Genomic DNA, 72,089 nt, shown 5'->3' with positions numbered 1-72,089 from the left:
TAACAGGCTTTAAGTCAGTTAAGGGGTTTAGTAGAGAGACCAGCAGTCTGGACCAACCCATGAAAATAAACTAAGTCCGGAATATATATTTAATTATTTTTATGCATGAAGTCTATTTTAAGTAAAAGTATATTTATTATTAAAATTAATTAAATATATATTACGGACATATTTTAAGTGCATGCATACATGAAATATTTTATGATGTGTTTATGATTAAGAATTGAGCATGAAAAATATTTTTATGGAAATTGAAGTGATGTGACAGCATAGAAGTGGATTTTACCACTGACACAGAGGTAGTTCTACTACCGGCATAGAAGTGGGTTTTACCACTGGCACAGAGGTAGTTTACTACCAGCATAGAGGTGGATTTATCCACCGCCACGTACGATGGTTCTTTAGACTGATCAGTCGGCACGGTTATTAGTCACATTCATGGATATGACCATACTCAGTTTTTATGTTTATGACATGCTCAATTATGTTATGTATGTTGAAGATTGTTATGTTATGTTTATGATTTATGATTCAGCATTTATGTTATGAAAAATGTTTACATGCATGCTCATGTACATGTATATGTATTAGTATCTACGTGATGCATTATTTTAACCCTTGTTATAAAGGATTAGACATGTTGAGCCTCTAGGCTCACTACGCTTATATGGTGCAGGTGAGTATGATGTAGCTCCTACCGGTGGCGAGGACGTATGAGCGAGCATGGCAGTGGCCCCGTGACCGTCTCGCTAGGATTTTATTTACGCATGAGTTATATATTCAGGATATTTTTATGTTTTCAGTGGTTATGATTAATTATTGATTTTTCATGATTTTTGTAGACATAAGTTATAAATTTTCACTATAGACATTATTTTATCTATTGCATGACTCAAGATTTTATCAAATAACTGTTTATTATTTTTATTTTTGTTAATTAAGCGAGTTATTATTTGTAATATTATTTTTAATGTTTATACATATATGTATGGGCGTATATGTATATAGTATTTAAAAAAAAAAAAAAGTTTTTCCGCATTTTATTAGTAGTAGGCGTTTCACTCATGTAATATGTCCTTCTCTTTTTCCTGAAATAAACAAATTTATTTTGCGCATTATCTACTTTTATGAATCAGTAAGCAATAAGCAATAAAGTTACGTCACATCACACATTAAACGAGATATCATCGAGAAATAAAACAGATATTAATAATGACAAATCACTGTTGCAAATAATAACTATTTTAAGCTTTTAAATAAATGCAAGAGTGCACAAATATCGATAATATAGGCTTATCAAAAGTCTGAGCCAGTATCTCTTTCGGATTTTCTCGACGATAAATCAGTGGGTAACTGTTGGCATTCATGACCTTTGGCCTTCGGTATTCTTTGCCTATAAATACTGTGATTTAAACAAGTAAATAGATCTTAGTTGAAACAATAAAAAATAACAAACAAAAAATGGATGAATCCGATTTTGAAAGACGAAAGTCCATCTACAGAGGCAGAGTCGTGGAGAGAGGCATGAGCGTGTGGCATATGATGGAAGCCATTCGCCGTAAATATCATTCAGGTGTTGTGCCTCTTAGTCCAGGCCTTGCTGCAGGGTTACTATGGTGCAAGCATTGCTTGCGAACCCAGAGCACTGGTGTGATGCTAAGTCCATCTGCTATTTGGCTCATGATGTTTTTGGCAGAAAGAGACGAGATGCAGAACATCTGTTTTGAGGATGACGTCTGCAATGGTCAAGGCTCGCTCTCTGTCTGGATGATAGAGTGGAGTCATGAAATGAGAAGCAGAGTTTCTGCGGCTCATGATGACTTCAGAATCACTAGGGGTTAGGGTTAAGCACTCCATGTAATGAAAGTATTTTGTGCTTTAAATGAAATAAACGATTATTCCCCCTAAACTCATGCTTGTCTTAATTTAAATCAATTAAACCAAGAATATTGCGAAAATAAGAAAACTTAGAGTCCGGTGATAACTGCATTTTGTATGCATTTTGTTGTGTATTTTTATATTTAATTCTTCATATGTTCATATTATTTTATATGCATTTTTGTGTCGTTTCATGCATATTGTTCGCATCAATTCCCTTGGTTAATTTATAGGAAACTCGACATTTTCGATGGCGAGACGCTATTGCCTTGGAGATGGAAGAGTAGAACTTTGGTTATGAATTGGAGCAGCTGCAATCATGAATAAGAACAGGCCATGGTTGCTGCTTCAAGAAGAAAAGGAAGCATTACGAATCGGCATCAATTCGAAGAAGAAGAACACATATGCAAATCGTGATAAAAACAAGCTGCTACACGATGATGGAACAAAGATGATGAACAGCGAGCAAGCAAGGGAAATCAAGCAGCTTTGGTGTTGCGCAAAAGAAATCAGATGAAGAAGTGCAGACGAGGAGGTGAACAGCGCTGCAGCAGGCGCTAACGCGCATCAAACCAAGGTTAAGGGCGCATGATGTTTAGATCTAGGCAACGCGCAAACGCGCAATGGAGCATGGAGTTCAGCGCAGGGGAGAAGCGCAATCGCGCATTAAGAATAAAAGTTAGCGCTAAAGGTTGGCGCATATGGGAAGAAGATTGGCGCAAGGTGCTGCGCTATCGCGCATGATTAATTCTTTGGGCAGAAACTTGCTCGCTCGAGCGAGCGAGGCGTGATTTTTATTTTTCGGAAACAGAGAGTCTCTCGCTCGAGCGAGACACTATGCTCGCTCGAGCGAGCCGCGGGACCAGAGTTTTATTTTTGGAAAATTCTTGCTCGGGAAGGATTTTATCTTTTTAATATTTGGGACCTATAAATATATTTTTTAGCATCAGAATAAGGGTTCCAGTTCCAGATTTTCAGAGGCGGCTACAGGCTACACGCTTGGGAGAAGATTTCTTATTCTTTCTTTTATTTTATTTTTACTTTTCATGATTAAAAACCTTGTTTGATCATGAATTTAATTATTGAGTAGTTTTTTTTTTCGATCAAGGCCACGTGATTGGGCCAGATAATTTATGTATAAAACTCGTTTGTTTATTTGAGATTTTTAGACTTGATTTGATTTTATTGATTATCGAATTTATATTTATCTTGAAAATTTCTTGGCCAGTTATTTGCTTGCATGTTAATCGACTCCAAGTCGACAGAGGAGATCTCGAATTCGATCACTTTGATAGTCAACATAGTGTAAAACTGACTAGAAATAGAATTCGATTTCATTATGCGGTTTGGGTGTAAACTGAATTTTCACAGTTATTCATGCATTCAAGTTTGATTAGAATTACGAAAGATTAGTTCATCAATATTTGAATAGGTTTGATTGTTCTAGAAATAATCCTTCGAATAAATTAGGAAAATTCCCGTGAATTAAGATTAAGTCTGATGTCTTCGATCGACTGCTTGTTACATGAATTGTCTGGTACCTACGTGAGTCCTTGATCGAACTTTTCCCAAATTTGAAGTAATCCAAAATTTTCCAGCTGCGTTTTTACTTAATTTAATTTTAATTGCAATTTTATTTGTTAGTTAAAAATCTGAAATCATCCTTTTAATTAGTCTAGATTAGGTAGAAATAAATATATTTTGGTAATCATTTTTATACAGTCCCTGTGGGTTCGACACTTGGACCTTTGTCCACTATATTATTACTTGACCTGGTACGCTTGCCAGTTGAATTTACTCACACCGATTAACGCGGTCATCCGGCAATGGCTTGGTGAAAATATCTGTTGCCTGTTGGTCAGTAGATATGTAGATCATTTGAATCTCCTTTTTGAGTACGTGTTCACGAATGAAATGATGGCGCACATCAATGTGCTTGGTTCTGGAATGCATCACTGGATTTTGAGTGATTGCAATAGCACTCGTGTTGTCACAAAATATAAGAGCTTCATTTGACTTGATTCCATAGTCCCTAAGTTGTTGTTGTATCCACAGTATTTGAGCATAGCAACTGCCGGCTGCAAGGTATTCTGCTTCAGCAGTAGAGGTGGAAATTGATGTTTGCTTCTTACTGAACCATGAAATAAGTCTATCTCCCAAAAATTGACACGATCCGCTAGTGCTTTTTCTGTCAATCTTGCAACCTGCATAATCTGCATCTGAATAACCAACAAGGTTAAATTCTGAGTCTTTGGAATACCAAAGACCCACATTTGTAGTGCCTTTAAGATATTTAATAATCCTCTTGGTTGCAATGTAATGCGATTGCTTGGGTGCTGCTTGAAATCTTGCACACAAACATATAGCAAACATAATATCTGGTCTACTGGCCGTAAGATAAAGTAATGAACCGATTATACCTCGATACATACTTACCTCAACTGGTGCTCCTGCTTCATCTTTGTCAAGTTTAATAGAAGCACTCATAGGGGTAGAAATGGCAGAGCAATTCTCCATACCAAACTTCTTGATAAGTTCTTTGGTGTACTTAGTTTGATTTATGAAGATGTCAATATCCAGCTGCTTGACTTGTAGTCCGAGGAAGAAATTTAATTCTCCCATCATGCTCATTTCAAACTGTTCCTGCATCATCTTAGAAAATTTCTCGCATAGACAAGGATTAGTTGATCCAAATATAATATCATCTACATATATTTGAACGAGTAAGATGTGATCTCCTTTAGCAAACTTAAAAAGAGTCTTATCGACCGTTCCTATAGTAAAGGCATGATCTAATAGGAATTGTGATAATGTATCATACCATGCACGCGGTGCTTGTTTTAAGCCATAAAGAGCTTTATCAAGCTTAAAAACAAAATTAGGAGTTAAAGAGTTGATAAAACCTGGTGGTTGTTCAACATATACTTCTTTTTTAAGTAGACCATTGAGAAAAGCTGACTTGACATATATTTGATATACTTTGAAGTTTTTGTAAGCAGCATAGGCAAGGAATATTCTGATAGCCTCAAGCCTTGCTACTGGAGTTAATGATTCGTCAAAGTCAATGCCTTCCTCTTGTCTGAATCTTTGAGCAACCAGTTTGCTACAACTTAAATTGTAATTCACCCAAGTGTAGGTTGTCTGCAAGTAATATACTCGTGAGTACGAGATCGATCCACGGAGAGGATGTTGTAAGTTTAATTTTAGCAATAATATATTATAGATGAAAATATTATTATAAAACTTCAAATACACAAATTATAAAATTGTCAAGGTTTCAAAGGTTCATTGTTGGTTTAATTAAGATTGCTAAATAAAAATAAATAAAAGAAACTAAAATAAAAATAAACATAAAAGAACAATGAAATATTTAAACAAGTATATCATATAATATAGTTCCCACTATATTAATATCAGATTAACCGATATTTAATACATGGTACCCATAATATATATATAGATGAATAAATATAAACATAAAAAGAACAATTAAATATTTAAACAAGTATATCATATAATATAGTTCCCACTATATTAATATCCACCGATATTTAATACATGGTACCCATAATATATATATAAATGCATAAATATAAATTGACATAAAAGTAAATGTTAGATCAAATCACAATATTTTATTTAGAACAACCGGCAGAGCCACGCTATCGTCTAAATAAAATATATGACTTTATGTTAGATGCGATAAAGTAAATGTTAGTTGCGGAAAAGTAAAAGTTAGATGCGAGAAAGTAAATGTTAGTTGCGGAAAAGTAAATGTTAGTTGCGATAAAGTAAAAGTTAGATGCGATAAAGTAAATGTTAGTTCAAATCACAATATATTATTTAGAACAACCGACAGTGTCACGCTATCGTCTAAATAATATATATGACTTTATTATAAATAGATACATATATTTATAGTATATAATTATTGTAGTAATTATTGTATCATATTTGACAACAAATCAAGGTAACCACATTCAAGGTACCAAGCATTTGATGTAAATAGATAACAACAAATCATCCAAAATTATACCTACAAATAAAGATCAATTAGTAAAAATAAAAATAGAAAAGAAAAGAATATACAAAATATAGACAATCTTACTTGACCAACAATGAAACCTTTTCACCTTGACATAAAAAGATTTAGCTTTCCATGAACATGAAACTCAAGAATAAAGATAAAAGAAATTTCATACTTGAACTTGAGAAACTTGCACACTCAAACTTTTATTCTCACACACACAATATTTATTTTACAAATGAAGAATTCTCTACACTCTTGCACACTACAAAGCTTATACAACACATCTATTTATAGGCCAAATGAGAGGAAGAGTCCAAGGCTTATTAAATGTGAAATAGTAAAGTTGGTGGGTGCTTGTCTCCTTGAATGTCAATACCATGACCCAACTTTAATTGGCATGTTTGATGCCTTAGACCACCGATTCAGCCTTTCTTTTCAACATAGAACACGTAGGATATTTTGTGTAGATGTGTTTGGACAACTCATTCACCCCTTTTGGATAAAATATGAAATACTTATGATATTTTTACTCCAAGCTGGTCATAGTAAAAGTAAATCTATCTCCATTTTGATGTTTTATTATTTTGATCATCTTAATGAAGTTTTTGGAATTTCTTGTCTTCTACAAAGTTGAAGATGCCTCTTTTGTGATTCTACAGGTTTTGAGATTACTCCATTATGACCACTGTAGCTTGAGTAATTTTATTTTTACCAAACCTGCGCAAACCGTAAAATACAACATTTTAGTAAAACATTTAAATATAAACACATAACACTAAAATAATACAACTTCATAATTTTAATTAAACTTAAATTTTAAAACACACTTTTTAACATATAAATAATTACAAATTTTAAGTTTCATCACACCCCCAAACCGGCTAATTACTAGTCCCTTAGTAATAAAATATCATAAAATATCATAAAATATCATAAAATCACAAGTTAGATTTTTATTCCTTAATATATATATTCAAATTTGCAAACTTTAAAATTTTAAAAACACACTTGTGAGGAGATCATATGTTTATTTATAAATCTCATTATCAACTAATATATTAATATATAATTGGATGGGGTATACATATATATTACACACAATATCAAAATATTAAATATATATAATTTTTTTATATAAATATTTTCTAAAAACTTTGAGAATAATATAATTAAAATGATAATAGAAATCATTTCATAACATGTATAATATCAGGAATCTTAATGTAAAAGTCTCAACTCCATATTCTCTCGGGTTAAAGTATTTCATATATAGCTGTTTTTCACTCGTGGAGTTGGAAGAAAATTATACACTCTTTGAAAATGGCTAGTAAAGCAGACAATCAAATAACCTAATATTGAAAATAAGATAGGATGATTTACAAAGAATAAACCCATTTTTTTTTTTTTTTTTTTTTGTTTTTTTGTTTTTTTTTTGTTTTTTTTTTTTTTTGCTTGGCTGCAAAATTGTTTTTACATAATCAAATACCTCCAATAAACTTTGAAAATGTAACATTTTTTTTTCAAAGTTTATTTATTTTTTTATTTTTTATGAGGTAAATCTATTACATTAATAATTATAGTAGAGATATTAATACTCTACATCTTTACAATCAAACTTCAAACAACTTTGCAGCCAATTTTCATTTTTTTTTTTTTTTTTCAAAATGGGTTTAATCTAGTAATCAACCATTTCTTAATAATCAATAAAAGCTTATAAGTTGTTTTCTCAATTCTTACCCCTCACTCACAAAATTTATGTGAGTAACTATTGCACTTTTACAAATTAATTCCCTCAATTATACATGTTATTATTTATTCAATCAATATCACTTTAATTATATACTCATAAAAGTTTTAAAAAATATGTATTTGAAAACACACAATTATATATTATTTATAACTTATATCCCATCAATTATATATTTTTTATTAAATTGATAAAAAGAATAATAAATAAACATCTATACAAAAAGACTTCATTTTCTTAGTAGTTTGCAATTTAAATATATACGGAATATTAAAATCTAATCTATTGTGATAAAATGATAAATAAAAACTAATGCGTGTCAGGAGTTTTTGACTCCTTACTCTGCCATTGAAAAAGAAAAATAAATATTATTATAGAAATATATATATATTTTTTTAAATTTTAAATTTTTTTTTTTTTTTTTAGAGATAAACCCTCCCCCAAACCTGAATATGACATTGTTTTTAATTTTTTTTTTTTTTTTTTTACAAGAAAAATAAAGAGTACATGATGAAAGAGATATCACCTGGAATTTATTGAAGATGAGGAACAAACACAAACCATTTCGTAACATGTTGAATCAATGATGACTTCAACGTCTTCTTATGAGTTGAGGGTTGGCTTCCCATCCAATTTTCTTATAAATTGGCAAATAGGGTCTTTTTTAGTCAGATTCCCAATACCATTACCATGACGCTGCGCTTGGAATAGTTTCCATAAACGGAGAAGTTGACCTTGTACATATCCACTAGAATGCGTCTCAAGAGTCAATGAGATATCATCCAATGACTCTTTACTCAGCCCATTCTTAATGAAATCAATTTTATCTTCTCTATTAGTGGAAACACATCCCAAAGATCTGCATCGTTTGTTACAAGTCCATCTGGCACATTTATGACAAACATCTAACCCTTTTGCCCTCCTTTTCTTCGCATAGGTGCTTTTTCCTAGTCCGGACATATTTCGAACATATAAGAATTTTGGAACTTCGCCACCTATTCGAACCTTGGCTTCAATTATAAGACGAATATCCTCCGGAATTCCTTTTTGCATAAGAATTCTCAATCTTTCACGTCTGCATTCATAAATCATTCTTCGAACTTTTTTAGAAACAGAAGAACAAATATATTTTCCATGTTCTTTGATAGCTTCTTCCATTTTGAAAATAAAGAAATATATTTTTTTTTTTGATCAGTTATTGTGGGAAACCAATTTAACCGACTGTAAGAGCCACGGAGTACCGTTATCCGCCACTTAACCGGGAAGTGTCCTAATTTTTGCAAAAATAAAATAAAAATATAAGTAACAATTAAGTTGGATCATATAAAGGCATAAACTCTTCATTAAGAACTTCATTTTCTATAAACGGTTTAAGTCTTTGCCCATTAACTTTAAATACATTATTATTTTTAGGATTTTCAACATCAACAGCACCATTAGGATAGACAAATTTAACAATAAATGGTCCAGACCATCGCGATCTAAGTTTTCCTGGAAACAAATGCAAGCGAGAATTATAAAGTAAAACTTTTTGTCCGATTTCAAAAGATTTTCTCATAATATTTTTATCATGAAATGCTTTTGTTTTATCTTTATAAATCTTTGCATTTTCATATGCATCATTTCTTAATTCTTCTAGTTCATTTAATTGCAATTTTCTTGATTTAGATGCATCATCTAAATTAGTATTAAACGCTTTAATTGCCCAATAAGCTTTATGTTCAATTTCAACAGGTAAATGACAATGCTTTCCAAAAACTAATCTGTATGGTGACATCCCCATTGATGTTTTAAATGCAGTTCTATATGCCCATAATGCATCACTTAATCTTAAAGACCAATCTTTTCGATTTGGATTGACTGTTTTTTCCAAAATTTGTTTTATTTCTTTATTTGCAAGTTCAACCTGACCATTCGTTTGAGGGTGATATGGAGTAGAGACTTTATGTGTAATACCATATTTTCTTAACAACGAAGAAAATGATTTATTTATAAAATGACTTCCCCCATCACTTATTATAGCTCTAGGTATTCCAAATCGACTAAAAATATTTTCTTTCAAAAATTTTATCACAACTTTATGATCATTAGTTCTACATGCAATTGCTTCAATCCATTTTGAAACATAATCGACAGCTACTAAAATATAAGTGAATCCAAAAGATAATGGAAATGGACCCATAAAATCTATTCCCCAACTGTCAAATATTTCAATAATCATGATTGGATTTAAAGGCATCATGTTTCGTTTTGAAATTGAACCCATTTTCTGACAATTTTCACAAGATTTGCAAAATGAATGTGTATCTTTGAATAAAGAAGGCCAATAAAATCCACATTGAAAGATTTTTGCAGCTGTTTTCTTTGACGAAAAATGACCTCCACATGCCTCAGAATGACAAAATTTAATGACACTACTTACCTCATTGTCGGGTATGCATCGTCGAAAAATTTGATCAGGACAATACTTAAACAAATAAGGATCATCCCAATAAAATTTTTTGACCTCTTTCAAGAATTTATTTTTATCTTGTGAACTCCAATGAGAAGGCATTTTATTTGTCACAAGAAAATTTACAATATTAGCAAACCAAGGCATAGTAGTAGCATAAAATAGTTGATCATCCGGAAAATTTTCATTTATTGGTATTTCATTTTGAGATGATTTAGAAATTATTCTTGATAAATGATCGGCTACTACATTTTCTTTTCCTTTTTTATCTTTTATTACAAGATCAAATTCTTGTAACAACAAAATCCATCTTATTAATCTCGGCTTAGCATCTTGTTTATTTGATAAATATTTTATGGCAGAATGATCAGTGTAAACAATAGTAGTAGAACCAATTAAATAGGATCGAAATTTATCTAATGCAAACACTACTGAAAGTAATTCTTTTTCAGTTGTTGAATAATTGATTTGAGCACTATTTAAGGTTCTACTTGCATAATAGATCACATAAGGTTTACCTTCTTTTCTTTGTCCTAACACGGCTCCTACAGCATAATCACTTGCATCACACATTAATTCAAATGGTAAAGACCAATCAGGAGGTTGTAAAATAGGTGATGTAGTTAAAATATTAATTATTTTTTTAAAAGCAGTTTCACATTCTTGAGTCCATTCAAATTGTGCATCTTTTGTTAAAAGATTTGAAATTGGTTTCGATATTATGCTAAAATTTTTTATAAATCTTCTATAAAATCCCGCATGACCCAAAAATGATCGAATTTCTTTGATCGTGTTTGGTGATGGTAGATTAGCAATAACATCAACCTTAGCTTTATCAACTTCAATTCCTTTTTCAGATATGACATGCCCTAACACAATTCCGGATTTAACCATGTAGTGACATTTTTCCCAATTTAAAACAAGATTTTTTTCTTCACATCTTTTTAAAACTTCTTCCAAATTTTTAAGACAGTTTTCAAATGAGTTTCCAAAAACAGTTATATCATCCATAAAAACTTCCACAAATTCTTCAATCATGTCACTAAAAATACTTAGCATGCATCTTTGAAAAGTAGCCGGGGCATTACATAAACCAAATGGCATTCTTTTAAAAGCAAAAGTTCCGAACGGACAAGTGAAAGTAGTTTTTTCTTGATCTTCTAATGATATTGGTATTTGATAATACCCCGAATACCCATCAAGAAAACAATAATAAGGATTACCTGCCACTTTCTCTAAAATTTGATCTAAAAATGGTAACGGAAAGTGATCTTTTCTAGTTGCATCATTTAATTTTCTATAATCAATGCACATACGCCAACTAGATGGAATCCTAGCTTGTAATAATTCTCCCTTTTCATTTTTTATAACAGTGATGCCTGATTTTTTTGGTACTACTTGTGTTGGACTTACCCATTTACTATCCGAGATTGGATAAATAATTCCGGCATCTAATAGTTTTAAAACTTCATTTTTAACAACTTCTTTCATGTGTGGATTTAATCTTCTTTGTGGTTGTTGATATGTTTTAGCATTTTCTTCCAAGTGAATTCTATGTGTGCAGATTAAAGGATTTATACCTTTTATATCTTGCAAAGTCCATCCAATTGCATTTTTGTGTTTTTTAAGTAGTGTTATTACATCTTCTTCTTGTTTTGGTAAGAGGGTAGAAGATAATACAATAGGATATGTTTGATTTTCACCAAGAAAAGCATATTTTAGTTCTATTGGCAAGGGTTTTAATTCAAGTTTTGGATGATCATTTTCTTTTACTTCTTCAAGTTCATTAATTTCTTCAAATAACTTTGATTTAAAAACATTTTTTGAATCAAAACTTTCCACTAAACAAACTTCAGATTGTTGATTTAAGTTTTCTTGGTGTATATTTTCTTCCACAATTGTTTCTATTGCATTATCATCTTCATCTTCATTAATACTTGGTTGTTTACATAAATTGAACACATTAAGTTCTAAAGTCATATTTCCAAAAGACAATTTCATTATTCCATTTCGACAATTAATTAAAGCATTTGAAGTTGCTAGAAATGGACGTCCCAATATTACTGGAATTTCGTTATGTACTTCTATTGGTTGTGTATCCAAGACAATAAAATCCACAGGATATATGAATTTATCGACTTGAACTAACACATCTTCTACGATACCTCTAGGTATTTTGATTGACCTATCGGCTAGTAAAAGAGTAACAGATGTAGGTTTTAAATCTCCCAACTTAAGCTTTTCATAAACTGAATAAGGAATTAAATTCACACTTGCTCCCAAATCTAACAAAGCTTTTTTAATTTTATTTTTTCCAATAATACATGAAATTGTTGGACAACCGGGATCTTTATATTTCAAAGTAGAATTATTTTGAATAATAGAACTTACTTTCTCCGTTAAGAATGCTTTCTTCTTTACATGCAATTGTCTTTTTACAGTACATAAATCTTTTAAAAACTTTGCATAAGAAGGCACTTGTTTAATAGCATCTAATAATGGAATATTTATTTTTACTTGTTTAAAAACTTCATAAATATCAGAATCATTTTTTTGTTTTTTATTATTAACTAATGCATGAGGGAAAGGAACATGCTTATTTGACTCACATATTATTTCAGATAATTTATCATCAACTTTCTTAATCTTAGGACTCAAAGTATCATCTTTCTCGAAAGTATCAAGATTTTCATCCTTACTCTTTGAGTTTGACTGATATTTGTTTTCATCACTATATGGATCATTAACTATTTTACCACTTCTAAGAGTAATAACAGATTTTACTTGATCAAATTTTTCTTGATTTTGATTTTTAGGATTAGGTTGTGGTTGAGATGGAAATTTTCCTTTTTCATGAATATTAAGTGCAGATGCAAATTTTGCAAGAGTTTCTTTCAAATCATTCATAGATTGAATGTTTTGAATATTGATAGACTCTTGCTTTTGAATGTATGCATGAATTTCATCTTCAAAATTTTTTCTTGGAGGTGGGATATAAGGAGCATAACCTTGATGATTTTGGTTATTTTGAAAAGGTTGTTGTGAAGGTTGTGCATTATTATCGTTCCTCCAACTAAAATTGGGATGATTTCTCCAACCAGGATTGTATGTTTGTGAAAAAGGATCTAATGTTGGTTTTTTAAAATTGTTAACATAATTGGCTTGTTCATGGAGACATTCTTTAAATGAAGGCAAAGTAGGACAATTTTTTGTAAGATGATCATGTGTGTCACATATATGACAAACAATTTCTTGAACACTTTTTAATTGATCACTCTTTTTCATTTCTAATGACTCGATTTTTCTTGCTAAAGATGCAAGTTTAGCTTGAACATCTACATCATCTTTAAGATGATAAATACCACCCCCATTTGTTGAATTATTGGTTTTACTTGGTGGTTCAATTGAGCCTATATTATCCCAATTTTGAGCATTTTCTGCTAATGACTCCAAATATTCCATAGCTTCATTTGGGTTTTTATCTTCAAAAGTTCCATTACACATGAATTCTATCATTTGCCTATCTTTAGGTATTAAACCTTCATAAAAGTGAGAAACTATTCTCCATATTTCAAAACCATGATGTGGGCATGTATTAAGTAACTCTTTATATCTATCCCAACATTGATAAAATGTTTCCCCTTGTTTTTGAGAAAAAGTTGTAATTTGTCTTTTAAAAGAGTTTGTTCTATGGGAAGGAAAAAACTTTTTTAGAAATTGTTGTTGCATTTCTTCCCATGATCTTATTGAACTTGATCTCAAATTTTGCAACCATGTTTTAGCTTTATCTTTTAAGGAAAAAGGGAAAAGCTTTAATCGAACAGTATCCATGCTACAATTTTGATCATTATAAGTGTTGCAAACCTCCTCAAATTCTCTTAAATGCAAATATGGATTTTCAGAATCTAAGCCATGAAAATTTGGTAAAAGTTGAATGACTTGTGGCTTAAAATTGAAATTAGATGCATCTGGAGGAAAAACTAAACAAGATGGTGTACTAGTTCTTATTGGATTCATATGGTGCCTAAGTGTTCTTGGTTGTTCATAATCTTGATGATGATTATTATTATTATTATCATCTTGATTATTAGAATTATCGTCCATGTTTAAAATATTTTCAGTTACTCGAACAAGTCTACCACTTTGTTTACGACTCCAAACAATCATACAATTAAAAATAACATACTATTTACATAATAACAAAATTAAACTTAATTTATACCTCCCCGGCAACGGCGCCAAAAACTTGCTACAACTTAAATTGTAATTCACCCAAGTGTAGGTTGTCTGCAAGTAATATACTCGTGAGTACGAGATCGATCCACGGAGAGGATGTTGTAAGTTTAATTTTAGCAATAATATATTATAGATAAAAATATTATTATAAAACTTCAAATACACAAATTATAAAATTGTCAAGGTTTCAAAGGTTCATTGTTGGTTTAATTAAGATTGCTAAATAAAAATAAATAAAAGAAACTAAAATAAAAATAAACATAAAAGAACAATGAAATATTTAAACAAGTATATCATATAATATAGTTCCCACTATATTAATATCAGATTAACCGATATTTAATACATGGTACCCATAATATATATATAGATGAATAAATATAAACATAAAAAGAACAATTAAATATTTAAACAAGTATATCATATAATATAGTTCCCACTATATTAATATCCACCGATATTTAATACATGGTACCCATAATATATATATAAATGCATAAATATAAATTGACATAAAAGTAAATGTTAGATCAAATCACAATATTTTATTTAGAACAACCGGCAGAGCCACGCTATCGTCTAAATAAAATATATGACTTTATGTTAGATGCGATAAAGTAAATGTTAGTTGCGGAAAAGTAAAAGTTAGATGCGAGAAAGTAAATGTTAGTTGCGGAAAAGTAAATGTTAGTTGCGATAAAGTAAAAGTTAGATGCGATAAAGTAAATGTTAGTTCAAATCACAATATATTATTTAGAACAACCGACAGTGTCACGCTATCGTCTAAATAATATATATGACTTTATTATAAATAGATACATATATTTATAGTATATAATTATTGTAGTAATTATTGTATCATATTTGACAACAAATCAAGGTAACCACATTCAAGGTACCAAGCATTTGATGTAAATAGATAACAACAAATCATCCAAAATTATACCTACAAATAAAGATCAATTAGTAAAAATAAAAATAGAAAAGAAAAGAATATACAAAATATAGACAATCTTACTTGACCAACAATGAAACCTTTTCACCTTGACATAAAAAGATTTAGCTTTCCATGAACATGAAACTCAAGAATAAAGATAAAAGAAATTTCATACTTGAACTTGAGAAACTTGCACACTCAAACTTTTATTCTCACACACACAATATTTATTTTACAAATGAAGAATTCTCTACACTCTTGCACACTACAAAGCTTATACAACACATCTATTTATAGGCCAAATGAGAGGAAGAGTCCAAGGCTTATTAAATGTGAAATAGTAAAGTTGGTGGGTGCTTGTCTCCTTGAATGTCAATACCATGACCCAACTTTAATTGGCATGTTTGATGCCTTAGACCACCGATTCAGCCTTTCTTTTCAACATAGAACACGTAGGATATTTTGTGTAGATGTGTTTGGACAACTCATTCACCCCTTTTGGATAAAATATGAAATACTTATGATATTTTTACTCCAAGCTGGTCATAGTAAAAGTAAATCTATCTCCATTTTGATGTTTTATTATTTTGATCATCTTAATGAAGTTTTTGGAATTTCTTGTCTTCTACAAAGTTGAAGATGCCTCTTTTGTGATTCTACAGGTTTTGAGATTACTCCATTATGACCACTGTAGCTTGAGTAATTTTATTTTTACCAAACCTGCGCAAACCGTAAAATACAACATTTTAGTAAAACATTTAAATATAAACACATAACACTAAAATAATACAACTTCATAATTTTAATTAAACTTAAATTTTAAAACACACTTTTTAACATATAAATAATTACAAATTTTAAGTTTCATCACCAGTCGGGCTTTATTTCTTACCACTGTCCCATCCTCATTCAATTTGTTGCGAAACACCCATTGGGTGCCTATGATGTTTTGATTTGTCGGTCGAGGGACTAGATTCCACACTTTGTTTCTAGTGAACTGATTTAGTTCTTCTTGCATTGCTTCAATCCATCTAGCATCTTGTAATGCTTCATCTATGTGTTTGGGCTCTAGCTGTGAAATGAAAGCTGCATGCAATAGCTCATCAATAAGTTGATTACGTGTACGAATAGGTGCAGAAGGGTTACCGATGACCAGATCAGGTGGGTGATTTTTACTCCACCGAAGATTTGGTCCGAGAGGATTTGCGCCTGTTTGAGTGTCTTCCTCATCCATGATTGCATTGTTAGGTTCAATAGCACTCTCTCCGATTATCTGTTCGTCATTGATGTGATCTACTCCTCCTTCATTGGGTTGAATAATCTCTTCTTCTTGCTCATCTCTTGTGTCAGGAGGGTCATCACTATCACTTTCATCCTGTAGAACGGTTGATTTTAGCCTGCTGGCTAAATCTTGAATGTCAGTTTGAGACTTTCCTGCACATACAGTAGTTTCATCAAAATAACATAAATGGATTCCTTATAGTCAGTGATCTTTTGTTGAACACTCTGTAAGATCGGCTGACTGAGGAAAATCCAACAAATATGCCTTCATCTTCTTTTGCATCAAAATTTGTCAGGCGATGTTTTCCATTATCATGAATATAACAAACTCAACCAAATACTTTAAAATACGATACATCTGTTTTTGTGCTATTCCAGATCTCATATGGTGTTTTGTTGTGTCTCTTGTTAATCATAGATCTGTTTTGAGTGTAATATGATGTGTTGATTGCTTCTAACCAAAGTCTTTGAGATACATTGGAATCAGCAATCATAGTTCTAGCTGCCTCCTTAAGAGTTTGATTTCTTCGTTCAGCAACCCCATTTTGTTGTGGGGTCCGAGCAGTAGATAACTCATGCTTGATGCCCTGGTCATCTAGATAGGATTCAAGGGTTTTGTTTAAAAACTCAGTGCCTCTATCACTCCTGATCCTGTCTATCCCAGTATGTTTCTCATTTTGCATACCCGTTTGAAAATTTTTATCAGGTGAGTAGTAGTTTGATCTTTGGATGATAAGAAAATTATCCAAGTAAACCGAGAGTAATCATCCACAATCACTAAGGTATATCTCATTCCCCCTAAGCTCCTGATCGGTATAGGACCAAACAGATCCATATGTAACAGATTCAAGCATTTGGAAGAAGATGAGCATCCTTTGTTTTTAAAAGAGGCTCTCACCTGTTTGCCCTGCTGACAAGCGGAACAAACTCTATCTATTTTAAAATCACCTTTGGGCTAGCCAAGAACCAACTCATGTTTACTCAGATGCTTAATGGACTTGAAATTTAAATGGTTGAGCCGTTTATGCCATAACCACTGCTTATCATTCTGAGCAACAAAACAAGTAGGAACTATCGGTTGTTCACTTTGCCAATTCAGCCTATACGTGTTTTGTTCTCTTAGTCCGATTAGCATAATATCGCAGTTGCTAGATTTGATCAAGCAAGAATGTTTACGAAATTCAACAATATAACCATTGTCACATAGTTGACTGATGCTGATTAGATTATAACATAAGGTATCAACGAGCAATACGTCATTAATGATAAAGTTACCATGAGTTATCTTACCCTTATCCACGGTCTTACCCTTCGCGTTATCGCCAAAAATAATCTTAGGCCCTTTGTATTGTATGATTTTGGATAGTAAATCTTTGTTTCCAGTCATGTGTCTAGAGCATCCGCTATCAAGATACCACGTTGACCTTTCTGTTGCACTATTCTTCTCGACTGATTTTACTGATAGTACCTATAAGAAGAATGTACAACCATGGTACCCTTATCTATTTGGGTCAGAATTGGATTAGACCTTTCGGAACCCACACCTGAATTACTCTAACGGTTTTACCTGTGTGAGTGTTTTTAAGGTGAGTCGGTCGAGGTACACGATGTGAATTTGTGTGTAAGCTAGGTTTTACAGTGTACTGTTTGAACTTCTGATCTGTGTTATTCAGTCTATATCGTTTTTTAATAGGCTTACAATTGAAGTGTTGGTTATGTGTCACCCAATGATTCCTATACTTGAGTTGACTTGGTTCAAACCTTGATTTTTTGAACTTAGTTTGGTTTCCAATTCTTTGTTCATTCAATCTTGGTTTATTCCATGTCTCTTCTTTCCTTGGGATCTTAGGTTTCACATATCCTAGTCCTTCATGTTTACCTTTTTCATAGCGACTTGTTTGTTTAACATCTATATCTGGTTCAACGTGTTCATATATCGTACTAGATCGAACAAATCTCATCACATTGGGATTGTTCCCACTAGAGTATGATTGAGTATTTTCTTTTGAGCCAGTACATTCATTTTATCCATATCCAAGACCGGTTTTATCACCTGCTTGTTTCTGGTTCTCATGTATCTTATCTAAAGAGACAGAAGCCTTATTCCAAGCATTGATTGTCTTAAGCAACTTTTGATTTTCAAATAAAGTAGCTTGGAATACTCGTTTCATGTTATCATTCTCAGTAGCTAACAGATTTAGCTTAGTCTTTAGACCATCAAGTTCTTTTCGCTGTAAACAGCTAGATTCCCTTGATTTATCAATGAGACATGATTTTTCTATTTTTGCTTCCTCGAATGATATAGAAAGCTTCTTATACTCAGTGACCATCTCATTCAGTGCCTGAATGAGTTCCTCTTGTGTAAAGTCAGATGAGTTGAAGTCAAATACCTCAATGTCTTCTTCTTCATGTATGGAGTTAGCCATGAGACATTGAACTTGCTCTTCCTCGCTTTCCTCAGATGAGCTATCTGTATCGGTTGAGTCAGATTCTGTTTCAGCCCATTTGCTTTTCCCTTCGTCTGCAACTAGTACCTTTTGCTCCTTCTTCTTTCGATATGTTCTTCTTCCATCTTTGCCTTTCTTATTCTCATAGTGCTACTTTCTTTCTTCATTCTTAGGTTTAGTACAATCTGAAATAAAATGGCCTTGCTTGCCACAGTTAAAGCATGCGGGACCATCCTCTGTATGGTCTTGTTTGTAGTAAGGTTTAAACTTTTTATTATTACGCATAAATTTCCAAAACCTTTTGATAAAGAGAGACATAGCTTCTCCACTCATTTGTTCAGCTGTCTTCTTTATTGTATCCTCGATCGGTTGAGATAGGATAGTTGTCGTTAGTGCCTTGGTGGGGTTTGAAGCTGATGGTTCTTCCTCTGTTCGGATTCCAAGTTCAAACTCATATGCTTTGAGATCTGCAAACAGATCATGAAGCACTAGCTTGTTCAGATCTTTTGATTCCCTCATGGTTATGGTCTTGACATCCCATTCTCTGGGTAGTGCTCGCATAACCTTCAAATTAATTTCACGATTAGTGTATATCTTTCCAAGAGCAATTAATTCACAAATAATATTGCTGAATCTTTCGTCAAACACAGTCATTGTTTCTCCTGGTTTCATCTTGACGTTGTCAAACATCTGTATTGCTACAGTGAGTTTGTTTCTTTAGTTTGGTCGTTCCCTTCGCACAGTTGAGTGAGTTTCTCCCAAATTTCTTTGGCGGTTGAGCACGCCTTGATTTTGCTAAACATGTTTTTGTCCAGCGTCTTGTACAGTATATCTTTGGCTACATTATCAAGATTTTCTTTCTTTTTATCCTCAATAGTCCACTCCATTCTGGGTTTCTCGACCATCTGTGGTTCTCCTCCTTTATGGCTACAGCTTGTTGACTTTGAGAATCTTCATGGGTCCGTCAGTGATAACGTACCACATGTCATCATCTCGAGCAGAAAGATGTGTCTGCATACGAATTTTCCAGTCATCATAATCTTCTTTAGAGAACATAGGAATTTTATTTAAAGAATTCATAATGAATATCAGTAGCTAAATAGAAAAACTCTCTCTGATACCACTTGTTGGGGATCGATATCGTGTGTAGAGGGGGGGTGAATACACAATAATAATAGTCTTTAAAATCTAATTCAATATGGTTGAGTAAATGTTAGTTCACTCGACCGGTTTTATTTTAGCCTGCTAGAGATATAAAAGCAACTAAGATTAGGGCGGAAATAGCTCTCAATATGCTAGATGATATCCATGGAATGATGCAATGCAATAACGTAAGTAGACACAGATATGTTTCTTGGATGTTCGGAGCTCAATCTCCTACGTCACCCCTTCTTCCACCTCGGAAGGATTCACTAGAAGACTTTGGTTATTACAACGTCTTGCAATACACCCGATCCAAGTTAGGACTTATCCATTGCCTAATATGGAACTCCTAGATTCATAGTGATAAGATTTAAAGATCTTATCAAACTTTTCTTCAGATGGTAATGATGATTGTCTTAGTCTCTCGAGGACTTAAGACTTCTCAAATCCTTGTATCAGGTAGCGTTCTTCAAACAATATCTGGATTTGAGCAACCCTTGAAAAGATCTCTTCAAAGATCGGATAAGGCTGTTTAAGCTAAGGGTTTTCTCTTTGAGTGGTCGAGTATTCAAGAGAGGTTCGAGAGCTCAGATAGATAGATTCTCAATAAGCGTTGTTGTGTCGTATTTTCTATCTAGAAAGGCTTTGATATATATAGCCTTTGTCTTCAACGTTTTTCTTCTTTGTCCAACGGTAAGATTTCCCTTCTGATAAATTTTTCTGAATATTTCATATTGGGGGTGCCTTTAATTGTTTATTCAATGTGTCGCTCACATTAAATGCTATTTAAGGCTTTCTCACTTTATCAGATGAATCCTTAAATGCTTCGTCCTTTTTCTTTTCAGTTGTCTTGTCACTTTCTGAGATCTGGGAAACTGTAACTTCGAAATGTAGCGTGTATCTTTTTGTATTTGAAGTTCGGTAGATATCTCAGTCGGTAGATACGTCTTTGTTCTGTTTGACATACAACTGTTTTGCATTATTCGTTGGTTGACAAGCTTTAGTTGACGTTGGTAGATGAGTTCTTTGTTCGGTTGACGTACAACTTCTTTGCATGTTTTGGCTGGCGTCGGTAGATATATCTTTGTTCGGTTGATGTACAACTGCTTTGCATGCTTTGGCTGACGTCGATAGATATGTCTTTGTTCGGTTGACGTAGCTGCTATTTATACAAATAAATGACGGCTGACTAAACAACAAAGTATTGTTTTGTTATCACCAAAAGTCAGGATTCGACAAAGAACGTCAAAAAACTCAAGTCTGATAGTACTCAACCAGTCATATTAAACGTCTATCAGCATCACTTACATGACTCCCTAGGTATCAAATGATAGTGTCTGCAAGAACAAATAATTATGGTTAGCATACAGTACGGTCCCTTCAACACATATATCCCGACCGATTCGACAACCATTGGTTTATCGAGAGTTGTCAATGAATCAATAACTATGTGTCATGCCGTAGTTGCATCGAAGGTATAATTCAAGAAACCCCTTTCTTAATTACCACCTACTCTGATCAGATATTTCAAGCAACATATGCATGAGATCACATAGGATATCCATACCCGAAGGTAAGCGGTGAATCCCCGACTACAGTGCATCGACTCCTATATGTTTCGTCACAACATCCAACATTGCCACCTGATGACCCCAATGGAGTCGGTAAACAAGTCAAAGTGAAGCACTAGCATATAGAGTCTCCATGTTGTCCCGGGTCATAAGTACTAATGGTGTACAACCATAAACTAGGACTATTCCACTCTATAAGTGAGAACCACTTGGAAAATCCTTTAGGGAGGGTTGTTCAGTGCACTCTACAAGGAGCACTTATTTGCATGCTTGGACATCACCATGTCCCCTACCAATGAAACGTGATACTCACATCACAAATACTATTCTCAAGCTCGAGCGGTCTTTATCCTTCTTTGTGGCAGCTGAATCGACTAGGAACGGTTTAAAATATACAGTATTCCAAATATGAGTTTCATGATAGTCATCTCATGACCATCTCATATTATTTCTACTATTTGTATATTCAAGGGTTTTATCTATGCCGCTAGCATGGGTATTCAGATAAAGATGTGCCAAATTAAATAATTCAAATATTATTAAAATAAAGATTGTCATACAAGAGTTATCTCAAAGACCCTCGGCCAACACTTGGCTCGACGGGCACCTACTCTAACAATCTCCCACTTGCACTAGAGCCAACTACCCATGTGCTTCAAACTCATTGATTCGCGATGTTTTTCAAACAATAGTTCTGGTAAAGTCTTAGTTAGTGGATCAGCAATATTATCTGCGGAGGCGACTCTGTCTAACGACACCTCTCCTCTTTCCACAATCTCTCGGATGATGTGGTATTTTTTCAGTACATGTTTGGATTTCTGATGAGACCTTGGTTCCTTCTCCTGAGCAACGGCGCCTGTGTTGTCGCAGTACATCGGGACTGGATCAACTCCACTAGGAATAACGCCCAACTCTTGGACGAAATTCCTTATCCAAACAGCTTCCTTTGCTGCATTCGATGCAGCAATGTATTTGGCCTCAATGGTGGAATCCGCATTGCTATTTTGCTTGGAACTCTTCCAAGAGATAGCAGCACCATTGAGCATGAATACAAAACCAGAATTTGACTTCGAATCATCAATATCGCTTTGGAAGCTAGAGTCGGTATATCATTCCAATTTTAGTTCTACATCCCCATAAACCAAGAACATATTCTTAGTCCTTTTCAAGTACTTGAGGATGTCTTTCACAGCTTTCCAGTGTGGAATACAAGGGTTCGATTGATATCTACTTGCAATACTTAGTGCAAATGTCACGTCAGGACGTGTAGATATCATTGCATGCATGATACTAACAATAACAGATGCATATGGAATGAGTGTCATCGCCTCTATCTCTGCATCATTCTTGGGAGACATGGACATGGATAGAGACACGCCATGACACATTGGTAGATGTCCTCTCTTGGACTCTTCCATCGAGAACCTCTTCACGATGGTATCAATGTACGCAGATTGGGTGAGACCAAGCAATCTTTTTTATCTATCCCAATAGATCTGTATTCCCAATACAAAAGATGCTTCACCCAAGTCCTTCATTGAAAACTTACTCTTCAACCATACTTTAGTTGATTGCAACATTCCTACATCATTCCTAATGAGTAGAATGTCATCAACATAAAGTACCAGGAATGTCTCAGCACTCCCACTGACCTTCTTATATACACAGGGTTCCTAAGGATTCTTAGTAAATCCAAACTCTTTGATTGTACCATAAAATCTGAGGTTACTGCTCCTATATGCTTGTTTGAGACCATAAATAGATCTCTAAAGTTTGCATACTTTATGCTCACTTCCGATAGATGTGAACCCTTCAGGCTGAGACATGTAAATTTTTTCCTTAATATCCCCATTAAGAAAAGTTGTCTTCACATCCATCTGTCATATTTCATAGTCATACCATGCAGCTATGGCAAGCATTATCCTTATAAACTTGAACATTGCGACTGGAGAAAAAGTTTCCTCAAATTCAACTCCTTGTCTTTGAGTATACCCTTTTGCTACCAATCGCGCCTTGAAGGTCACCACCTTCCCATCAGCCCCAAGTTTCCTCTTGTAAATCCATTTACATCCTATAGGAACAATTCCCTCAAGTGGATCCACAAGATTCCACACTTGGTTCGAATGCATGGAATTCATCTCAGATTTCATATCTTCAAGCCACTTGAATGAATAGGCTTCAGACAACGTTTCCTTGAAGGTACTTGGATCACATCCATGGTCAGGCTCATCTTGGCCCTTTTCAAGAAGTAGACCATACCTCATAGATGGTCTCGCGATCCTCACAGATCTTCTAGGAGCTTGTATTTTCTCTCTTGGATGTTCGGGAATGGGCTCCACAATTGTGGGTGTTTCTCGAACTTCTTCAAGTTCTATCATCTCCCATTTTCTATCCAATAGAAATTCTTTATCCAAAAAGGTTGCATTCCTAGAAAAAAACACATTTCTTTCTTTTGGATGATAGAAATAATATCCAACCGAATTCCTTGGATATCCCACGAAGTAGCATAAAATGGATAGAGCATCCAATTTATCTCCCACTGTCTGCTTCACATAAGCAGAGCACCCCCATATTCTAAGATAAGAATACTTAGGAGGCTTTCCCATCCATATCTCATATGGTGTCTTATCAACTGCCTTTGAATGGACATTGTTCAACAACAGTGCCGTTGTTTCAAGCGTATATCCCCAAAAAAATGGCGGCAACTCCGTGAACCCCATCATAGACCGAACCATGTCCATCAAAGTCCGGTTACGACATTCTAAAACACCATTCAACTGAGGTGTAGCATGTGGAGTCCACTGAGAGAATCTCATTCTCCCTAAGATACTCTTGTAATTCTGTACTCAAGTACTCACCACCTCGATCCGATCAAAGTGTCTTGATGCTTCGTCCCAATTGTTTCTCCACTTCATTTTTGAATTCTTTGAAATTTTCAAAAGCTTCATATTTGTATTTCATCAAATACACATACACATACCTTGAGAAATCATCGGTAAAGGTGATGAAGTAAGAATGTCCATGCTTAGTGGTGATGCTAAGTGGACCACATACATCTGTATGGATCAAATCCAACAGTCCATTGGCTCGCTCCACATTGCCCTTAAAGGGAATTTTTGTCATCTTTCCTTTTAGACAGGGTTCACAAGTAGTAAGAGAATTAATATCAAACATATCAAACATGCCTTCTCCCACTAGATTGTTCATCCTTTTTATGGAAATATGACTTAATCGAGCATGCCACAAGTGTGTCGGATTCATAGTATCTTGTTTTTGCTTGTGTGTTGTTGATATTTCTTGGACATTATACATTTGAATATCTTTCAATTTTAAATTATAGAGATCATTTTCCAATTTGCATGTACCAATTAAACATTCATTCTTGTAAATATTGCAAACACCTTTGCCAAATAAACAAGAATATCCATCTTTATCAAGCATAGAAATGGAAACAATGTTTTTCATCAAATCTGGTACAAACAAAATATCTCTCAAAATTAATTTAAAATAATTGTTCAACAATAAGTAAACATCTCCCACAGTTTTGGCAGCAACTCTTGCCCCATTTTCATCCTCAAGAAGGTCTCACCTTCCTTGAGTATCCTACTTCTTGTCATCACCTGCAAATCATTACAGAGATGTTAGCCACAGCCAGTATCCAATACCCAAGAAGAAGAGTTAATTAAAATGTTTACTTCAACGTAGAACATACCCTTTCCAGAACCATTCTGGTTAAGATATTCCTTGCAATTACGCCTTCAATGTCCAGGCTTCTTGCAGTAATGACAGACGTCACTGGTCTTGTTAGCATTAACTGGTGTGGCTGCCACAACGGGACTCGGAGCCTGCCTCTTCAAGGGCACGTTCTTCTTGGAATGATGGAAAGAACGCTTCTTTTCCTTCCCACGTGATCCTTTCTTCGCACTAGATGAGGAACCCACATAAAGAACCAGCTTCTCTTTCTTGATTGTGGATTCATATGTAACAAGCATGTTAACCAACTCCTCAAGGGTCGGATCTAACTTGTTCATGTTGAAATTCACCACAAAAGGGTCAAACAAGCTTGGCATTGACAAGAGCAACACGTCCGTGGTCAACTCGGCTGGTAGTACAAGATCCATGCTAACGCGTTTCTCCACTAATCCAATCAACTTCAGGCCATGCTCATGGACCAAAGCCACATCTCGCATGTGCAAAGTGATCAGTTCCTTGAAAGTCGCATGTCGAAGCGGGCATGTTTGCTCACCGAAAAGTTCTTTGAGATGCAAATGAATGTCAGCAGCATGCTTTGCATCCTCAAAATGCCGTTGCAGCTCATCATTCATAGAAGCCTGCATATAACACTTGGCTTTCAAGTCATGGTCACACCAATCCTTGTAAGTTTGTAGCTCAACAGGGCTACATCCAGTCGGAGCCTCAACGGGGGGCAACTTATCAAGTGTATATGCAATCCTCTCCGAGTTCAAGACAAGTTTTAGATTTCTTAGCCAATCGAGGTAATTTGGACCAGTTAGTACATGTTTGTCGAGTATTGCAGATAACGGATTGCTAATTTATGACATGTCAAAAATTGTGTACTGAAAAATAATAAAAGATTAATGTTAATGACTATTTTAAAATATTTAATAAGATATAAAGTATGGACTTTTACTTTATAAATTCTTGCTCCCATTGTTTTGACATTTTCACTACCCCCTATTGAAAAAGGGAAACACATTGCCTCAGTACGTACGTAAGGTCCAATTAGCCAATCATGATCCCGAATAATATCAGCCAATCACAATTCCTAAAAGGTAGTTTCCAATTGCATCTCCATGCAACCCTTACATAAACTTTTGTCTCACGCTTGATTAGGACCCAATAATATGATGTCGTTCATCTTTACGTGTCAAGCCTTACCCATCGATACTGAACCTTAATGGACGGTCGCCATGATTTTCCCTAATAATATGAGCCGAATTCATGGGAGTTTCACATAGTTCACATCCCCATGTCAATGGATGTCACGGCTTTTCGGCATCCAAGCCCGCCCCATAATATGAGCCGAGCATTGAATACGGGTAGCGTTCATCATGCACCCATTATCGATGAAAGACAAGGAAATCATAAACAAATTTATAATTCCCATTTTTGGGCTTGATATAAATTTTGAATCTAATTCAAAATGAGGGTTTTTAATTTTGAAATTGTCTCATCATTAATTTTAAAACTCGCCATGTTTGTTTGTATGATTGCCGGATTCATACAACTTTGTTATTATAAAATAATAACGCACATACTCATTATTTATAATATATCATGCATATATTATAAACAGTAAACTAACAAGGATGATCAATCGTCCCCATATTATTTGACCCGTGTGAGCCAAACACGGGCCTAGGTCCAATCCTAGGGAATGCACGGGATGAAAACGCAACAATTACATAAGCTTTCAATATTTACATGTCTTGGATCTTCATAATTCATCATGGTCCATCATCTTCCAATTTTGATCTTCCACTATCAAATATTTTACATTAAAATATCCATGGAAAATAGGGATACATCTCATGGGGTGGGAACGGGATATAAACCAAGCCCACTTTATAATTTGATAATTATTACAACGCATTCAACACAAAATATCCTAGCATACACCTAGCAAATTGGTCTTGGGCTTTTGACCATCCTTCATGCATAATATCACATATCATGCACCATCAATTAATTATCACAATAATCAATTGATCAAATATTATATATCTTGGTCCAATCACTAACCGCCACAATTATAAATTAAATTAACAAAATAAACAAACACCTTTGTTTACTTTTCAATTAATTTATTTATAATCGAATTTCCTGTAAATCATCATTTACTATAAATGATCAAAGTCAAACTTTAATTATTTATTTCATGAGAAAATACATACATTATAAAGTTTAATTTTTCACAAAAATCAACTATAATGATTTTAGCAACTTATGGCCTATGACACTTGATATCCCAAAATGCCTTTTGAAAAAACAAGTCGTCATAGTCGTTACCGAAGCTCCATCGATGGTCCAAAAATTTTATTATTATTATTAAAATTGAGCTGCCCATGGGGCAGCCAAACTGCCCGAAATGGCAGCCCCTCATTCTATAAAAAAAATTTCAAAAAACAGCACCAAAAGTTGAAGAAATGATTTTCTCATGCGGTTAGAAATTGACCTCAACATAATATTCAACAGATGCTACACAAAAAGAGTAACCTGTCTATGATATCACTGTTGGGGATCGGTTACCTCATGCCCGAAAATGCAGCAGAAGTTTAAAATTTTTATTAAAAGAAATCGAGCACTTGTGTAGCATTCAAATCATCAAACATCCATAATGTGTTTAAGAAGATTTTACCTATCAATCTGAAAAGATTGACTTATGGTTTCAACCAAGTTGTGAACAACTTAACTCTTGAAATGGTGGGAACAATCTACAAACTTCCAAGAGCACACCTTGCTCAAATGGATTCAAGCCTCCAAAGATGCACCTTGTTCGAAAATAGCTCCTCTTCGAATTAGGACCACGACTAGTCGAACTAGATCCACTCTAAATATGCACTAGAATATTTAGCATTTTTTATTGAGATATTTCTTGTCTTTTCTCCCAAAAACAAAAGACAAAATTTGAGAATTGTGTGTTGTAGTGCACGGCCACTTGCAATATATATGGAGAATAAATATTGAATAATTATCATAATCATGGTCAAAGATAAGATAAAAATATGTAATTAAACCTTGCACGAAAAATTGTATTCAACCTTTAACCTTTCATATTTTCTCTCACATATATTATATAAATATATATATATATATGTCAAACATATACATACATACATACATACATACATACATACATACATACATACATACATACATACATACATACATACATACATGGCCCTTGAACTTAATATTTAATTAATTATTAAACTCAAACTCATTTAAGTTTAATCAATTAATTAAATCCAACTTAAACTCTTTCAAGTCCACTAGTAAAATAATTATTCAACACTATTTTATTTGAGCTCTACTAGACTCAATAGTGTTTAATTAATCCAACACTTGAATTAATTTAATTATTTATACTTTACAAAGTCTACTAGTGAAAAATTAATTCAACCCTTGAATTAATTTAATTGAGTTCAAAATAATAGTTTTGAAAATCACCATTTTCAAAAATTAATTATTTATTCAAGTCAACTTTTAATCTTGGAACACATTAACAAATTAAAAGTTACTTTCTAATTTATTCTCCATTAGAAGTCATACTTCTAATTTATTTTACTTATAAACTCATTTATAAGTTGTTCAACACATTGAACTAATTTTAATCTCAACGTAATCTAGAAAGCTAGTACTTGTGTGACCCTCAATGGTTCATTGATACAACTAGCAGTGGGTTCACATCTTCATGTGATTCGGGATCAACAAGTCCCTTATATGAGCATACCCTATATAGCTCTATTCTTATTAATCAACCTCTTGATAATAAGAACGTCAGAAAACTCAAGTCTGATAGTACTCAACCTGTCATATTAAACGTCTAGCAGCATCGCTTACATGAATCCCTAGGTATCAAATGATAGTGTCTGCAAGAATCAATCAATTATGGTTAGCGTACAGTACAGTCCTTTCAACACATATATCCCGACCGATTCGACAACCATTGGTTTATCGAGAGTTGTCAATGAATCGATAACTATGTGTCATGCCGTAGTTGCATCGAAGGTGTAATTCAAGAAACCTCTTTCTTAATTACCACTTACTCTGATCAAATATTTCAAGCTACATATGCATGAGAGGATATCCATACCCGAAGGTAAGCAGTGAATCCTCGACTACAATGCATCGACTCTTATATGTTTCGTCACAACACCCAACATTACCACCTGATGACCCCAATGGAGTCAGTAAACAAGTCAAAGTGAAGCACTAGCATATAGAGTCTCCATGTTGTCCCGGGTCATAAGGACTAATGGTGTACAACCATAAACTAGGACTATTCTACTCAATAAGTGAGAACCACTTGGAAAATCCTTTAGGAAGGGTTGTTCAGTGCACTCTACAAGGAGCACTTATTTGTATGTTTGGACATCACCATGTCCCCTACCAATGAAACGTGTTACTCACATCGCAAATACTAGTCTCAAGCTCAAACGGCCTTTATCCTTCTTTGTGGCGGCTGAATCGACTAGGAACGGTTTAAAATATACAATATTCCAAATATGAGTTTCATGATAGTCATCCCATGACCATCTCATATTTTTTTTACTATTTGTATATTCAAGGGCTTTATCTATGTAGCTAGCATGGGTATTCAGATAAAGATGTGTAAAATTAAATAATTCAAATATTATTAAAATAAATATTTTCATACAAGAGTTATCTCAAGGACCCTCGGTCAACACTTGGCTCGACGGGCACATACTCTAACAGACCCGATTCTTTCGAGCCACCCAGCGTCTGTATCCCACCTCCGTGCCACCGTCTGTACCACCTTTGTGCTGACGCGGTTTCGTTTCTATTGTTGTTTGTAGACTATTGTGTTATCCTGAGGGTTTATCGATACACATCGAAATATAACGGTTGCGGGTTCGTCGTCGTCAAAAATAGCAACAAAAAAAGGAATGTGAGGGCGGTAGGGTTTGAGAAAAAATTCTTTGAATTTGATTGAAAATTATTTTAAAATTCTATAAATTTGGATTTTTAGAGTGTAAAGTGTAGTAAAAATTTTAGAGAAAAAAAAATATGTTTTTTAAGATTTGTGTGAAGTCCCGGACGTCTTATTCATATTTAATCATACATTAAATGCGGAAAATTGAGGAATAAATTTTTTTTTGTTACACATACGACATGCTCATAAGTATAAGATATCATGCATTCAAAATAAATTTCAAAATTTCATATGCAATTGTCTACATACGAATATCCATATACTCCAAACATGATATCAGCAAAACAAGGGCGGAGAACCTATATGGGCCAATGTGGGCTTTTGCTCGGTAGACTTTTTCCCGATTTTGTGAATATACCAGCCCATATATCATAAATATTTACTATTAATATTTGCGTTAGTTTGGAGTTTACCCAGTGCAAATTGAAGGTAAGGTAGCAGCTGCGAGTTCCCACGTCACAAAAAAATATATATACTATTAATATGGACATAGATAATGATATGGATTGAAACTTTAAAAAAAAAATGAAAAATCGGAGGTGTATTTAATATTTATTATCCATAAATTAAGTTATAAATAAATATCGCATATAGTTTCTAGGTGGATTTGTTTAAAATAAATTTGTTACTTCTATTTTAGGTGTCTTTGCTTAATAAATATCAAAATTTACATTTAATATATTAATTATTTATTCATATTTATTTTTAAAAAATTTGTATAAAATTATAATTATATATTTTACATGGTTCAAAATTACGTTATTTATTATGTCTATATATATATATATTTATTGAATGAACTTTTCCCAATAGACAACTTTTATGGCTACACCCCTGCAACAAAACATTAAAAACCCAAGTATTGTATCAACCATAAATCAAATGGAATAGTCATAAAGAAATTGAGATGTAAAATTTTATGAACATGCTGCTAAGAGTTTCTTGGACAACGTACCGTGCAGCTTCCTGCTTCCTCGACTACTCGACCATTGTTCATCATCAAACTCATTAATAGTATCTTCTCCACATACACCATCCAAGCATAGTGAATCTAAAGACTCAACAAGTATATTCAACTAATAACGAGTACATAATAAAATCATAAGACATGTGTAGGCATAAAAGTAAAACATCCAATGCTTTGAGTAATGAATAATAATATAAATGTGATACCATTAGAGCACATTCATTGAGTTCCATGATCATGTAAATAGTTACGCAATCTAAGTATATCATTCGGTACATCCCGCGCTCCGCACTAGTCGAAGACAATACGCATACCGTCAATTCGTGTTTGGAAAGGCCCTCTTTCTTTATCGCTTTTGCTTTGAGTTTTGATAGGATTTGGTATTTTAGTATTTGGTTTGTTATTTTTCCAGTTTGATGTTTATCATCTCTAGGATAGGGCTATAAACGAGTCGAGCCGAACTATAGCAAAATTTTAGTGTTTGAGCTCGAGTTCGAATTGAGATATTCGAAGTTCGGCTCGAAGCTCGAAATTTTTTTATTTTAGGCTCGAGTTTGATTCGATAGAGAGTTCGAGTTCGAGTTCGATTCGAATATATTATATAATATTTATATAATATTATCTATATATAATATAATATATATAATATTATTTATAATATATATATATAATATTTATATAATATGTAATATTTTTTATATAAAATATTATATATGTATCTTTACTATATTATAATTGATAAACTCATTAGAGTAACTAACTTTGGTCATTTTAATAGATTTTCAAATTTATCCTTATAATTCTTTCAAATATATTCAATGATTAAAAGGTAAAAATGTAATTTGAGATTAAAAAACTCCAACATCTTATTTCCACTATTCCACTATCTTAATTTTTAATTATTATTTTTATAAAATTATATTATGTGCACATGCAATGCATGTGCTTAGTGTACTAGTATTATATAAAGATTCGCGAGCCGGCTCGCGAACGCTCGAACATAATATTTTAGGCTCGAGTTTGGCTCGTATAATAGTTCGAGTTCGGCTCGAGTTCAGCTAGAGTTCGAAAAATTCGAATTTGAATCGAATATTTTTTCGAGCCGGCTCGAAAAGTTCGCGAGCCGGCTCGGCTCGTTTACAGCCCTACTTTAGGGTATGGTGATCTAGGACTCTTGTATTTATATCCATCTTGCGTTCAATATAATGTTATCAAATATTTCCCAAAAAAATATTACGAGATCACGAGGTCTTTCTATCGAGCCTCATCACAATTCATACAATTGGTCGACAAGGAAGAAAGTCTAATAAATCAAAGTGGAATCTGGATTCATCGGATTTCACTATCAAATATAGGGGTGGATTTTTGGTATACCATATCAAAAATATCGGTATGAAAAAAATTCATACCGGTACCGATACTGAAATTTTGAAATTTTGATGTAGAAAAAATCCATATTGATACCGTATAGATACCCAAAAAATATTCCGTATACTGAAAAAATATCTGTATATCGAAAAAATTTCGGTACGATATACCGAAAACTCGGTATTCTGGGTACACCTAAAATAGAAACAATTGGATGCATTCATGAATATGCACATAGAGGACAAGAAGGCATGCACATGACCAGATTCAGCAAGAGTTTCCGGCACAACTGGAATAATTATCACTATGTTTGGCAGCTGTTCAAACACAGTCCATGAAAAATTGAGACATGGACAGTAACTCTAAGGGCTCGAAAGATTCACGTCGTGGCAAAAATGACAAAGAATAAGCTTTTTTGGTGGGCATCGGTATTCAAGGTTGGATCTGCCTAGATATGAAGGGTTGGCAAACTCGATCGGGTGGCTCACTCATTGTAAATTTTTCTTCCGCCGTCAAAATACACCAGTTCACGGCAAGGTAGGAATCGCGGTGTCCCACTTAGACTGTGATGCACAATTATCGTTTTTGAAAGTAGAGGAGAACAACCACAACATGAATTGGATTGATTATAAGGAGCACTGTCATATACATTTCGTCCCAATCCTACGGTGCACTAAATTGGGGGAACTCTCTAAATTAAAGTAGACGAGTTTCCGCAGAAGAACAAAAGAAATTTGAGCAACTAATGCCCAGGGCGACCGCTCTATCACAAGATCAGTTGGTGGAACTTTTCATTAGCGTGTTGCATGAGGTCATTGCGGCAGAGGTCCTTATTCATCTACCTCTGGACATACCAAAGGCCATGCGCCTTGCAAGGTTATACAACATGCGCTTTAGTATGTGTCAACCCAGTACCATGCCCACTAACCGCAGCACTGTTAGAGTAGATGTCTTGCAAGCCAACTGTTGGCTAAGAATTTTATTGACTCAAGTATAATAAATCGTCTTTATTTTAATATAATTACACTTTTATTCAATTTTGATATTTACTTTATTTGTATACTCATGTAAGATGCATAGATAAATACCTTGAATATACTATAGTAAATAAATATGAGGTTGTACATCTGATGACAATCATGAAACATATATTTTAAATTACTGTATATTCTAAATCGAGTTTCTAGCTGATTGGGCCGTCCAAAATAAGGATAAAGAATGCTCGAAGTCGAGACTAGAATCTGTGATATTGCGTATGACGTTTCATTAGTATGGATATAGAGATGTTCAATCATACAGATTAGTACTCATACGATGAGTTCACTGAACTACCCTCCCAAGACTTCCGAAGTGGTTATCATTCATCGAGTGGATAAGTCTGTGGTTATGGTTGTCATCAGGTGACGAGATTGGGTACAATTGTGACACATGTAGGAACCAGTGCATTTTAGTCGAGAATTCACCGATCACCTACGAGTGTGGATATCATATGTGATCTTATAAGATAATAGTGCATGAAATCTCTGGCCAGAGTATGAAATGTGCATTAGGGTTAAGTGGTTCCCTAGTTGCAAATGTGATGCCACTTTGAGAAAGTATTCTCAAAGATGCATCAAATCGTTATCAAACTTCACATGCAACCCTCGATGAACCAATGTTTGCAGATTCGATCGAGATATACAAGATGAAGGGACTGTACTGTACGATAAACATAATTGATTGGTTTTTGCAGGCACGATCAGTGGTACCTAGGGAATCCTAGGGTGATCGATGTTACTATGCGCTCTTATCATGATTTGATGGGTCCAATCAGAAATGAATTCTGACATTCTTATGATCAAGGAGTTGATGCTTAGAATGGGACAGATAAGGATAATCGCATATAAATGACAATGTCCTGAATCACAAAGAGTTGTGAAGACACAGCTAGATGTATCCCTGAACCATTGAGGGTCACACAAGCCATGGTTTGTCAGCTCTCGTTGAGATAATAAATTCAAGGAGTTGAATTTATAAGAAATAAGTTTGATGAGATCAAACGATAAGCTTATAAATGAGTTTATAAGATCTTATATAAATTTTGAGAGCATGATTGCTAAAAACAGTTAAGGGAGTGCACCTGCCTAATTTGAGTGGAAGTATTCCAAAATTAGCAGTTGTCTTATTTATACTTCAGTGGTTTCAAAAAATTAAAGTGTGCATCATGATAACGAATAAGTTAAAATCTTCATTTGATACCCCTATCCCACATGAAAAAAATGAAAGATTTAAAATGAGTTTAAAATGGACTACAACTGACTTCTATAGCAACTTGGGTTAATTATTTTCGTAAAGCGATGACAAATACGAAGTAGTTGCTATATGGGTCCATTGTCCAGTCGCGCAGGCACGAGTCTGAGCCCGAGGCCATTACAGAATGGATAGCAGGAACCCCGTAAAATAAGTGCTATGCGGGACAAAGTGCTACGTGCGTGGGAACCACCTCTTGAACCTCCGAGACAAAGTGCTACGTGACAGGAGACACCTCTTGAACCTATAGGAGCCACCTCTAGATTCTCGGTGCTGGTGTAGTGGCCCATTATGCAGTCGCGCAGGCGCAGGCCTGAGCCTAGTGCGTGACACGTCACATCGATGATAATGGATCTTCGATCAGGATTATGATGAGAATAATGTAATGGGCACATGGATCATGGGCTTGTAAGAGTACAAGCCCATCATGGGTTTGTATTCGGGGACGGGGATGGGAAAGTCATCCCCATCCCCGCCCCACCCCGGCCCATTGTCATTCCTAATTTCAGGAGACCAAAACTTCTTCACTTGTTTGTACAAGTCACATAATCTTGGTTACAATATACTGCTTGCATCCCCCGAAGGCTACTTCTCACACCTTGTCTCCGTGGCACTACGTGCCTGGCCTTGGAAGGACATTTGAACGAGGCAAATATCTGAACTCATAGCTACCGAGACCGAGGATGATAGACTGGAGAAAATTCTCATTTTTGGTCTTTTCCTGGAGTGGATTAAAAACGTGGAAGATAAAGAATAAACTTGAGAAAATCCTGCACGTAACTTTGTCATCTTCATCTCGGAGATACTTAGAATCACTGTTAATGATTGTAGTTAGATTCTGTCTTTTACTGATATTAGTATGAAGTACGTGCTTTGCACATGAATGATCATTAATTTATATAACTTTTGAAAATAAATTCGATTAATGTTTTTTTTGTATGTATCTTGTTTAAAACACATATTTGATGGAAGCACAAATATATATTGAAATTAAATTAATATTAGTTCTTTTATTATGATAGTGAAACAAATATGTACATTTTTTATTGTTATGTTTATCGTGTTTTATCTTTTGTTTTTAAGGATTTTGAAAATTAAAATATATATTAGAAAATGACAACAAAATGTGTGCATGCACCTAAAAAATATTATTTTATTTTTTTTAACATCATTGCATATTTAACTTTTGTTTCATCTTGCATCTCTATATATATAAATCCTAAACATCTAGATCTTTCTAGTATATGTTACATTATTCTACACCACTCTAAATTATCTTACATATTTACATGTATTGTAGAATAGACTAATTTTTTTTTCATAGTCTTCACATCTTGCTAGAATGTCACGGAAACTTCTAGGCCCAACCTTTTCCACAACGTTTTAGGTCGTTACACATGAACCTAGAATGTTCAAGTTTTGTCCATAATGTTCTAGATCTTTTCGCCCGAACTTCTAGGCCCAACCTTAATATTTTTTCACAATGCATTCTTGGTCGTTTTACATGGACTTGGAACCTTCAATCCTCTTCTCAACTTATACAATAAAATTTCAGATGTCACCAAGCCTCTGTGCAGCTTTTTTGCCCAATTCTTCTCGTGTCACCCGTCGAATTGTGATTTTATGATTTATTCACAAACAAATTATATTATATAAAATAAAAATAATTATGTATATGTAAATGACATTAAAAACTGAAAGTTAACATCTAAGGGTGATCTGGGTTGGATCCGTACAGGCACTGCCCAATTCTTTTTGTGTCGCCCGTTTGATTACTGTTTTAGATTTTTTTTTCAATTGCATGCTTATTAAGTTAATTAATAGGTGATCCGGGTTGGGTCCCTACATGCACTGCCCTAATAGCACATCTAAGGGTGGAATTTTGTCAATACATGTGGGGTCCACAGAAAAAATATTGGATCCACCTGTATTGATAAATTTACATTTAGATCTTTTTTGAGGCAGTCTGTACAGGTAGATTCTAATTTACCGAACGGACATACCATACTAAATTGCTAATTTTCCCCACTCATTGCTCAATGTACTTGCATCAACAAAATCACATGTACAAAAATTTCATGAGAACATCCACGATTTTCTGGAAAATACGAGCGCATTTCTCGTGCAAGTTTAGAGCAGATCCAGTTGGAATCGAGAGGACAGTCTGCCACCCAGCCCTTTTGAACCAAATGAAAACTTATATTTCCTTGGCTAAAGTCTTGGATATGCTCCATTGCACTAGAAGCAGGACATGCAAGCCTAATCAGATCCTTTTCTAATATGTTTTGACAACTATCAAGAAATATAGCCTTTACTCATAAATTACCTGTAAGTTTCAGACGAGCACATAACCAAAGCTTTAGAACTAGTGGGTTGCCCTCTAATAAGCACTTTACACAACTCCTGCTTCACCTTCTAAAAAATAATACGGATCTGGGCAAGTCAATGCCCCCAAATAGGCCACCATGGTCATGAATGAAAAAGGATTGAATGGGGAACTGAATCTTAGAAAATGGCACCAAAGCCACAACGGATAGGGACGAAACCATTGCTAAATGGTGACATATATTGATATGGCAGCGTATCAGCTATCAAGTTACTTATTACTTGAATAATGTATAGACAACAATTATCCATTACCAACCATTGCATTTCTATTAAGCCATAATAGAATTAGCTAGAGAACGAAACGAAAGAACCAGAAAAGAATCAATCATGATCACAATTGGACATCTCTTTTCCTTCAGCTTCTTTAATCTCCCGATACTTTTCTGCATTTAATTTTAAAGTATTTATTTATAAGTTGACAAATCGAGGGAATCATTACATAGAAATGTGTAAGAAAAATAATCAATATAAACAAAAGATGTAAGTTACCATGCAGACAATGCTTAACCAGGAAATGATACTAAACAAAGTACCAGCCAAGATTCTTATTACTAAGGACACTTTCCCTTACAAGAGTAGTAGTGTTTGCTCTATTAGACACAAAATAATGAAAAAGACATTACTTAGCCCTTCCGTCTCTGATATTATGGCGTCAAAATTTGAAGTTCTTCAAAAATATTTTCTGCTGACACCCTGACATCAATAGTCTGTGCTTTAATATTCATCAAATTTCTTAGTTTATAGATCTGATTTAGTTAATGCTTATTACCTATTTCTAATTAACTAATCTAAAAATTACAGTACTCATCAAAATTCATAATTCTTGTGTTGCATTGCATTATCTTGTGATTATATTACTACTATTTAAAAAACAGAAATGATGAAGTTAAACCGTAGAAACTTTAAGAATATCTAACCTGAGTTTTGTTCCCTTCGTCCACCATCAGCTCGATGAACGCGGATATTTCTGCCATCCAGCAACTAAAAAAAGCCAAACAAACATGGTTTTTTTTAGTGGGGAACATTGAAGAAGATACAGTGAGGCAAGTAAACAGAAACTATCAAAACTGGAGATACCTGACCATTCATTTCGTTTAACGCTTTAATTGCTGCCTTCTCCATGGAGTAGTTCACAAATCCATATCCTTTTGATTTCCCGCTTACCCGGTCGCATATTACCTTAACTGGTAAAAAAAGGAAGTCATTTTCCTTCGGTGATAATTTCACATGTTGTCTACTAATGTTAGGTCCATCAGCCTACCTTCAGTTACTTCACCATACTTCTCAAACGCATCCTTCAAAATAGTTTCATTTGTATCGTAACAAAGTCCTATCATGTAAAACATTTTTCTCAGCAGATATAATCGTGAGAGTAAAATAAAACATGTAGAATTTCACAAGTGTGGAAAAAGTGATAGATGCTCGACCTGTTATTTATGATGCAAATGCCAAGAAAGGTATTAAGCAAAACATGTTCAAAACTGCGAGGTGGAAATAGTTCTGAAATGATTATCAATTCAAGATTATATAGTAGTGATCCATCAAATCCAATAACTATGTTAATAATTGACATATTTATTGAAATTTAATTATTATTTTGTTATGATTCAATTTTTAAGAGAAAATTTGTGAATAATTGTTGCATTTAATCAAGAATTGAGTGAATTAGACATGTTAGCTCCTCATTTTCAGGATGTCATAGAGAGAATCAGGAAACTAATTTGTGTTTTATTCAAAGGAGCTTTTCACGGAGAAAACATAAATAAGCTAATTATATGTATTCCAGATATCTATCTCTAATACACTGAAAGTCTGAAATATATGCATAAGAGCCAAATTATGTGTTTTCAGGTTTCTCAAAGGGATCACACGTATTTTGGTCCCTCTTGATTAGGGGTAACCCTCCTACCCAATTCTCGTCCCGAAAAGAATCGAGAAACTTTTTTTTTCCCGATCCCGTACACGACACATTTCGGATCCCGAACATTCGGGATCCCGTCGGGTAGGTAGAGGAAATCCCGAATTTTTTTTCATTTTCAAGATTTCGTTCAAAAAAACAAAAAAATGTGATTATTTTATTAAAAAATATTATTTAGAAATTTATATTTCTAAATAAAAAAATAAATATCCAACTTAAAACATATAATATTAAAATATTCTGGATAATGATTCAAGTTTTTATCAAGAGAAGAACATCATATTGCGCATTGAATAATTATTAATAAAATGTTCGGATTCAAATTACTCGATAAATTTTGTTAAATAGATTGTCAAATTGCATCTCTTATTAATTTTTGTTCTAATTAGATAATTATAAATATGAATTAATTAAATTATTGATTTAATTTTAAAAAATACACAAAAATAAAATGTCATTTCATGATTCTACTATTCGATAGTTTCAACAATAAACAATTATGTGAATTAAGTCCATAGTTTAATTATTATATGGGTTGAAACACAATAATATTTTGCTCAACATATTAATAAAATTATTAATAAAATATATTATAATACTATTTCGGGACGGGTCGAGAATCCCGTCGGGATAAGGATTTATTCCCGATCCCTCTCCAGATATTAATCGGGACGGAAAAAATCCCAAAAATTCGGGTCGAAAAAATGTCGGGATGGGATTTTTTCGGAACGGGAATGGGATGTGATTCGGGAAGGGTCGAGATTTCGGGAATGTTTGCCACCCTACTCTTGATTGTGGTTTTCCTTGAAATGGTCTCTCATTTTTTCGGGCTACCAAATTGGTCCCCAATATTTTGTAATGCTACCCCAATTCATCCCTCCCATCGTCTCAACGTTAAAAACTAACGAATAAAAAGCTTATTTCCAAGTAAATACCAATTTTGGTCTCTCTTGTTTTTCGTTTTTTTTCCCAAAATAGTCTCTTTTCTTTTTGGGCTGTAGAAAATGATCCTTAATATTTCATAATTATTCTCAATTCGGCCTCTACCGTATATTGACATTTTTACATAGCCATCGAGTGAAACTATTTAAGATATTATGAGGTATGTGTCTAAATGAACTAGTCAATAAATACACATCAATATCAAAAAATATTTTTACAAAATCACATCGACAAAGATGAAACATTAACCAAATGCAAAAAAATTTAGCTTCTTGTTCGCTAATATGTTATATGCGAACAAATTTGTCTATGGATTTTCATTATTAAAATCCCAAGTTTTAACATTTGCCTTCGAAAATTTATTTACTATAACACAATATTAATTTTTGAATTAAAATAACTCATGAGTTTAAGAAATTAAAAATAACTGGCTTGCATGCAAAGGAGTTCAAAAATATTATTCAGACAGACATGTTGTATAGTTTAATAGTAACACACAAATAGAAGAATCGGATTATTATGCTACACAGTGGTGCAGTGTTTCGATTATAAAATGAACCAATTAATGTGCATAACATGTGACTTACCTTGGATTCAGTTGTTATGATTTGAATTAGTGTCTTTCAACTTTGTTGTTCTCGCAATTTAATGCATCCGTCCGAGGGTTTTCAATTCGGAGAAAATTGTTTTCAGATACTGTTTCACAAGATTTAAAATGGAGATGAGCTGAGTTTCCGTTATATTTTAATGGGTAGATTACGGGAAGAACCGGATTGGGAATAATTACGAAATATTATGGATCATTTTGGTGGCCTGGACAGAAGAGAGACTGTTTTGGGAAAAGCGGCAAACAAGAGGTACCAAAATGGGTATTAACCCGTTTCTCAAAATTTATCCATCTACTTCTTTAAAAAATTAATAAGAACAAAACATAATCCATCTTTTATCCATATGCATATTATTTAACTTTCAATAAGGTATTAGAGTAATTAGATCTTTAATGCCTATTATGGTAAGACAGAGAACCATAAAACTTTAACAAAGAAAACATTCAAAAGAAACTTAAGTTTCGTTTGGATAAGTACTTTGAAAATGTTTTTAGTGTTTTATAAGTGAAAAACATAAAGTATGTACTTGGTCAAGATTTTTGTAAAATATTTTTGAAAAATATTTTTTAAAAAGTTTTCTCCAAGTATAGTTTTTAAACAACAATTGATGTGTTTTTAGATGTTTTTAGAATAGAAGGCAATTATGAAATCAAAACACATTACTTTTGAAATGTTAAAATGTTTTTTTATAAAATAGTCGTCCAAACATATTTACTTTAACACAACTCTTAAAACATTTTGTAAAAAAAATTTAAAAAACAATTTTATAAAAATGATTTTAAAGTACATGTCTAGACGGAATCTTAATGGTGCTCGTAGGTATTTTCCACCCCTTCACCTCGAAGCTTCAACAGAGAGAACTACTACTTCGTCTCGGTAGTAAAAATGCACATATACCCGAGGAGCATTTGACCTCTGGGATGTTATGGAAATAGGTAAAGTTCACTACATTAAGAGACAATCCACAATCCTACAATGAATAAATCCATCAACACAGGAGAATACTATAAAGTAAAAGAAAATTGACCGCAATCAATTCATTGGTCTTCTTCCTTTTTCAAATGAAAACGGTCTTAGAGCCCATTTTCACCAGAATTGTTAATTGTGAAACTATAAAACAAGCTTCGGATCAGTTGAAGAAGAATTCCACGTCAATGATGAAACAAAATAAATTCAAGTATTGATATTCTTAAAATTTTTGGACTTTGAAATTCTCAAGGATTAGAGTGAGAAGTTTAATGAGGATTGTAAGCAACTCAGGCTTAATGGAGAAGAACTCGCAAATAGAAGTATAAATATAAGGAAGAGGTGGAAAGTCAGGCTGAGAAGTTTTGCTGGTTAAGGCTAGATATTCCACGAAGCTTGCAATCAGTTTGGCCGCATTGAAAGCTCTGTAAAAACAGGTGTACAACTTGTTCAGAGGCTCTACTATTTATTGTCACAAATCCTGCTGCCAAAAGAAACATGAGTGATGGGTTGTTAAATCAGAAAATAAAACAAAGCATGTCTTGAGGAAATTCAAGACATTTTGTGGAAAAGGAGTCAAGCCTCAACTCACTGTTCCATACACTCATGACGAAATGGAACTGGTAAGGGGAAAAAATGTGACAGTGATGAAGATGGCACGATGCTTGAGCATGCCTGAAACATTTGTTTTCAACTAAAGCTCTAACACTTTAAGTTAATATGTCTATTCATTAATCTGATGTCAACTAAAGCTCTAACACCTCAAGTTATATTAGAAATGGAGTGTGGTGGCAAGCCTTCAATGGAACACTTGAGGATTTATGCATCTGTGTGCTACACTCATCATCCAGAAGTAAATAGAGACAAACTAGACAAGAAGTTAACAGTTGAGAACTTGCTTGGATACAATGAAGTCACACAGGGGTACAGGATTCTCAACCTGAGGACACGAAAGATGATGGTGAGCAGAAATGTCAAATTTAATGAAGATGACATATGGACCGAAAAGGGGAACTTGAAGCAGCAGACACAATCAAATTAGGGCTATGGAGGAAAAAGATCCAGACAGTGATACAGAGTAGGCTGTAAGAGGAGGACCTATAACTTCACAAGATATCTATGACAGATACAATCTAGTAACACACTTGAACCATTAAACTAAGCAAAGCATGAAGTCATGGAGGTTGGAGAAAGGCCATTGAAAAGAAAATCTGTATGATAAAAAAAGAATCACTAAAGAGTTCGTTAAAGCGCCTAAGAATCATTTTAGGTGTTAAGTGGGTGTATAAAAAGAACTAAACTCAGCTCCGATCTTTCTGTGAACAAGCTCAAGGATGGGTAAGTTGTAAAAAGTATATCTCCAACAACCAGGTGCTGATTATAGTGATACATTTGTCCCAGTAGCAACGTGTGATACAATCAAGCTTCTAATGGCACTTGCAGCAAAAAAGGGTCGGAAACTTTATCATCTAGATGTCAAAATGCATTCTTGAATGGCCTGATATCTACATGGAACAGCATGAAGAGTTCATGGTTCCAAGTGAAGCAGAAAAAGTATACAAGCTCATCAAGCAACTTTATGAGCTAAAACAGGCTCTAAAGACTATAGCAGAATTGATGTACCCTTAATGAAAGCAAAGCAACATTGCAAACTTCAAAGTCTAAACATGAAATTGATTTACTGATCAAAAAATAAGGAAAAAAAAAGTCTAAACATGAAATGCAATTGATGATGTCTTTCTATGTTGATGATCTCTTGGTTACATTTGGAGACGAAATTGCTATGAAAAACTTAAAGTGTAAAAGTGTGGGATGATCTTGAAATGTCTTATCGTGAGAAATGGATATTTTTAAGAATAGAAATATGCCAATCAAGCAAAGGCATTTTCATTGCTCAAAGAAAATATGGTTGGGAAGATTTGTAGAAGTTTCAAATTGTGATAATCCGCCTTTACAGAATCCCTAAACTTAAGAAAAAGCCGTTTGTCGTGACAATCACCAATCACATAACCCTTGTCTTACTTAAAATTAATTAAAAACAAAAACAAAAACAATAGCTAGAATCGAGGTCTCCACTTCTAATCTTTCAAAAATTTGGTTAAATGGAATTACAAATAATTTTAATGGACAAATTCTCTTTGTGCCAAGTGAGTTGAAACTTGAAACAATTCAACAACTTAAGAAAATAGTGAAGTACTTCGAATTATTGGGACAAAATATGTTACGTGTTGGGATCGTGTAATCACTTGTTGGGGATCAGTTTGGGTTAATGCGTGAACTTCCCAAACTGAATGTATTGTTAATGCGTGAACTTCCCAAACTGAATGTACTGTAGCAGTTGACCCTTGAAGATGCTAAACCGAGTTCAGTTGAGGTTGGTCAACTGAACTGCTTCCTTCTCATATGTCGATATTAATTGGCAAACAAATATTATGTACGGAATGATGTCAACTAACAGATTAGAACTATAATCAAATGACCAAACTGAATTTGAGTGTGAGTGAGTGTGCTCGACTGAAATATGAGTAAAACTAAAAGGAAAGTACGCGTGTGTTTGTTTATGGATGTTCGGAGCTAAATCTTCTACATCAGCTCTCTTCCACCTCGGAAGGATTCACTCTAAAAGACTTTAACTATTAAAATACTTTGTAACAGCCCGATCCAAGACTAGGGCTTACCCAACTGTCTATCTCAAAACTCCTAGATTCAATCTCAAGAACTCAGCCTCGAATGATTCTTGTTACAACAGTAGTGTTTGACAGTTCACAAAACTGATCTATTACAACTGATAAGCCTTGCACAAAATGATCCTACATTTGATCAAATATAACGATATGCGTCTGCTTGATTAGTTTGCTTCAGTTGAGACTTCTTGAATGTAGATGTAAGTTTGTTGTGTGTCTCACTTGTATCGTGCGTATTTCTCTCTGTGTTTGTTACTGATCTTCATCTCTTTTATATAGGAATGGATTGCATCGACTCTTTAATTCAAATTTTATCCGTACTGCCACATGGTGCTATACCTTTATGAAGGTACACTGCCCCTATGCAACTTTGCGGTGTCAGCTTGTGTACAGGAAACTTTATCCGCAAGAGGTGGACTGATATTGGGAATTTAGTCTTGATTAAGCAGTCTTGGATAATTCAGTCTTACAACTATTCAGTCTTGGTTTGGTTCGCTTGGAACAGTTTGGCTTGTGGAAGACTGATTTAGTTTAGTCCATTAAACTGAATGCAGTTTACTATATAAACTCAGTTTGGTTGTCTTGATCGATTGATGACTAGTTTGGCTCTGGTCAAAGTCAACTTAGTTTAGGCACTTCAATTTGGCTCGGAATCTTGTCCAGTTTACGTCTTCAGTTTGACTTTTGGACAAAAACAGTTTACCTCGATATTTTGCCTATATAGTTTTGTAACACCGAAACCATGCATATTCCAACATTACTTAAAGTCATTTTCAGTCCTTCAAGAACACAATTTTGCGGCTAACCATAGAGCCATTTTCAATTCTTCAAGAATCAGCCACAATACCTCGCATACACCATGTGCCATTGATCGCGGGTAACCATAGAGACATTTTCAGTTCTTCAAGAATCAGCCACAATACCTCGCATACACCATGTGCCATTGATCTCAACTTAGCTTCATCAATGCTCCTTGTTACCACTAACTACTTTTTACTTCTCCAGGTTACTAGGTTTCCCAGACAAAAAAAGCAATATCCGGTCGTGGATCTCCTATCCTCCAATGACCAAGCCCAATCAGAGTAATCGGGTTATAAGCAATGTCAAGGGGATCATACATTGTTTGTGCGGCATTCAAAGATAAGGGAAGTGATTGCATTACTAGTACACGTGGATGATATTGTAGTAACAGGAAATGATGCCGAAGAAATGCAAAGATTGAGAAAGTGCCTAGAAAAGGAATTTGACATGAAGGAACTTGGCAAACTAAAGTATTTTCTGGGAATCGAGGTGGCTCATTCGAAGCACGGAATCTTTATATCACAACATAAATATGTTGTGAATTTATCAGTGTTCGAAAAGGCGGCGTCTAGGCTCGCCTAGGCGGAAGGTTGTTGCCCACCGCCTCGCTTTCTTGCTAGGTTATGCCTCTAGGCATTGCCCACCTAATCTTCCGCCTAGGCTGCGCCCAAGCCGCCTAGATGGGCAGAAATACGCCTAGGCGGTTACTATTTATTATAAAAAAATTAAAAATCAAAAACTAAAAAAGAGATACGCAACGCAAGAAACAAACACAGAAAAAACGAAAAAGCGCCGAAAAGAAAGTCAAGCAAAAAATTAAATCTCATATTACGTATGAACATTTGATATTTATTAATATCTATGTTGTTGTTGTTGTTGTTGTTGTTGTTGTTATTATTATTATTATTATTGTTAAAATTTTAAAGAGTCTCGTACAAAAACTGAAAAACCTATACAAAAAAATTATATTTTATACTAAAACTCATGAATATCTCAAGGTATTTATTATTTAGGCTCTTAAAAACACCGCCGAGGCGCTAGGCGGCTAGGCAGTGGGTCGCCGCCCGCCTACCGCCTAGCGCTTTTTAGAACATTGGGATTTATTAACCAAAACCGGGATGTTGGTATGTAAGCCAGCTGAGATGCCACTGAACACGGGTTGTGTGATGCACCAAAGGACGCAGCAGTGGATAAGAATTCCTACCAAAGACTTGTAGGAAAGTTGATTTATTTAGCACACACAAGACCCGACATCGTTTATGTCGTAATTGTATGCAGCCAGTTCATGCAAAATCCAAAGGAAATGCATCTCAAAGTTCACAGAATTCTAATATATTTTAAGGGAACGGCTGGGAAAGGACTTTTGTTCAAGAAAGGGGGAAACATAACGTTAGAAGCCTACACAGATGCGGACTATGCGGGTTCTCTAGTTGATAGAAGATCAACCTCGGACTATTGCACATTTCTAAAGGAAATCTTGTAACGTGGAGGAGTAAAAAACAAAATGTGGTAGTGAGGTCAAGAGCAGAATTTGAATTTAGATCAATGGCACTTGGGATATGAACTTTTGTGGTTAAAAATAATCTTGGATGATTTGCACGTCGAGAGGGAAGGTCCTATGAGATTATATTGTGATAACAAGTCAGTGATTAGCATTGCACATAACCCCGTTCAACATGACCGAACCAAACACATTGAAGTAGGCAGACACTTTATAAAGAGAAGTTGGATAACGGACTAATTTGCACACAGTTCATCTCATCTAAAGATTAATTGGTAAATATATTTACAAAAGGACAGTTGTGTAACACATTCCAACAAATGGTTAGCAAGCTTGAAATGGAAGACATTCATTCACATGCTTGAGGAGGAGTGTTAGATATGGATTTGTTGGATAGAATATCATGACAGATTTAATGGGATTAGATTGATCGTAATCCCTATATTGCAAGGATTTTATTGTAGCTATAATTTATTCTTGATTAGGATGTTTTCCTTATCTTTAATGGTGATATACTTATATATAAACTGATGTATCTTCATTGATTAGAGAGTGAAATATAATTTTCTTTATTCCTTCACAGGATTGCAAAAATCACGGCAGAATCATGAGGGTATATGTGTAATTGTGGATAGACTCACTAAATCTGCAAATTTCCTACCCATACATATGAACTACAACTTGGACAAATTGGAAACTCTCTACGTGGATAGCATAGTGAGACTACATGGAGTACCAGTCAGTATTATCTCGGATCGAGACCCGAGATTTGCATCAAAATTTTGGAAAAGTTTGCAAGAAGTGATGGGTACCAAAGTAATACTTAGCACAGCATACCATCTGCAAACTGATGGGCAAACCAAGAGGACTATTCAGACCATAGAGGACATGTTACGAGCTTGTGCATTGGACTACAGCTTACACTAGAGTGATCACCTAGCTTTAGTAGAATTTGCCTACAACAACAGTTTTCACAACAGTTTCGATATGGCACTCTATAAAGCCCTGTATGGGCAAAAGTGTTGGTCACCTTTGTACTGGTATGAAGTAGGAGAGAAAACCATCACCGGACCCGAATTAATTCAAGCCACAGTGGAAAAGGTAAAGATTATTTGGGAACGACTAAAGGTAGCACAAGACCGTCAAAAGAGTTGGGCAGATCTAGAAAGAAGGCCTCTGGCATTTGAAGTTAGAGAAAATGTGTACATGAAAATTTCTCCAATAAAATATGTGATTCGATTAGACAAAGCCGGAAAGTTGAATCCAAGATACTTGGGACCGTACGAAATACTGAAGAAAGTGGGGACACTGGCTTATCAATTAGCCCTAGCCCCTGACTTGTCTCGAATTCATCTTGTTTTTCATGTGTCGCAATTGAGAAAATACATATCAGATCCAAGCCATGTACTCGAGATTGGACCCTTGACGATCCAAGAGAATCTGAAAGAGGACTTGCAGAATGAAGAACTTCCTATCCGCATAGTTAATACCATGGATCGAGTCTTGAGACGAAGAACTATACCGTACTTCTCAAAGTCCGGTGGTCCAACCATACGGAACGCGAAGCTACGTGGAAACTAGAAGAAGATATGCATAAGGGATATCCTTACCTCTTTAAACCATTGAAAGAATCAAGTTTCGAGGACGAAACTTCTCATAAGAAGGGAGGGATGTGATAACCGAAAATTTCAGCATACCAGTTCAGTTCAACAGTTCAGTTAGGTTCAATTCAGCAGGCCAGTTTAGTTAGGTTCAGGTCAGCAGGCCAGTTCAGTTCAGCTACACTGAAATTCCAGCAGACCAGCTACTGCTTCAAAGTTGTAACTGACGCATTAAACTAAAAATCATTGCAAATAATGGTAATAAATGGGAGTATAACAATTAGATTTCTCCCAGTAAATAGCACTTGGATTTCTGAGATAATGTTATACAAATTTTGAGCATAAACACCTAGAAAATAAAGTGAAGGAAAGCAGATCTCGAGTGAAAGGAAACCAGTTTCGAGCAGAAAGTAGATCAGTTGCTCTGCAGATTCTTTACAAGGACAACCGAAATATTATTCTAACAATTTACAGTAAGTGAGCTTTATGTTTTAAAACTTGTAATACGATTTAAAATTGTTCTAGCACGTGTATTATCTGTTCAAAGATTGCATTCGAAATATGTATTTTCTGATGCACTGAAACTTGTGAACCAGTGGTAGAATGGTGAAACTTCCAAAAGGCAAGAAAACAGTCGGGTGTAATTTGTAAATGGGTTTTTACTTTTTACGGATAAATACAGTTAGTGAGAGGTTCAAGGCTCGTTTGGTTGCCATGCAACTTTTGGAATTGACTATAACGAGACATTTGCTCCCGCGAAACCAAACACGGTTCTCATTTCATTGGCAGTCAATCCTGATTGGCCTCTACATCAATTTGATATCAAAAATTCTTTTTTTTTAAACGGAGGAGTTGGAAGAGGAAGTCTACATGTGCCAACCTCCTGTATTTGAGTTAGAAGGTGAAACTGTTCGTAAACTTAATAAATCTCTTTACGGCCTAAAACAATCTCCACGAGCTTGGTTTGACATGTTTTCAAAGGCCATCAAGAGATTTGGCTACAAACAGAGATAGACAGATCACACTATGTTTGTTGGACACTCCGAAAGGGGTATGACCACCATTATCATAGTCTATGTTGATGACATCATCATCACCGGAGATGATACGGAAGAAATTAAGAGAATTAAGCTGATGATGGCTAAAGAATTTGAAGTCAAAAACCTTGGAGCATTAAAATACTTCTCGAAAATGGAGAAAGCGCGAAGCAAAAAGGGCATATCAATTTTTCAAAGGACATACACTTTAGATCTCTTGGAGGAAACAGGGATGCTTGGATGCAAACCGTGCAGTACATGCATTTTTTATGGCAAGGTCATTTTAATGCAGTATATCGAATCTTAAGGTACTTGAAGCAAACACCAGGGAAAGGTTTGTTCTTTGCCAAAACCAGTGATAGGAGTATAAAAGGATTCTTCGCTGGAGACTGGGTTGGTTCCATTGATGATCGAACGTCAACTTCAAGATATTGCACGTTGTCGTGGGGAAAATTGGTGTCATGGCATAGCAAAAAACATTCTACTGTGGCTAGGAGTAGTGTAGAAGTAGAGTACAGGGCCATGACTGATTGAGTATGTGAACTTACTTGGATTAAGCAGTGATGGAGGAATTGAAGATGGTATTTGAAAATTCTATGAAATTCTTTTGTGATAACTGATAACAAGTTTACCATCAGCATTGCTCGCAATCCAGTCCACCATGATAGAACAAAACGTGTTGAAGTAGATATACATTTCATAAAAGAAAAATTGGAGACAGTAATAATTAATATTGAATATGTTCCTACTTCCCAACAATTGGCTGATCTACTAGCCATGGGGTTAACAGAAAACTCACTTGAGTCTCTTTTCCACAAGATTGGACTCATCAACATCCACACCAAGCTTGAGGGAGAGTGTTGAGATGTACGATTAGAATAGACTAAAACAGATCTTATTTAATTATGGTTGATAAGATATTTTATCTTTGGTAGGATTGTAAATTATTTATATTGATTCAGTTACCCAAAATATTAGTATTATGATATGTAATCTATTCTCTACATTATTTTAAAAGGGTGTGACCCATTTAATGTAATATGACAGAAAAAGTTCTTCACTCCTTTTTTTACAACTAGTGGAGAAAAACTGAAATTAAAATCCAAAATGAAGCAACATAATTCCGAGTTTGAGATGAAAAACTTATTAGAAGCCAAGAGAATTCTAGGAACGGAAAATATAAGAAAAAGGGACACGAAAAGCTTGTTTCTCAGCCAAGGCTCTTAGATAAGGAGAGTGCTTTAAATATTCAATATGCATGAATCAAAGGTTGTGTCCACCCCTTTAGGACAAGATTTGAAGTTATCAGCAGAACTATCACCTTTAGGGGTGTGCAACGGTCGGTTTGGTTTGGTTAAAATAAATTTTGGTTCCCACTGTTTGGTTAAAATAAATTTTGGTTAAAATCAAAAATTGTCAAAAACCATAACCGACCAAAAAACCAAAATTTACGCTCGGATCAGTTTTTTCAGTTTTAAAAACCCCTAAATCACCTACAAGCGAGGAGGACGAACATATGGCTAAACTCTCTTATGCAAGTGAATTGGAAATGCCACGTATGGAATGGTGTACAGCCATCCAGATCTAACATATGTCATAAGTGTGTAATATCAAGGTTATGGAAAATCTTGGCAAAAAAATTCCGAGCAGTGTTCTAAAAAGCGCGAAAAAACAGCTTAAACAAGATTAAGTGTGAAGCGTGAGCAAAAAACTTCGATTTAGGCAAAAGCATGGAAAAATTGGTCAGTTGACCATATTAAGCATGAAAAAGCGCAAAAAAAACATGAAAAAACGCAATTTTTTAAAATAATATTTAAGTTGTTGGAGATTTTTGTAGATATAAAAATATATTCTAATTATAATATTCCTTAGTTGACTTATCATTATTGGAAAGTAGAATCAGTAGGATTTTGTTGTATCAATTAGAGATTTTCTTGTTTAGGATTTTCCTAATTAGGTGCCTCTGTATATGGTCGAGTGTGTATATATTCTGTACACAGTTTCATAATTAATCAAGCAAGAATATTTCATTCAACTCTTGTTTCATGGTATCAAAGCCAGCAATTCTGGTGCATCGTTAAATTTTTCGTCACAGAAAAAAAAAAAACACAAAAAATCGAAGATGGCATCCGACGCATCTTCATCTGTTGAAAACCCAAAAACACCAACCAAAGCCACCACCCCATCGTTTGACAATCATTCTCTGCAAATCACACAGCACAAACTAAATGGACTGAACTTTCGTGAATGGTTTCAGTCTGTGATTCTTGTCATCAAGGGAAGAGGAAAAATTGGCTATTTGACAGGAGCCATGCCAGCTCCTTCAACAACCGCAGCCAACTATGGAGCTTGGGAGATTGATAATTCAATCGTTATGGCTTGGCTTATAAACTCTATGGAACCTAGTATTGGACGTACGTATCTATTCTACAAGACTGCCAAGGAGATTCGGGACGCGGTCCAAGAAATCTATTCCGATCTTGAAAACACATCTCAATGTTTCGAGATTCGATCGAGGATCCGCAACACCAAACAAGGAGGCCTTACGGTCACTGAATATTACAATTCTCTTGTGGAATTATGGCAGGAAATTGATTTATTTTACGATGTTGGATGGGTGTGCTCTACAGATGCTGAAAAATACAACAAATTGCTTGAAAAAGAGCGTACATTTGATTTCTTGCATGGGTTGAATCCGGATTTGGATGAAGTGCGTGGAAGACTGCTTGGTGTAAAGCCCTTTCCTACACTCCGCGAATCCTTTGCTGAAGTTCGGCGCGAAGAAAGCCGAAAACGTGTTATGTTGCATACCTCCAAACCAGAGACGAACTCCTTGGAGATACAGGGCTCTGCCCTTGCAACCAATAAACAAGACAGTGGGCGAAATTATCAACAAGCTGACCGGATACGGTGTGATTACTGTCAAAAACCAAATCACACTCGTGACGTTTGTTGGGACTTGCACGGAAAGCCTGCTGATTGGAAGCCAAAGAAACTACGCAGACCACCGAGATCCGCCCATATGGCTGAATCCGATTCAAGCACACAGGCTGGACTAGAGGAAATGCTGAGACAATTCCTCATCCACACCAAAACTTCAACCGAGACTGCTGGTTCAAACTCTAAACCCTCTGCTGCAGCGATGGCACAAACAGGTACTGTTACTCATGGTTTTTTCTCAAAGTCGCAGCAGCCTTATTGTTGGATCGTAGACACTGGGGCTTCTGACCATATGACTAGAAATTTGGATGTACTTGAAGATTTTACCAAGTGCAATAACATAATAAATGTGTGGGTTGCGGATGGAAAAATATCCCCTGCCATGGGTTAGGGCACGGTTTGCTTAACACATATGATTCTGAATTCAGTTCTATTTGTGCCGACATTGCAATATAATCTGCTTTCAGTCAGCAAGTTAACATTAGATATGAATTGTGCTGTGACTTTCTTATCCTCTCATTGTGAATTTCAGGACCGTTCTTCGGGGAAGATGATTGGCATTGCTGAAAAGAAAAATGGTCTTTATTACCTTTCCACCATTGCGCCAGTTCCTTCACCTCGTAAGAGGTCTTTGTCAGCTGTTTCTAGTTCTGATGTTTTGTTATGGCACAAGCGTTTAGGACATCCTAGTTTTTCTTACATGCAGATTTTGTATCCAAATCTCTTTATCAATAAAGAAAAAACTTTGTTTCAATGTGAGAATTGTGTCCTTGCAAAACAGTCACGAGTAAGTCATCCACCTCACACATACAAACCCTCAAGACCTTTCCAGTTAATTCACAGTGATGTCTGGGGTCCTTCTCGTACTATTAATTTGACTAAAACTCAATGGTTCATAACATTCATTGATGACCATACCAGAGTTTGTTGGGTGTACTTGATGAAAGATAAATCTGAGGCATTTCATTGGTTCACACAATTTCATAAACTTGTCCTAAATATATTTCAGTCCACCATCCACACCCTCCGAACTGATAATGGGCGGGAATATTTTTCACGTGAATTCTGTAAATATTTGGGGGATCATGGAATACATCATCAAAGTTCTTGTGTCGACACACCTCAACAAAATGGGGTTGCCGAGAGAAAGAACCGTCATTTGTCAAAAGTAGCCCGGTCTCTAATGTTCACAAGCTGTGTTCCAAATTCTTATTGGGGGGAGGCAATTCTTACTTCAACATATTTAATTAATCGCTTACCCTCCAAGACCCTTCAATTCAGAACACCCTTGAGTACTCTAGTTGATCACTTCCCACATGTCAACATATTTAATTCCTTGTTCCCAAAGGTGTTTGGATGCACAGTATATGTCCACAACAAACAACCCAACCGCAACAAACTCGACCCTCGGGCGTTTAAGTGTGTCTTTGTGGGCTATTCTCCTACCCAAAAGGGGTACAAATGCTACTCGCCTTTTCTGAAAACATATTTTGTTACGTGTGATGTGACTTTTTTTGAAAATATAATGTTCTATCCCTATTCTCGTCTCCAAGGGGAGAATCTTGAAGAAGACGGTCATTGGGATCCCACTGTGTCACTTCCTATCTCACAAAATCTCTCTTCCCATAACACATGATGTCGAACCTGCAAATGACCATGTCTCTACACCACTTGCCCATTCAAATCCAAGTCCACAGCACGATCCAAGGGGAGAATTACGATTTCTGGAACCACTTCATACCTATAGTCGAAGGCCAAAAGCTCCTCAGCAAAACCAATCATTGAACCAAAGAGGATCGGATCCTGTTATGAACAATGACTTGGAGCTACCGATTGCACATCGAAAAGGGGTAAGAACATGCACTTAACATCATATCTCAAACTTTATATCTTGCTCAAAGTTGTCGCCTACTTTTAAAGCTTTTACAGCAAAGCTTGATGGTGTTAAAATTCCAAGAGATATTTATGAGGCTTTAAAGGATCCAAAGTGGAAGGCTGCTGTGCAAGAAGAAATGAGAGCATTACGTGATAGCGGAACTTGGGAAGTGGTCGACTTACCAAAGGATAAGAAAGTGGTGGGAAGTAGATGGGTTTTTACGGTGAAATACAAGACAGATGGAGAAATAGAAAGGTATAAGGCTCGTTTAGTGGCTCAAGGCTTTACACAAACATATGGGATTGATTACGAAGAAACATTTGCTCCGGTGGCAAAACTCAATTCTATTCGAGTCCTATTGTCTTTAGCAGCTAATCTAGATTGGGAACTACACCAACTAGACGTGAAGAATGCTTTCTTGAATGGAAATCTTGATGAAGAAGTGTATATGAAGATTCCACCAGGATTTGAGTTGGAACAAGAACTGGGCAAAGTGTGTCGATTAAAGAAATCACTATACGGTTTGAAACAATCTCCACGTGCATAGTTTACTAAATTCAGCTCAACCCCCATGCGACTAGGGTATATTCAAGGCAAGGCTGAACACACTGTCTTCATCAAGAAAGGTGAAGATGACAAAACAGCAATTTTAATTGTGTATGTCGATGATATCATAATCACAGGAGATGATGTCATTGAAATTCAGAAGCTTAAGGAGAAGTTAAAGGAAGAATTTCAGATTAAAGATTTAGGAGCCTTGAAGTACTTCCTAGGCATGGAAGTTGCTAGAAGTAAAGAAGGCATCTTCATTTCTCAGAGGAAATACATCATTGAACTACTGGAAGAAACCGGGAAATTGGGATGCAAACCAGTAGGAACCCCTCTTGAAAGAAATTGGAAGAGCAAGATCAAAGATGATGAACCTCATGTGGACAAAGGAAGATACCAACGACTGGTTGGTAGGCTGATTTATTTGTCTCTTACACGACCTGACATTACATATGCTGTGAGTGTCGTGAGCCAGTACATGCATTCACCTACTCAAAGACATCTAGAGGCTGTAAATCATATTTTGAGATACTTGAAGGGAACTCCTGGAAGAGGTCTAATGTTCAAAAAGAATGAGAACAGAAGTATTGATATGTTGATGCTGATTGGGCTGGAAGTGAAGATTGCAAATCGACTTCAGGATATTGCACCAAGCTGTGGGGCAACTTGGTCACATGGAGGAGTAAAAAAACAGACAGTTGTGGCAAGGAGTAGTACTGAAGCAGAGTTTCGGGCTATTGCTAAAGGAGTATGTGAAGTCATATGGCTTGAAAGACTCATGCAAGACTTGCAAATCCCTATTCTGAAACCTATCAAGTTGCATAGTGACAGCAAATCTGCCATTAGCATTGTGAAGAATCCAGTTCAACATGATAGAATGAAACATGTAAGAATAGATCGCAGTTTCATCAAGAATGAAATTGAGGAAGGAGGAATCACTTTATGTTACATATCTACGCTTGAACAAGAAGCAGACATCCTCACGAAAGGTCTCACTAAGCCGAGTCATGAAAGCATACTTATCAAGCTTGGAATGAAGAATATTTATTCCTAAGCTTGAGGAGGAGTGTTGGAGATTTTTGTAGATATAAAAATATATTCTAATTATAATATTCCTTAGTTGACTTATCATTATTGGAAAGTAGAATCAGTAGGATTTTGTTGTATCAATTAGAGATTTTCTTGTTTAGGATTTTCCTAATTAGGTGCCTCTGTATATGGTCGAGTGTGTATATATTCTGTACACAGTTTCATAATTAATCAAGCAAGAATATTTCATTCAACTCTTGTTTCATAAGTTAATTAGTTTTTATAATTTTTAAATTTTAATAATAAATATTTAATAATATAAATTTAAAAAAAAAAAAAAGAAAGAAAACCTGAAAGGCATCAAAATTAAATTTGCCTCGTACAATTTCTTTCTTTGCGATTAAGATATGAAACACAAAATTTAATTCCAAACAATTTGTGATTTTGAGATTTACATTTTTTATAACTTGAAAACTTATGTATTTATTCTTAAAATCTTTAAGTTTATATGTTATTTTCTATTAATCAACTTAATATATATATATATATATAATTAAAATTACACTAAAAATGAAAAACATTTTTTCACGCTTAAGCTTATGAAGATTAAAGCTAAATTTGATTGTAACGCCTAGTGGACCTTGAGATATTTGAGAGGTACAGCAGACTTGTAGAGGGATTTGTACACTCAGATTTTGCAAGAAACTTAGACACAAGAAAAGGAAATTTTTGACAGGATATGCCATTACCATGTTTGGTGCCGCTGTTAGTTGGAAAGCCTCTCTCCAGTCAATAATAGTTTTATCCATGAATGAAGCTACGCATATAGCTCTTACCGAGGCTGTCAAAGATGCCATGGGGCTTATAGGAATAGCAACGGAGTTCGGAGTAAATCAAAGTAGATGCTAATACATGGTTATAACCAAAGTGTCATACACTTGTCCAAACAACACGTATATCATGAAAGGTGTAATGAACTGGGCTGGCCCAGTTCATTCTTGAACTCATGATCTTCTCCCCCTGGTGGGGAGTTTTTGCCCTCCCCAGGATTCGAACCTTGCACTCTAGGTCGTAAATACAATGTTTCCTTAATCCTGGTACCATTGAGCTAGAGGGAACATTGCATTTATGACCTGGAGTGCAATGTAATAAACTGGGCTGGCCCAGTTCATTCTTGAACTCATGATCTTCTCCCCCCTGGTGGGGAGTTTTTGCCCTCCCCAGGATTCGAACCTTGCACTCCAGGTCATAAATGCAATGTTCCCTTAATCCTGGTACCATTGAGCCAGCCCAGTTCATTACAAAAGGTCCAAGCATATCGACGTCAGCTTTCATTTCTTAAGGGATATCGTCACAAAAAGAGAAATAAATGTTGAAAAGTTATCAACTAAGGAAAATCCTGCAGATATGATGACCAAGGCGTTGCCTCAAGGAAAATTCAAGCACTGCCCGAGGTTGATAAACGTGTTGGAGTGGAAATAGGCCCCTGGACAAGGGGGAGGTTGGAGAGCAACCATCTTGAAGACAAGGTGGAGAATGTTGACAAGCCGTCTCACTAGTAGGCTTTATATTCAATAGGGAAGAAGGCAGTTAGTTATTTTTGGTTGGTGGCCACAACTGAAAATGAGGTGCTGGGATCATTCTGATTGGAAGCCAAGGTAACTGCCTTGGAGAATAAAGGGATATGCTTGAAAAAATAACCCTCCCGCATTTTATTTGAGTGATTTCACATACACGTGAGAGGGTTATGTTTTTTTTAAAAAAAAATGTTTGACCAAAGTTATTTTGCTAACCACCCCATAGTTCAAGAGACTTTAATTTGGTCCAGAAAAATAGTTCGTGAGACATTTCAGTGAACTAGATTGTGGAGTAGACCTATTGATGTTGAACCGTGTAAAAAAGATTGTACTGTTGTTTTGGATCTATTTCCTCTCTCTTTTGTATGTGTAATATGTCTATGACAAGTACGCATCAAACAATATCAATTCTGACTCAAGTGGTGGGTCTTTAGGTAATGTTTGGAAATCTTTAAAAACATGTTTTTTAGTTTTTCCTTCGCAAAATCATAAAACGCACGAAAAGCCACAATGGGTAGAAACTATGTATTGACTTGTTATCTTGGAATCAGAATACATAGCTATATCCATGCCCAGATTTGATTTTCGTTGAATACAAAACAGTTCCTATAATTTTATGTTTGATAACCAAACACCAAAATACAATATAAAATCATAGCTACCATATACTTATGGTATTTCATCAAACAATTTTCTTAAGTTGTATGGGGTATTTCCATAGAGAATAAACGCTAGCAGTCCAAACTCCACCAACCGAACTTTTGAATAAATCATGGTTATATAATAAATTCGGCATTCCGTCACACATTAAATGTTGAGCAGATGGAAATAAAGGATAATCAATAAATATCGACTATAATACTTGAATTTTTATATATTTTTAAAAATTATGTTTGAACGAAACACAAATAGTTAGGATGTCAGAGTATTTTAGATAATTCTACACTGGCAAGTAATGATTCTCTTACAGATGCAAAGGTAAAATTCTAATGTTTTTATGAAGAACGGATAAGCAAACAGCCTTCGTTCAATGTGTTCACTAGTATTGAAGTTGAAGGAACTTAGATTCTACAAGGGGAGAGTATCTGATTATGGAGCCCTTTTTCAATTAAAGGTTCCACTCAATGGTCATTCAATGAATCAATATATGTTATACATTACATGTAAATGAGTACGGGAATTTTGTTTGCATGTATTTATGCATAAGATATACATTCTGAGATCGGAAGAAAGGAAAAGGAAAGAAGAAACTGAATGCATCACGAAGTAACATATGAACAAAACACAGATTCCCGTCAATTAGTGGTTTCCACTCATAAGAGACCCAAAATTTCTTATGGGAGGTGAAATTTTTGTCTAAACCACATTGGTAGTATGATTTTCTTCTGACTTGGGAAAGACTTTATAAATGCCCCAACAAAGAGATGCATGGTTTTCTTATCAAGCATATTTAGAAACTACTAAATTCGACAGAGGTTCTTTCGACAACATAAATTCTGGTTCATGAGTTGAATGGTAACTTTTGAAGATGAACTTCTGTTCTCACTGGCATTTTATCAAACGGGATACAGGCTTTTGGCAGGCACAACACGTTGACCAGATAGTGTTCTCTGTGCAATTCCCTAATGTCCAATGTGTACAAAAAGCAAGCATAGTGTGTACCTAGAAGGAGAAAGAAAGGTGGGAACAGACCTCCGACGAAGAGTTGTGCACAAGAGTGTCGCCACCACATACGCCATCCATGAAGAGGAGATGTAAAAGAATGATAATGAAGTCTGCTCAACCAATGCATTTGCCCTCACGCAGGGTGCTGAAAATTGACAATCGAAGGGTTTTGGTCCTATTTCACTCAAAGATTTCAAACATTGAATCTTATCCTACATGTTGAAGTACCCACATGCATCTCGTCTTATTTGCATTTTTTTATAGAATAAATTCAATTTGATGCATCAAAAAAGATATGTACAGGACAAACCAGAAGCTCTATCCCGCACACACGCGCATCGAGAGAAGTCACAGCTGAAAAACAAGGAGGTTACCAAGAGTGTCATCCAAATCCAAGCACCATATAACACAATGAAACAAAATGTGCCAAAAAGTCACCTCGAAAAGCGAGAGACTAATCCACAGCACCATATCACACAGCAACTATTCAACATGAAACATTCATAGCCTGCCCACTCATCATCGCCACATACCGCAACAACTCAGCCCAATGATAAATAAGTCTATTATAACAAATGAACATCACATCAAAGTTAAATATACACACAATTCACACAATGCATTGATCAGTCATTGTACTCGCGCAAATAATAGCTTCCATTTCCATTCAGAAGCAATTCAGTACCATAATTGCAACAAAATAAGCCCACCATAAAAAGCTCAAAATCAAATCTTAAAAATGTACACAATGCTTAATTTCAGAAACAAGTTGTTTCATTCATTCACAGAATTCCACGAGAGCATCTAAAACATCAAAGAACTATTAAATATTACAGCCTTAATTCATCTCATTCTAAGCCCAGAATGAACCATACATTTCTAACCAAGAAAAATCTAAAACAAACTAAGCAGCAGCTTTCTTGGGGGACTTGGTGGCCTTGGAAGGAGATTTAGGAGCCTTGGCAGCAGTCTCTCCGCCACTCTTCTTAGGCAATAGCACTGGGTTGATGTTTGGAAGCACCCCACCATGGGCAATTGTGACTCCCTGCAGCAACTTTCCAAGCTCTTCGTCATTCCTCACAGCCAAAAGGACATGCCGAGGGATGATCCTGTTCTTCTTGTTGTCGCGAGCCGCATTCCCAGCCAATTCCAACACCTTCAACCAAGAACAAAGGTGGAAAAATATTCAGATTAAAGAAAACAACACCAATAGAAAAAGCAAGAAACAAAACGCTAAAAGCAGACGCCAATAAGAATATCGGAAGAAATACGTCGAGAAATGTAACGAAATTGGACGGAAAATCAAGATAATCTAAATTCACCAAACATAGGGCGAATCAAGCCCCTCGATGTAAGAAATTCCGATGCTGAAATCAGTGTCCCATTTGAAAAAAATTGAACATCAGACATTTAAGGAAATGCACCACACGCATAACATAGCATCGATAAAAAAAAAAAAATCAAAACCACGAACTTCAATGCAACTCCGACAAATTTCGAGACCCATTAACAAAAACGAGTTGAAAACAGATCCGAAATGAAATCAAAGGATCCACAACACAAAAATGTATACCTCAGCTGCTAAGTACTCAAGAACGGCTGCCAAGTAAACCGGAGCCCCAGTTCCAACCCTCTGCGCATAGCGGCCTTTCTTCAAGTAACGCCCGATTCTCCCCACGGGGAACTGTAGGCCGGCCCTGACAGACCTGGTCACCGACTTCTTCTTCGGGCCACCGCCCTTCCTCCCTCCGGCACCCTTCTTAACTTTTGCTGTGGCCTCCATGAACAAGAATTTCAACCCTGAAAACGAGATTTGTACGTCTGCGAAATGGGATGTCAATCGATTTAGTGATGACTTAGCAAAGTGGTGAGAGAGCGCTTTTATAGCAGTGGTGGTGGTGTGTGGTTTTCTGTTTTGTGCCGTGAACCGTTGGATTCAGAGAGAATCGATGGCTTTGAGTCATTGGGGTTTTGATCCGCGTGATTTTGAATGAACCAATGGGAAGAGAGTTAAATATTTTGAATTTTTATTTATTTTCTGTGGGAAGTGTCATGTATGTGAAATTTTGAATTTTTGAGTTTCTGCTTACGGGCGGCAGCCACAATGGTTTTTACTTTTTGAAAGTTTTTGAGTTTCTGCTTAGGGACTACTTTTATGTGTGTGGGCAATAATTATCAAAATTTTGATTAAACTGAAACAACTAATTAATTCATAATGTTGGTTAAATTAATTTGAAGATTATATTTTTTTTGGTTTATGCAATTTGGTTCAAGTTTAAGGCGTTGGTGTTAGGCTTGAATTTATTTCAACGGAATGTTATATCGTTAAGGTCGCTTGATACCTGTGATGGGATTATAATAGTAGAATGGATAAATAAAAGATATTAGCAAGCAAAGCACACGTGTTGCGTCATGCGTGTGTCACGAATACATGAGTCAAAAAATTTATGATAAGCTCGAAATAGAGAAAATAAAAAAGTTATAGCTTGCCATATAAATAGAGATTGACATATCATATTATACAGTGATAACGTAAAATCTACCTAAATTGAACTTGCCAACAAAACCATATAATGCAGAAAGAACGTATAATCTCAAATAAAATCAAAAAATTAAATTAAACAATATTAATAATCAATTTGAAATCAAATAAAAGAATTCGGTGAACTCATATTATATAAGCAAATTTCAAATCACATTTATAAAAAAATTAACAACTTTCAAATGACGTTTATTAAAAACAATTGTAATTGGTTTGATGTGATCATGAAACCAATAACATAAATCAAGTATACAATGAACATGCAAGCAACAAAAGTGATTTGTGTTGGTGAATACTCAAAGCAAAAATTAGTTTGTTAGTTTTTTTAAATTTGTTTCGCTGTTATTTTTTTTTGTCAATATAAATTGAAATAAATTTCATAGCAAACGGATCGAGAACAACAAATGTAATCGAATGCTGATGCAAGAATATAATATTAATTTTTATATTATATTGTAATGGTATTTTCTATTTCAATAAACCGATACCATTACAAAGCTGATGTTGAATAGGTCGAACTGCAAGGATTTGGTTGTCCCTTGTTTGTGAATCTGCACTCAAATATAGATAATTATATAAAAACAAATACAATTTGTTAAAATATCTACAGATGTAAAATGGTAAATCAACAAACAAATTTTTCAGTCATATTAAGAATATGATTTAAATAATTGTTAATGGGGATTTAAATGCAAAGCCAAATAATATGATTTCAAATCACGTTTATAAATCTCCACTATTTCGCATTTAAATCTCAAAATCACGTTTGTAAATCCTTCAAAGAATTGAAAGTCGGTTGAAAAAAAGCAACACGATATGATCGAGGATGTCATTTTGCAGTTGTAGAAACGTGGGTTATAGCTTGTAAAGTGGGCCATGAATGAGGACAAATTTGGATCTATGGGTTTTCAAGGTAAATTATCATTTTTATCTTGTAATTATCATTTATAAAGAAGGTAATTTTGTAACACACGGAAAATCGCTTACGTAAACCCGCATGCATAATTAGGAGATTTAATGAGTTAAAAATAAGTTTAAAAGGGGTTAAATGATTTTATGTGCTATTATGTGAATTATGTGATTTATGTGCATGATTTAAAATTTTATTTTAGCATTTAACCCGTTATTATGAAATTTATGAATTTATTTGAAAAATATATTTTTCGATCGCGTAGACAGGATCGTGGGCGAACAAAATAGAGATTTTTCACCCAAAATATTTTATTGAGATTTCATGAGCCATAAATTATTATTTTAAGATTTTATTTTCAGAAGATAGAAGTTTTAATATATATATATGTATATATATATATAATTAGTATAGAAGCCCGTTTTTCACAAGAATAAGCTATTTTAAGGACTTTTAATAAGCTTTAAAAGCCCACACTCCTTTATTACGAAAATTATATATTAAATATCAGATTTTTATGGTGGGCTTTCATGTTTTAACTTAGTCATTTAATTAATTAAATCCGGCCCATGATTTACACAAACAGGGGCGGAGCCAGAAAATAAATAATGGGTGGCTAATTTTTTTTTAAAACCGATAGCTTCAATGGCTTCAGCCCCTCAAAAATGAAAGGAGTATGTTTTTGTTCTAGAGAGCCCAAGTAAAAAAAAAATTGAAAATTATATTTGGGCTGGGCTATTTTTAATTTGGGCTAGACATAAATTTATACATATATATATACTATACCTATGTAATTGGGCCAGAGCAGGCCTGGGCTACAACCCAAGCCTGCCACCCCCTCCCTCCGCCCCTGTTAAAACAAACATATACAACGTTTTGGCCCTCTTTCACCCTAACTCACGATTTAACGTCAGATTTCTCACCTCCTAGCCGATACACACACACACACCAAGAACACACACTCACGTTGGTTGAAGGAAGTTTGAAGGTTCCAAGTTCCGTTCGTCTCGGACAACCAAATACGCGACGTTTTTTCGTGGTTTCGAGTGTAAAAACGCAAAGGCACGTTTGATTCCTTCATTGCCACCTATTAGATCAATATTATCATTTTTTTGAAGATTTATATCATGTGTTTTAGTATTTTTGATTGTAACATCAGATTTCTATTGTTCTTGCATGGATCTTGAGTTTTCTTGACATGGTGATGAACATGGCTGGTTTTTCTGACATGGGCTCGTTCCAGAGGCTGACCAAGGTATTGAGGCTTGAGGTTGGGTCCTTAGGGTTGTGTTTTGATGATGGTTCAGTGGCCTTAGTCATCGATGTGATCTAGGAGTAGGATGGACGCAGGTTAGATGCAGTTTGAGCGGTCTGCATATAATGGCTCGTTCTCAGTCCACAGGGCGATTTAAGGCCTGGTTACAGTTGGGTTAGAACCGCAAGATAGACAAAAAGGTAGTCCAGGTGGTTTTCCGGTCGGTGGTGGCAGGATTTGGGCGGCCAAATGGCCTGAAATCAGTGCATGCGTTCAGCACGTGAGCAAAAACTAGGGCTAGATTGCTTTGGTTCGTTCTCCTTCTACAGGGCTCGGTTTAAGGTCAATTTTGTTGGGTTAAAACCGTCTGAATGTGGGCTAGGTCTGGGGGGTGGTTCTCCGGCCAATGGTGGCCGGATTCCGCGGCCACAACTGCTTTTAAGGGGTTTTTTGTGTGTAGATTTCTGCACAAGTTAGGTTCTGAATTTTGAGGGTCCGGACGGGCCAGGCTTGTGTTCTTGGGTCCGGGTCGGGTCTAAAATGTTTTGGGTCAAGTTAGTTGGGTCCTGGTCCGGGTTATATTAGTTGGGATCGGATATTTTTAATTTAAGTTAATTAAATGTTTAAGTTATAAATAATTATTTAGGTGAGCCCATTAATTATAATATTTTGGGCTTAAATAATTATTTAGGTGAGCCCATTAATTTTCATGGGCCTGGGGTCCGTGGAAATTATTGGGCCAGTTCATGGTAAATTGAGCTTATTGGGCCATAATAAGTTATTATTGAGTTGGGTCATCTAATAGGCCAAGTTAAGGACTAATGGGCTTAGTTAAGATATTTGAGCTAAAATTTAAGTTAATTTCCCTAAGTTCAGTTATTGGGCCAAACTAGGAATAAATAGGTCAGATTAGGAATAAATGGGCCTGTGAGAATTTATGGGCTAAGTTTAGTAGTTGGGCCTAATTTAAGTAATTGGGTTTAAGTCTAAGGGGTCAGCAAATCGAACGAATCCATGACAAATTAAATGGTTCGTGAATATATATTTAATTTATGCATGTATTTTATAAGTATAAATTTTATGAAAAATAATTAAATATATATTCACGGACAAATTTTTAATTAAAAAATAAAAGTATGAATATTTTTATGCTTATTGTTATTTAAGTTCATGCATCATGAAAATGTTATGAAATGTATGATTAAGGACAGTTAAAAAAAGAATATTTTTTATGGAAGTTGAAGTGGTGTGGCAGCACAGTTATGATTAAGTGTCACGAATCTAACCTGCTTGCGGATTGGTGCAGTTAGGGGTGTTATCGAGCCGAGTCGAGCTCGAGTAACACACTACTTGAGCTTGAGCTCGAGCTCGAGCTCGATCGAGTAGTAAAATATGAGCTCGAGCTCGATTGTAGTTCGAGTACTCGAGCTCGAGCTCGAGCTTTTATATTATATATATATATAAATTAAAAATATATTAATAAATAAATAAATAAATATAATATTATATTATATATATTATAAAATAAATAAATATATAAATACAATAAATAAAATAATATATAAATATAATATTATAAATAAATATATAAATATTATAAATAAATTAATATATAAATATAATATTATATTATATATATTATATTTATATTTATATATATTTATATTATTTTTTAATATATATATATATATATATATATATATATATATATATGTGGCTTATCGAGTAGCTCGCGAGCTACTCGATCACATAGTTTCAAAGCTCGACTCGAGTTCGATTGTATGCTCGAGCTACTCGAGCTCGAGTCGAGCTTTGACCGAGCTACTCGCGAGTTGCTCACGAGTAGCTCGGCTCGTTTACACCCCTAGGTGCAGTGGCGGCACAGAGGTGATTTTACCACCGGCACAGAGGTAGTTATGCTATCGGCATAGAGGTGGAGATCCCACCGCCACTTACATTGGTTCTCAGATTGATCAATCGATCATGTTTAAGAGCCACATTCATGGATACAACCTGCACAAAAATTTATGATTATGCGATGCCTTTTAATGATTTAAGATTTATGTTATGATTATAATTAAGAATAAGATCATGATTATGGTTAAGTGTTTACCAATAAGTTTTTATGAGCATGCATGCATACATATATTATGATATTAATACGATAAGCGCATGTGACTTCATATTGATATGTACGGATAGAACGTGTTGGGCTTCTACGCTCACTAGATCTAATGAGTGCAGTTGAGCATAATATTGATCATGAGCATATTTCCCCGAATTGCGGTGAGGACGTCTGAGCGCCGCCCATCCAGCTAGTCCGCACGTGACCTTGTGCTCAGCTGATGTTTAGCAGTTTTAAGATATTTAAATATTATGTTACTTTCCGCATATGATAAAAATTTTATTCAGTTGCATGATTTGAAGGTTTTCTAATTATGTATGCATGGATTTTGAATTATTGGATTTACGTCTAAGTTGCATGGATTTTTGTGCATGTTTAATTATTTAGTTAAATTGCATGCAAATATATATTATATGTTATATTCTATGAAAAACTATTTTAAGTATAAATATTTTAAAGTTATTATGAATTATATTTTATATGAAGAATTATTTTAAATATAAATACATATATGTAAAGGTGTATATGTATCATCAATATTTTAAAGTAAAATATTTTTTTAAAAAAAAATTCTAGAGAGTTAGGGTCGTTTCAAATTTAGTCTAAACATTAAATAGATCTTGACCTTTCTTCTTTTTTTTTTTTTAAAGAATTTAGCTATTATTAAACAGTAAGGAATAATATATATGTTTCTCACCATATGAAATAAATCTATTTCCTGTGAACATGAACGTTAAAAACACAAATACACCACAAACTAAAAATAAGTACGACCAAACTAAATACCAAACCAAAAAAATCAAAGCTGGAAAAAAATAGTAAGGAATAATATATTTCACACAATATAAAATAAATCTATTTCTTGTTAACTATTACATGAACATTAAAAACATAAATACACACACAAAAATAAGAACGACTAGACCAGACGGCCACCAAACCAAATGGAATAAAATAAGGAAAAAAAATTAATCTTATAACCTTTTTTTAAAAAAAAATCTGGTTCAAGCTCTTCCATGTGAAAGTTCAACATCTAATTATTCTCTAGATATGCCTGTAACACAAAAATAAGAAACCAATTATAAACTTAAGAACACCATAACAAATGTTAGAAGAGAAATGAAAAGGATTTGCATGCAAATACCCGAAATTTGACCAGATCCTACAGTTTCCTACTCCTTTTAAATCATATATTGAATGGTTTTTTTATTTTTTATTTTTAATAATAAAAAGTAAAAAAATTAATTTAAATAAGGTAGGATTGGAAAAATACTGCAATCCTCCGCCATTGCTGGCAGCGGACGCTACCCGTATTTTTTTTCCTCAAAAAATCTAACTTTTAATTTTATTTTCGATTTTGATGACCAGATAAAAAAATTAATAATGTGACAAAAATTTAAAAATTAAATTGATTAAATAAATTTATTTGGGATTAGGTATATTTATAAAAAAATCGGTTAACCTAAATAAAAATATTTTAATTAAAATTTGTATTTAATATTAATATTATTTATTTTGAATTTTTATTTAATTATTTTGTTAAAAAATAAAAAATCAAATCAGATTGATCGAGTAATTAGTCGTGTTCGAGTATACAATTTTCGAAATGATTTCGATTCGGCTCGAGTTCGGATTGTGGAATTTTCTAATAGCATTTTGCTTCAACCGACCTGAACGTATTCGAATTCACAAACCCAAACGAATTAAAATAATTCAATAATTACGCTAATCAAATGTTTAACTAAAAATGTAATTTGCATTTTAAAAAATAATCTAAAATTAATCAAAATATGTTTATTTAGAGTAATCACTTTTTTTCATCTTTTATAAATATAAACAATCACAAACAATTTTATTTAATTAGTTTAGTTGTTTTACTTGTTAAATTCTTAATTTGTATCTTCTTAACATTTTTTTGCTAGTCATCAAAACCAAAATTACAATTACAATTATAATTTTGATTTTTTGAAGAAAAAATAACAAATAAATAATAATTTTTTTACAAAATATTTACTAATTATATAATATAATTAATAAAAAACCAAAAAAAAATTTTGGTCACATGGGACCTGCAACAAGTCCCCACGTGCATTAATTGCAGCAGACGTTGCAAAATATGTAGCGTCCGGTCAGTGGTAGGGGATTGTAGTATTTTTGTAATCCTCCTCTATTTAAATTAAATGTGCAACTTTTTAATTTTTTCAAATTAATAATAAAAACCCTTATATTAAAAATCACAAAAGCAATTTCAAAATTCCAATTTCTCAAACGAAATATTTTTTATTTTGATTGCAAGCTATTATAAAATAAGTGAATTAAAATTTTTCGGAAAATAACGAAAAAAATATGAAGTGAAAAGAGATAATTAATTAATACTAGCAAAAAAACACACATGTTGTGTGTGAAACTACATAAGATACAATAATTGAAAGAAAAATTTGAGTAAAAAAAGATTAAAAAACATGAAATATTTTATGTTTTTACAATAATAGAGATGAACGTGAGAGAAATGTTGAAAAAGTGGGAGTTCATGAGAAAGTGAGATAGTGAGAATGAAATATTATTTTCTTACCCTTCTAGTATTGTTTTTTTAAAAATTTTAATTAGTATAATTAGGAACATTTTAGGATTTTCACATTAAATAACCAAATGTAATTACTATGAACCAGTATTCTTTTATTAAATAGTAAGAAATATATATAGATATAATTTGAAGATGAGAGAGGAAATAGGTGGGAGAGAAAGAGAAATCATGGGGGTTATAATTTTAAAAATCTATCCAAATCTTTGAGTTAGACCTAATGCATTTTTTTTTTACAAATCATAGTTTACCTTAACCATTACACTATGTTTGGAGTCAAGGTTCGATTGAATTTTGTGGGATTTGAAATTACAAATACTGTTTTGGTGTTTGGTAAAATAGGATTTCGAAACGGGATTGGTATTTGATGGAATTTCATTTAACTGAATGAAATTCTAATGAAATTGATCGAATTTCGTAGAATTTCATAGAATTTGAGTTTAAAAAATAACATTTTTTTAAAAAAAATTATAGTATATCAATCACTCGTAGATTTCAAGTTTTCTTTACAAATTTTATAAAATATCATTTATTAAAAAATTTATATTATCAATTCGCATTGTTATATTTTAAATTCATATCAAACACCAAAACAGAATTTCAATTCCATATATTTGAAATCCAATTTCAATTCCAATTTTAATTCCAAATCCGATTCCAAATTCTATTTTTAGACATCCAAATACATTGTTAATGTTTGTATGTCAAAGATTAAAGAATTTCATGGAGTTATTAAAAGTTCATTTATATCTCTACTATTTTATAATAGTTGAGGGGCTTATAAAAAATGTCTTTGAGGACACCAACTTTATTGTTTTCTTTTTTGCACTTTCTCTACTATTTGATTTATCACTTTTCAATTGGTTCATTAACCTCTCACTTCTCATTCCACATTCCACTAACCCACTTCTTATCTTAATCCACAAATCCACGTTGAATTTGAAATTGCTTGCAATTTCTCAACCTTTTTTCCAACCGTCTTGCATTTCTCATCATCTTATATAATAAATTTTATTATCATTTTTAAAATTATTCTCACTTCATTTTATTCTAAGCTAACTTTCTCTATGTATATTATAAATTCAAAATAGCTCATCTAAATTATATTCATTTATATTTTGATATTGATATTTGTATACTATATGATAACACATGCATCGTGTGTGCATAATTGCTAGTTTTAAATAATACTAGACTTTTGTAGAATTTTTAAAAGTCAAGATTGAATACTATTTGATCTTTAAAATTCTACAAAAGTCTATTTTGAATACCACTAGATTTCTATAGAGTATAAAAAAGTTATAATTAAATACACTTTAGACTTTTAAAATCTACAAAAGTAATTAAATGTAATTAAATGTCATCAAATCTTCTCGATTGAATACACTCCATGTTTTTTTTAGAAGTTCATTGTTGCTCATTATTAACCCATTCAAGTATGTTTTCCTAACCGATGTAAGATATCTGCACCGGAACAAATCAGTGACTCGACCATGAAGGTTGTAAACACTAAACATGATGTTGTATCTTTAAATTTAATGTGTATAAATATATATGGCTATTAAATGCCTTCGTATCGATAATTATAAACGGTTATTCGGTATAGCTAAATTAAAGCATATGATTTTGTTTTGGATGATCTTTTGTTTTATTAAAGTTTGTTAATTCTTCACCTCTAACTCAGAACTAGGGTATGGACTTGGTTAATTTAGGAACAAACCATATCAAGTAATCCAAATTTGAATAATTCAATTCGTTTCCAAGACAATCGAACAGATCGAAAGTTCAAAAAAGGTTCATAATCAAAATTGGACAACACCAATATTCGTCCACCAAGGAGGGGTTTGGATTTTTATGGCTAAAGCTTTGTTCATGAGTTCTATGTTTCAGATCTTCACGAAACTCCTTTTTTCTTTTTCGGTGAAATTTTCTTACTGTGCTAATTATTGTGTTGCCTCCATATATCCCTGTATGCATATATGTAAATTTTGGGAAAAGGGTTTCCCAACAAAAAAAAGGAACAAATATACTGTGAATTAAAGGGGTTTCCTTGACAATAAATACCTATAAATCACCACTTTATTGTCAAATATATTTTATATTAATGATTGCAATATTTAAGAATAATGAAATATGATTTAAAAAATTAGAACATGATTTAATTCTTAAATATTTTGATAGTCGCATAAAAACGATTAAAAAATAAAATGATAAAATGATTTATTTAATTCTTTTGTTAAAAAATTAAGTTTTATATTTATTTATGAATTTTAAACATACATTCGTAACAAGTTTAAAATTATGATTATGATTTTTTATATAACATTATTACACTAGAGTTTAGATATAAAAAAAAATCATAAAATTTGGTTGTTCCGTGACAGTAATAACAATTTTTTAATAAATAAAATTTAAACTCTATATTAAATATTTGAGTAAAAATTGATTTATATTTCTTTTTGTTATTTTCAATTAGTCTACAAGGTATCATATTTTTATTGAAAATTGTACCTTATACCATGGCAAAATATTTTAATTTTGATATATATATATATATATATATATAAGGATTAAATTCATTTAATTTTTAAACAAATAAAATTTATTTTCAGCAATAAATTTAAAAAATATTTCAAAGTAAAATTATTGTGTATGTCAAATAATTATTAGTTCAAGGAATTCAATAAATAACAATAAGATATATTAAAAATACAAATCCATGTAATTGTATGAAAAATTTACGAATTTCTATAAAATTCATTCAAAAAGTCTAAAAAAAAATCAATGAAATTATGTTGGTAAATTTATGAGATTCTATAAAAATCAATAAAAATCTTTCAACTCTACAAAATTCTATCATTTTAAAAAAAAACATTAAAACTATGTATTGAATACACCTTGTTAGGTTAACTATTTTCAAAAAGTAAGAAAGAACATGAAAAAGTTGGTATAGGTGCTCATTGTCTAATTATGACATTTTTTCTATGTAAATGAATTAAACTGCTCGCAAACTATTCGAAGCTTTAATTTGGTTGCTAAAATGCTTGTTAGAGATTGTTCATTAATCTTATCGAGCTAATATTGAGCTCAAAAATTTTATCAAGCGAGCTCGAGCTTAAGAATATTTTGATTGTGATCTTGGGAACATGTTCATTTATATACTTGTGAGCCTGTCCGTGAACATGTTATTTTAAGATTCATTTATAAAGAAATATTTTATTGCATACATGCGCGAGCTTGAATCTGTAGTGCTCCGGATTAGTGGGGATAGCTCGAGTTAAAGATGTTTCATGTTTGGCTCGTAATCTTGTGAACATGTTCGTTTATAAACTTGTTAGCTTGTTCACGAACATGATAGTTTAAGATTAATTTACTAGTACTTTGAAGTTATTATCTGATAACCTCTTGAAAAAAGATGCACCTTGTTGATATAAGTGGTATATGTCAAATATTTCAAGTCATTCTTAATTATATAATCTCATACCTGAACAGTTTTGAATCCCTATCAATCTGGTATCGGATTGATTCATTCAGGTTCTCATTCGCCTAA

General features: G+C 34.0%; 2 protein-coding genes and 1 non-coding gene across 3 annotated transcripts; 1 reads left to right on the top strand and 2 right to left on the bottom strand.

Annotated features, from left to right (window-relative positions):
• Positions 1 to 13,681: 13,681 nt before the first annotated feature.
• On the top strand, positions 13,682 to 13,792 carry LOC140876867 (small nucleolar RNA R71). The gene has a single exon (XR_012149098.1). It is a non-coding gene; the product is annotated as a small nucleolar RNA R71 (small nucleolar RNA).
• Positions 13,793 to 37,635: 23,843 nt separating this feature from the next.
• On the bottom strand, positions 37,636 to 59,639 carry LOC140874557 (glycine-rich RNA-binding protein 4, mitochondrial-like). The gene is made up of 7 exons (XM_073277858.1): positions 59,565 to 59,639; positions 59,437 to 59,480; positions 59,154 to 59,271; positions 38,694 to 38,762; positions 38,510 to 38,616; positions 38,350 to 38,413; positions 37,636 to 37,815 (listed from the first exon to the last, which is right to left on the bottom strand). Exons 3-7 carry the CDS (start codon positions 59,251 to 59,253, stop codon positions 37,754 to 37,756), a joined length of 402 nt encoding a protein of 133 aa, XP_073133959.1. The 5' UTR covers positions 59,254 to 59,271; positions 59,437 to 59,480; positions 59,565 to 59,639; the 3' UTR covers positions 37,636 to 37,753.
• A 220-nt stretch (positions 59,640 to 59,859) lies between these two features.
• LOC140874549 (histone H2A.2) lies at positions 59,860 to 60,994 on the bottom strand. The gene is made up of 2 exons (XM_073277850.1): positions 60,700 to 60,994; positions 59,860 to 60,282 (listed from the first exon to the last, which is right to left on the bottom strand). Exons 1-2 carry the CDS (start codon positions 60,907 to 60,909, stop codon positions 60,031 to 60,033), a joined length of 462 nt encoding a protein of 153 aa, XP_073133951.1. The 5' UTR covers positions 60,910 to 60,994; the 3' UTR covers positions 59,860 to 60,030.
• Between the last annotated feature and the right edge of the window lie 11,095 nt (positions 60,995 to 72,089).

The sequence above is a fragment of the Henckelia pumila genome, chromosome 1 (assembly GCF_033568475.1).
Source record: "Henckelia pumila isolate YLH828 chromosome 1, ASM3356847v2, whole genome shotgun sequence".
Taxonomy (NCBI): Eukaryota; Viridiplantae; Streptophyta; class Magnoliopsida; order Lamiales; family Gesneriaceae; genus Henckelia; species Henckelia pumila.
This window is presented reverse-complemented; position numbering and strand designations above follow the sequence as displayed.

Excerpts from the sequence above, each read along its gene's own strand:
- LOC140874557 (XM_073277858.1), bottom strand. The coding sequence starts at position 59,253 with ATGCATTGGTTGAGCAGACTTCATTATCATTCTTTTACATCTCCTCTT. Across the intron at positions 38,763-59,153 it reads TGCACAACTCTTCGTCGGAG|GACTTTGTTACGATACAAAT; the intron begins GTCTGTTCCCAC and ends TTTACATGATAG. Across the intron at positions 37,816-38,349 it reads ACGAAGGGAACAAAACTCAG|AAAAGTATCGGGAGATTAAA; the intron begins GTTAGATATTCT and ends AATTAAATGCAG.
- LOC140874549 (XM_073277850.1), bottom strand. The coding sequence starts at position 60,909 with ATGGAGGCCACAGCAAAAGTTAAGAAGGGTGCCGGAGGGAGGAAGGGC. Across the intron at positions 60,283-60,699 it reads TTGAGTACTTAGCAGCTGAG|GTGTTGGAATTGGCTGGGAA; the intron begins GTATACATTTTT and ends TCTTGGTTGAAG.